Genomic DNA, 72,089 nt, shown 5'->3' with positions numbered 1-72,089 from the left:
ATTAGACAATGCATTACAGTTCGCAATGTGTGAAATGATTTGTACCTTGTTAGACCATGAGTTAAAGTCCCTAGTGTATGGCATAAATTTATGTTATGATAAATGATGGGTTAAAGTACCCAATGCTTTGAGCTTCTTGATGTATTTGAAAGTTGATGGGTTGAAGTCCCTTAGTTGTGAAATGAGTAAGTGTTAATAAGCAACGGGTTAGATTCTCGAAGTTGATGAGATGAATGATTAATTAATAATAAGCATGAGGTGTGTTGTATTGTTGTTGAATGCTTTTTTAACATTTACCGAAGTGATGTGTGATGATATGTTATCTTGTGTTTATGCTTGAATTGTGTCTCATTCGAGGATGAATTATCCAAGTGGGGGAGAATTGAAACACCTAGACTTGAAACATTGAGAAACAACTTCATTTTTGTGTCTCTGAGTTGGGTAAGACTAGAGACTTGAGTCGTACCCTTGGTCACTACTCGTAACCACTTTGCTCTCCCCTTTCATACCTTGATCAGTCCGTGAGGGTATCATACAGTATCTTATATGAAATGGCCTCCCCCATGATTGTACCCAATGCATACGAGTCGTGTGCAACTTAACCGTATGAAGTGAGGTCTTGTTTTGGGGTAGACTATTTTGTTTATGATTTGTGCATACGGCTAGGGGGTGAGTTGTACCCTTTGGTTTTGATTCAAATATGCTCATCCATTCCCACAACAGTATGGTTGGCCAAGGAGGAGCCTAGGGTACGAGTTAGGATACCACTCATACCCTAGGGTACGATTGCTAAGGGAACCGTACGGGGGAGTTGTACCCCTGCAAGAAGTCATTTCTCAGATTTTATCAAAGAACCTTTTGGTTATTTCCCTTTACTAAAAACCTAAACCCTTTCACTATATAAGGCACTATCCTTCTAAGTCCTCATTTTTCAAGGCTCAAACATTCCAAACACTCTAAAAAGCTTCTAGAAGCAAGAGTGGAGGGTAAGTTTTGAATGGGGATCATCTAGTGGCAAGAAGAAGCCAATATTGTTGGTGTGTCATCTTATTTAAGTAATGTATCTCTTCCACTCTTTAAATATCTCTAAACCCATGTATTTCGGACTTGGATTAGTAAGTGTACATGGTGATTTTGAAATCGAATTAAAAGAGTTTTGTTGCCTAATAATGTATGATGTTAAATCTTGATTAGACTTATGCTTATACGTGATAGTGATGATGAATTTCATGTGTGGGTAATTGTTATATGTGGATTAACATGAGGGTGTTGAGTAATCCTAATCTTGATAATATATACCATGGAAATGGCCGTGTTGAAGGTATGCACCCAAGGTGTTTGTGAAAATGTGTAAGTAAGTTGTCTAGTCATATGTTGTTGATATATTGAACTAGGACAATGGCCCAACTTAACAATGATGAATGATAAATGATGTGTTAAAGAAATTATAAACCATGTGTGATGAATTTGATAACCTTGGTTGTTGGCTAATGAGAGGGTAAAGTTCCTAGACATAAAGATGAACTTAAATTGTGGGTTGAACCCAAGTGTGGTGAGAATGTGGCATATAATAGTTGTAAGGGTCTTGATGACCATAACTTGTTTTGTATGTTGAATTAAGTGAAGGCATTGGCCTATTGAGATGGTTGAGCAATAAAGGCTCCCAAAAAGACCATGTAGTCATGTATAGTGTTGAATTGGCTAAAATGGTTAAAGTCCTTAAATGTTGTATTGAATGTATGTCGATGCATGGGCAAAGGGTTAAAGTCCCAAATGCCAACTAATGATAGTTGTGATGGGTTGAGGTCAAAGTTTCTTGCCTTATGAATGCCTTGAGATAGAATTCCCTTGCCTAATGATATTTCCCGAGGTTAAAGTCCCGTGCTTAAAAAGATATCTCAAGGTCAAAATACCTCGCCGAAGGAAACGACTTGTGGTTAAAGTCCAAGTGAGATATGAGGTTAGAGTCCCTTGTCTAATGAATGGGCATGAGGTTGGAGTCCCATGCCTGGATGATTGTGGGTTTTGTTAGAGTCGCTTACGTCAAAGGATGTGTAAGTGGTTAAAGTCTTTGACTAATGAATGAGTGTGTATGGTTAAAGTCCCATGTCTAATGATAATGTGAATGTGGTTAGATAACTTTGCCTATTGAGGATGTATAAATCCATAAGTGTGGGAGATTGTAGTCCGCCACCTCATGATTGATGAAAGAGTGCTTGAAGTGTGTTAATAAGAATTGTTCCTTATTTCGCATGTGATATACCGATATGTATGGATAAGTGTATGAAAGTGATAAAATGTGATATATTGACTTATTGTTGATTGATGATGTTATTTTATCACTTATCCTTGAGTTACATTCTAGCATTCCAACTACTAACCGTCTTCAAGCATTAAGGTCCCACACAATGAAGGAGCCAAAGCATCTTCTCTTCCTACACAGTGATTAGTTGATCAAAGTGATTCATGCATTGACTTGAAGTCGTGACTTCCTTACTACGGAAGATCTTCATCGACTTGAAGTCGTGACTTCCTTACTACGGAAGATCTTCATCTCTTAATAACTTATGATTAGACTTAGGCTCATTTAGGCTTTGTTTGACTATGGTTGGGGGCTTGTCCCGACATATATATTTATTGACTTCGCTTTGTATAGAGGTATTGTGAGCAATTGTGAACTTAGGTGTGAGTTAGTTATCATGAATCTAATGTTGACTTATTATAATATTTCCGTAATCTTTACTTGCGAGTTAGAGTTTCTTCAACTCCTATTGTATGATCAATGATTTGGTCGGGTTATTGGGGCAACCTATGGTTTATGTGAGCTTAGGGTGCCTATTTGACATGGCCCGAGGTTATGGTCATGTCAAAACCCCTTATCCAGAAGATCCTTATGATACTCCTTGAGTTTTCTCAACTCAGTCGAAGCCATTTTATAAGGAGGAATAGAAATTGGACGAGTTTCCGGAACCAAATCAATACCAAACTCTATTTTTCTATCCGAAGGAACACCAGTAATATCATATGGAAAGACCTCAGGAAACTCATTTACCACCTAGACTAACTGTAAAGAAGAACCTTCAGAGTTAGAATATTTAACCCTGACCAAGTGAAGAAAACAACATTTAGAGATTAACCTCCGAGCTCTTATATAATAAATAAACCTCCCCCTACGAGCTAGGGAACCACCCTCCCACTCTATAACCAGTTCACCAGGAACCTAAAGACAACCTTATGAGTCCAACAATCCAAGGACACTTAAAAAGAGTATAACCAATCCATCTCCCGAATAACTTCAAAATCCACCGTATCAAGTTTAAACAAATCCACCAAAGTCTGCCTACCACCAACAGATACCACACCTCCCCCTCCCCTTCCCAATAGGCTCTCTTAGCAATAACTGAGTCACCTACCAGGGTAGAAACAAAAAAAAGGATCCAAATAAACCTCAGGATCAAAATCAATACATACAACCATAAATAGGGTCACAGAAGAAAGAGTGGACCCCGAATCAAATAGAAAATATATGTCACGATAAAAGAGTTGTAATGTACCAGTCATGACATTAGGTGATTCCTCAGATTCCTATTAGGATGCTAAAGCATACAACCTATTCTGACCAATAGTAGAACCAAAAGTAACAGAATAAGACACAACACCATCGGGTGCAGGAGCAGAAGATGAAGCCACCGCTACCTTATTTGCTCCCGTAGCAACCGTATTAACTGGACAATCCTGATTCGATGGCCTGCCTGGACATACTTGAAGCATTTATCCCTCCCTTCATCGCAATAACCCTGATAAGGATGACCTCAAAATTGACAAAGAGGTCATGAAGAAATAAATTGACCCCCACTTTCTTGAGATTAGGCACTCGGTGCCCAATAATTATTACCACCCTGATGACGCCTGTCACCCGACTGCTTCAGGTAAGGAGAACTAGTAGTATAGAAGGATCTAGAACTCCCCCACTTCTTTTTATACCATTTTCCACCATATCGACTACCCTGATACTGAGCACCTCACTGATCAGAAAACCTGCTCCTCTAACCTGGATGATCTTCGAACTCCGTCTATTTCCTCTTCTCATTCTCTACCTGCTGTATATGAATAGACAACCTAGAAATATCCATATATTTAATTAGAAAGGCATTCTTAATTTCCAAGATTAAATCCCGATTCCACCAAAAATCAAACTTTCTCATTCTCGCTCTCATGTCAGCCACCAAATCAGGAGCATACCTTGACAGCTGATGAAACTTCAAGGCATATTCCCTGACAGACATTCTCTCTTGCTTAAGATTCACAAACTCCTCTATTTTTTATTTCGTCAGCTCTTGAGGAAAGAAATGATCCAAAAAAGCACTAGAGAAGGCATCCCATAATAATATCTCCTCCACATCACCTATACCCCTATCCCACTCTCCATACTATTAGTATGCAACATCCTTGAGCTGATAAGCTACAAAGTTTACACCTTCTAGATTAGTAGCTGACATCACCCTGAATATCTTCTCTATCTCATCTAAGAAATCTTGAGGATCCTCCTCCACCTTCACACCAGTAAAAGTAGGAGAATTCAGTTTTATAAACTAACCAACCTTTGTGGCCTCAACAGATAACCCACCAGACGCATCCCACTAAGCCTGACCAGTAACCAATTTAGCAATAGTATGAATAGACTGTAAAATTCTACATTAGTCACCTCACCCTGAGGAGGACTAGTAGCAACCAGAGGAACTCAAGAACTATCATGGATAGGACCCTAAGATCGAAGATGAACTACAGATGTAGGATGTACCCCATCAACATTGTCCCTCGATTGGACTAAAGAGTTTCCTTGTGTTCCAGATCGTCAAGGAATATTAAAAAAAGCGAACAATAAAGGATTAGAGAAGAATTCCAGGACTTAGACTCCAAGCTTGAAAATAGAATACCAAGAAAGAGAAATATTCCTAAATACCTTGTAGCCTCTCTCTTATGAGTATGTCACCCTTCACACACCTAATAGAGAGTCTACTCAACATGGCTTTGTAGACTTCTAATAGACCATGAACCTAAGGATCTGATACCAACTTGACACAACTCGACTGGGGGCCTAGTCATAATAGGCATCCCAAGTCCAACCAGGACTGGGGACCACCCCATGTTCCCATACCCAACCACCATTTTCGTACCTTGAGTTGACTGAATACTGAACATATAATATTCGTTTAGGACATGCCCTACACAAAAGCTAAAACCAATATCTAGAAATAAATCAAAAGGTCTAAAAATATCCATAACATGAAATGGAGCCTTTTGGAAAGATAGAAGCTCACCGCTTCAATCCAACAGTTGTCCCCGATTCAATTACTATGTAGTAGGAGTAGAGCGGTCGACTCCTACATAGCATGGGCATACAACCACCCAAAGATGGATTAGTGGGTGAATGCTAGCATAAACTCAGTATAAGAATAAAATAATGTCATTTATAAAACTAAGTAAAGCCATCTATATGTACACAAACCATACATATATATATATCCATGTCGGGAAAAGGAATCGGGTTCAGCATGCCATTAAAACCTTTACTTGGGATATATATCTTTGCCATCCTAAACTACCCATGAGCTATATGGGTTTAGCTCCCCCTACTGAAAGGGCCCCAGTGCGTAAAGCCACACGATCAGGGAAGAAAACCTGGGATGACTAGTACATCCCCCAAATATAAAGTGTGACATTATGCACGTGGCCACCAAGAAAAACCTCACATCAGCAAATATGAGTTTCCAATTTTTGTTCATCCAAGACCTCCACATGCCACGGCTTTGCTACACACCCTTCCATTATTACCCAATTAAAACCATTACCAAGTAACCAACCAATCCATTAACCATTTATTAACGAAGGCTATTAGTAGTGGTATTGTCATACCTGCTATACTTGCAAGTTTTTTTGCATAGCCAACCACATATAGGTTTAAGAGACTCCATGTACCCTTCATGATTCCAATTTACCAAAACCATGGCCATCAAGTCCTTTCCAATGCATTTAAAACCATTTAAACCATTCATAGCATTTAGGGTTCCATTAAATTTTTAAACCATACATAAGTTCCATTGAAAAAACAATATTATAGTGGAAACATTGTTAAAGGAATTTTATCAAACACATTGGGGGTATAGTATTTCCAAAACCAAAGTCCATTACCAAAGAACTATTCCCATGCAACCAATTATCCAAAACGACCATTAATGCATATAAAAGCATTATTAAAACATGGAAAAACCATAACCAAACATTTATAACCAACACCCCCGAATCATATTTAAAACCCAAAATCATACAATAATAAAATAGTGAAAACCATTCATAAAAACATGCCTTAGTTGGAAATAACAATGAGGGAAGTGGACATGCCTTAATTGACAAAGTAGATGGAGAGAAACCACCAATAATATCTCCAATTTAGTCCTCTAATTGAAACCCTAGCTTTCTTGCACAAAAGCTCTTGAGAGAATTATAGTGTTTAGGAAGATTCCTAAGTGTTAATAAATAGAATAATAGGTAAAATAGCCTCCCAAGTGAGTTAGAAGTCATGGGCCTTATTAGGGTAAGTGGGAAATGTCCAGAATACCCCCACTTAAGTTGCACAAAATCCCATCACAGAGGTACAACTGACCCCCACGAGTCATACCCTTTGATATAAGTGGTACACTCGTATCCTAAGCCTTAACCCTTGGACCCAACACTGTCTAGTGTATAGATCATTCTACCCAAGTTGTATTGACAGCATACGATCTGTAACCTTCACTCGTATCCCTGTCAAGATAGAATCACAGAAGGTTTGGACACGGTTCACCATATGAGTCCCTGGTATGACTCATACCCTGACTTATTGCTCCTGGTGAGCCACTCGTGCTCAAATATAACTTAATTTACCAACTCTAAGGTTAAGTGATGTAACCAAACGATCTGTATCCAACCATACGACTCGTACCACCAAGTCATACCCATTCCAATGACCAAAATCTATTCCACTAACCAACACTGGTCAATATACAACTACACCATACTATTCATACCCAAACATACGGATCATACCCATAAGTCGTATTGGGTCTAGAGACCAGAATTCTAAGGAATTTTCTATGGTACAGAAACCAGGGTGCTTCATAAACATAACATGAAACTGAATCTCTACTGTCTTTCTGAAATCCTCTACTAAGATGAGCTATTGGGACAAACCCCCAACTAACTCTAGCTATTTAAAATTGAAATAAAAATAAAATAAAATACCACTACTAGTCCTCGAATAATAAGGACTGACGAAAGTTTTGCAGCTGATGTAGTAGGAGATCGTACTAAGCATGATCTAAATGTTTAATGTTAGAACCTATATTATAAGACAATATCATAGAAAATATGCTATCAGTACTTTAAATATACTGAGTCTATCAGATTAGGAATAGCTGATATAAACTGAACATAATGTATGTGACATGGTAAGCTGATACATGACCAAGTAATAAATCTATACTATATGATAGGTTGAACAACTGAATAAAAAATCTTGCAAGTATTTGAATTTCAACATTGAATTGTTAACTGTGGGAGCTTTTAATAACCAACATACACCAATTTAAGCTAACCAAGGTCCAACCTGTAAACCCAATTGGAAGGGTATTCTATACTTGGCCAAGTGAACAAACAGTCATACACTGACTGATGTAGATCCACTAAACTGATTGTAAAAGGATAAAGGTATCAAGCCAAGTCTGACAGGTGACCCTTTAGAACATATAATAGCACCATAGTTTTGGGACTTAGGAACTTCCACTAAAGGACTCAAACTAACTGGCGGCTGACCGTTCATCCCTGCATCCACTTAGTGCTAAATACTACTCCCAACTGAATAAAAACTATTAATTAGAATGCTTAAAATATTAATATCCTAAATACTAAAAAATACTTTACCTGGAAGCATTCAAATCATAATAAATGAAGAATATAATACTTATAAGTATATGAATAAAATCCTAGATCATCGAGCGTTCATAACCCGTCATCTCTAAAGAAATCAACTATTTGATAATTTCATAGATTAGGTGAAGTAAGAAATTTAATAACTCAAGTCCAACAATCATGGATTTCACAATATAATTATGCTTTACAATTTTGAACTTGTAATGGTACTGAAATTCATGTTAAAACATGGGTTTATAACTCAATGAGATCAAGGAACTAGAATATCAAGAAATTCACAACATTCATAAATTCGAAGATCTGAGAAAGGAACTAAACTGAGAAATTGAGTTAACTTTAGGACTCAATGGGTGAAAGGAGACATATCAATGAAAATACTACATACTTGAAGATGAAAACCCTAAAGAAATATTTGAAATTCGAGCCTGAGATTAGAGAGCCCTAGTTTGCCTTGATGGGAGGAAATTACCTCTTTTTTTCTTAGATGCTAAGCATCGAGTGTTTTTTGAGGAATGAGGGCTTAGAGTAATACTAATATTAATACTAGGTTTTGGGGTTGCTTAAACAAATCATTTTTGATGTTAAAAGAGTGGGAAAAGACTACAAAGCCCTTCATAAAACTTAACTGAGATTTGCGAAATTGTGTCACACAAACCATCCTATTATCATAGGACCCACCTACGATCGTGGGTGGTGCTCATATTTTGGAGGCTAAATTATAGATCTCTAAACTCCACCATATGTTCCTTGGTAAAATCATGGGACCCATCTATGATCATACCTTAGTTCATCGGTAGTAGGTTCTAACCTATTATCTTTATAAGTCAAGTTTGTACCTAAGATCGTGGTTTCTAACTATAGTCGTGGTTCCTTATCATGGTTGAAAGGTATACTTGTCAAATTTGGGACTATTTCTATTAGATAAAAGCATTATATGGTTGTAGAATCTCACCAAGATTGTACCTATGATCGTAGGTTCTTACTATTAGATACTTCTCCACTAAAATGGTCATAACTTTTTACTCCAATAACAGATTAAGGAGAAGTTGTATGTGTTAGAAATAGGACTCAAAGACTTTTGATTTGGTTTATTTTTATCTTAAAAGTACATTAGAATCTAGGAGTTATGATCATTTGAAGTTGACTATAGCAAGACTTCTCTCAAGAAATCAACAGGTAAGGAAGGTTTTGACTTGGCCATGAGTTAGGAATTACTTGTAGCCTTGATATATGTCTTAATCATTTCTCATACCACTAAATCATGATGTTAGATTTTACATATACTTAAAGCATGGTTCTAATCTTAGCTTAGATTTTTGGGGTGATATAATATCTCCCCCTTGGGGTCATTCGTCCCCGAATAAAAACTAACTGAGCTGAAGTGTTAGGGAAAGAGATATAATTCCCACACTCAATTTCTATAATGTGAATACTGACATGATATTTTAGTTTGTAGGTAAAACATGGACTAAACTAAACTCTTCAATATATGTTATGACATGAGAATAAGTGGGTGACATGAAAGAGAAAGTATTAATTAAGGGGAAACTATCATCTCAAGCTGGAACTGAGTTCAAAGAGAAAATTTAAGGGTACTTAGTTGTAACATTTGCCTTTATTTTCTAAGTAGCTCCCTCAACTGACTAATTTTGCTAAAAAGTGACCTTCTTATTCCTCATCTTACGAACCTGACGGTCAAGGATATCAACTGGGACCTCTTCATAAGAGAGACTATCTTGAATACCCATACTCTCTAAGAAAATAGCTGATACAGGATCACCAATACATTTATTTAACAAAGAAACATAAGAAACTAGATGCATCGATGCTAAGTCTTTGGGTAAATCTAACTCATAGGATACACTACCAAAGAACCCAATAATCTTATATGGATTAACATAGAAGGGATTAGGCTTTCCATTCTTACCAAATATCTCCACCCCTTTCATTGGCAAAACCTTCAAGTAGAAAAGATCATTAATTGGGAACTTAAGCTCCTTCTTCTCATATCTGTATAGGATTTCTGATAACTCTAGCCTATTTCTAGCCTCTCTCTAATTAGATAAACTTTCTCCATAGCCTCATGAATTGAATATGGACCTATTAAAGTAGCATCATCATCCTCAAACATAGCAATATAAGATCTACACCTTCTATTATACAGTGCTTCGAATAGGGCTATTTGGCACTCTGAATTTGGTCGAGCAAGTCATTAATCCTAGGAATAAGATACTTATTCTTGTTTATGAATTTGTTCAGCTATCAATAGTTGATGCACATTTTGAGAGAACCATTTTTCTTGCACACAAAAAAAATTAAAGCACCCCATAAAGAGACGTTGGGCCTGATGAAACTCATGTCTAGGAGATTTTAACTATTTCTTTAACTCTTTGAGCTTGGCTAGAGTCATCTTATAGGGTGGAATTGAAATAGATTGGGTATATAGAAGGGTATCTATTCAGAATTCAATTTCTTACTCGAGAGAAACTCTAGGCATATCTTCAGGAAATACTTTTAGAAATTCATTTACCATAGGAACTAACTCAAGAGTTAGGGTGTCATACTTTGAATCCTTAACCCTTACTAGATGATAGATGCACCTTTTGGAAACCAATTTTCTTATTTTACAGTAAGAGACACTTATAGGCATTGAGTTACTACCTTTTAACTCTGTGACTAACTCATTTGGAAATTAGAAATGGACTACTCTCTTTTTATAATTAGTTGAGGTACAAGAAGAACAGAGCCAATATAATCCAATAATAACATCAACATTTGTCATTCTAACTCTAAAAAATCGACTGAGGTAACTTTCTAAGAAATTATGATTGGCTAATTTTTTTTAATACCCTTTGGATATAACTAAATTTTTTACTGGAGTAGAGGATGAAAAAGGTTCTGAGAGGATTTCAGGAGTGGCATCAAAGTCTAATGCTATATAGAAATTTACAAAAAAAAATATGGATCTGGTATCTAACAATGCATAGCCATGAATATGAAAAACCTATGATGTACCAGTGACCACATCAGGAGAACCTTCCTAATCTTACCGAGTTTGAAGGGCATAGAGCTTGTTCTAACATTATTCATCGATCATACTAGATGAGGTACCCTGCTAAGTTGGGTGTCCTGCTGGAGCTGCTGAAGAGCTACACTAAATTTACTGACGAGCATCCCTGCCGTTATGTGAAGCCACTGGACATCTCCTCAATCTATGTCCTGGTTTACCATACCTAAAATAAACACCACTGCTATCCATACACTCACCCTTGTGGCTCTTACTATACTTCTTGCAAACCAGGTTAGTACAACCATTATTCATACTACACTTGGACTTAGAGCCTAGTGATTTATATCTTTCTTGAACTTGGACACTAGAGAACTAGTAGATGATGGGGATGGATCTAAAGAGTTTTGATGATACTGAGAATGATTTCCACTATCTGACCTCTATTGAGAGAAATTAAAGCTACCTATTTTAGCCCTCTTACTCTCCCTCTCTCTTTCCTGGATTTTTTCTTCCTCAACTTGTTGGGTATGAACCATTAAATAGAAGATGTCTATCTTCTTAACCAACATAGTATTTCTACACTTTTTGAACATATCCTCAGAAACATTGCACGTGAACTTAGTCATTCTAGCCCTAAGGTCAGTAACCATAGTTGGAGCATACTTTGCCAACTGAGTAAACTTACAAAAATAAGCCTTCACACTTATGTTAACCTACTTCAGATTTATGAATTCTTGTACCTTGTCCTCCCTTAGCTTAAGTGTAAAGAACCTATCTAGAAATGAAGCAAAAAACTTATCCCACCTTACTGATCCTGTATCTGCACCTCTATTATCTTTCTATTTCTTCTACCATGTGTGAACCATCCTTGCAACTGATAATCAATAAGTCAGCACTATGATACCCATGATCTTAATAAATTTCAAAATATTTTCCAAGAATTCCTATGTATCCTTTTTAGATTTAGACCCAAAGAATATCGAAGGATTCATCTAAGTGAAGTCTCAAACTCTAGCTGCGGCCATATTCAATATCAACTTGGCTAGTGTAAAAGTCTACTAGTGTAATAGTTTACTGGTTATTCTGGGTGGTCCTGGACTAGGCTAATGTTGTAAAAGCAGCCTTGCATTTGGAATGGCGGACTAATTTGTTCAGAGGGTTTGTTTGATATGGTGGTGCTTGCTAGTTCCCATTCTCGTTGTCATTACCATTTCTTCTTTTGTTAGTTGTCTTAGGAGGAATATTTTATAAATATGTAGAGCATGAGTTATAAGAAATTTTTAATAGAGTTCACACTCTATCACACAATATGAACACAAGAAGTGAAACTTCTCCTAAAATGTTAAGTAGCCTGCACTCATTAGTATAGCGTATTTCACAATCAGGAACAAAAATCTACTTAACACGACTTTTAAAACTCTAGAACACTTTAAAATGGATCTAATACCAAGTTTTTCATGACCCAAGACTATGTCCTATTCATAACACGGTGCTTAGAGTCACAAGTGACCCCAAGCTAACCCATCACCTGGCATAACACTAATAATACTGTATAAAATTGAATAATATTATGCAGAAGCTAAAGACTAATTGATATATGAAAATCAAAACCAAATATCAATGTTAAAACACATAAAAGCATCGAACATATCATGAAACGGAATTTGTACTATTTGTTTGAAATTCTCTACTAAGAAAGTTGCTACGAAAAGCCCCCAACAAACTCTAACTATCTGAAACCATAATAAAATAGAATGAAATACTGATACTAGTCTTTGAATGATGAGGAATCACCAAAGTTCTGCAACTGATATAGTTGGATACTGTACTAAGTGCGATCTAGATGCTAAACATTAGAACCTATATTATAAGGCAATATAGCACAAAAGAAAGTATGCAATCGGTACTTTGAATGTACGTAATATATGAGATGGAAAATAACTAATATAAGCTGAACATAATGCATATGACATAGGAAGTTGATACATGACCAAGTAATAAGTATGTACTATATGATAAGTTGAATAATTGAATATAGGATCATGTAAGTGCCAGAATCTAAATTATGAATAGTGGACTTAGGAGCTACTACTAACTGACATACCCCAATATGAGCTAACTGGGGTCCAACCTACAACCCTAGTTGTAGGGGTATTTTGTATCTTACTAAGGGTACGAACACTAACCGACGTTGAACCACTAAATTAATGTCCAAAATGACAAAGGCATCAAGCCTAGTCTTATGGGTGACCCTTTAGAACCTACTATGGCACCATAGTTTTGGGACTTAGGGACTTGTACTAAAGGTCTTAGCCAAATTGGCAGGTGAGCCTTCATCCCTGCATTAACTCAGTGCTAAGCACTACTCCCAACTAAATAATAACTGATAATAGGAATGTTAAAAATATTAATATCTCAAAGACTGAAAAATAAATACTTTATATAAAAGCATTAAAATCATGAAAACTAAAGGATATAATACTCATAAGTATATGTATGAAATCCTAGGTCATCAGGTGTTCATAATCCCCTCTCTCTAAGGAATGCAACAATTATGAAAATTCCATAAACTAAGTTAAGAAATTTAATAACTCAAGTACAAAGATCATGGATTTCAGAATATAATTAGGGTTTAAAACTTTGAAAATGTAATGATACTAAAATTCATGTTAAAACATGATTTTATAACTCAATGAGATCAAGGAACTGGAATATCAAGAAATTCACAACATTCACGAACCCTAAGCTCTGGAGAAGGAATTAAACTGAGAAAGTGAGTTAACTTTGGGACTTAATGGGTGAAAGGAGACCCACTGAACAAATCCCACATACATGGAGATGAAAACCCTCAAGAAATATTTGAAATTGGAGCCTGATATTGGAGATCCCTAGTTTGCCTTGATTGGATGTAATTGCTTCTTTATTTCTCTGAGATACTTAGTGTCGACTGCTTTTTAAGGAATGAGGTATTAGGTTACTATTAATCATAATAATCATCTTTGGGATGGCTTAAATAGTGTATTTTTGATGTTAAAAGAGTGGGAAAATACAGTAGAGCCCCTCATAAAACGTAATTGAAAATCTGCAGAATTAAAACCTACAGACCATCCCACGATCGTGGGACCAACCTATGACATGGGTGGTGCTCGTGGTTTGGAGGCTGAATTTGTGCTCTCTCCAGCAGATGATCCTTGGCATGATAGTGGAACCCACCTATTATCATTCTTTGGTTCATAGGTTGTAGGTTCCAACTGGATCCACTTTAGAAGTCAAGATCGTGGTTTCTAACCATGGTTGTGGTTTTCAACCATGGTTGGAAGATATACTTGTCAACTTTCTGATGTTTGGAACTGTTTTAACCACACAATAGAATTTTACAGTCGTACAATCTCAACAAGATCCTACCACCACTCATAGGTCCTCACTGTTGAATAGTGCTCCACTAAAATTACCATAACTTTTTACTCTAATATTGTATTAAGGAAAAATGGATGTGTTGGAAAAAGGACTCAAATACCTTTCATTTGGTGGGGCTTGAGTTCAAAATACATCATAATCTAGGAGTTATGCTCATTTGAAATTGACTATAGAAAGATTTTTCTCAAGAAATCAATCGGTAATGAAGGGTTCGACTTGGACATGAGCTAGGAGTTACCTATAGCCTTAATAGTATAAATAATTTCTCATACTACCAAAATATGATGTTTGATTTTACATAAAGAATGGTTCTAATATTCTCTTACATTTTTGGGGTGTTACATTAATATTGTGAACACAAAGCCAAATGCATTAAGAGTTTCTGCTTCCCCTAACATCATGGAGACTCAGACTTCGAAACCTGCAGAGCTGACTTCCTCAGAGAGGAATAAAGAAAATCATATCATAAAGTATGAGGAGAGTCATGGAAAATTTTCTCATAACAAGTTGGTGATTTATGATCCCGATGTCGTTGTTGTTACTGCTACGGTAAACCTTTCAGTACTCAAAAGAATTCCTTACATATTATGTATCTAGGGATTTTCCAATAGGAGTGGAAATCGTTTTGCAGTATGCTAGATATTTCCAATGGAGGTACATACATACAAAGAAGAAGTACGAATAAATATGGAAACACATATTGGAACATCTCTTTCTATTGTGAAGCAACTTGTGATTAGATTCCAAATATATCATGTGATAATCCACTTAAGCTTACTCAAGATGGAAACAGACTATGGGCAATTGATAAGCCGAATAATGCTCAGCCTCCTCTAGGGTGGGAACGACTTTAAGAATCATAAAAGGAGGAGGCACCACGTATGTTGATGTACATGTCTTGCATATTTTTTAAAAATTTTTAGTGAAATCACAATAAAAATACAACTGAAAATTACAAGTGTAGAAAAATAATAATGTCTTCTTCTTCTTCTACGACTGAGGTGCGGATATCTCGCTCTCTTTAAGGAGATTCAAGCCCACTGTAGCAAATGTTTCACTGGTCCAGCAGTAATCTTCTTAACTTGTCCCCTCTAGGACACAACAGTCTTTCTCACAAAGAACAACTCAACAACTCTGGACAAGAGTTGAGTTCAAAGCTCCACAAAAAGAACATCTCCCTTCAACTAGCAAACTCTCTTTTTTACTAACTTTTTTGTGAACTCTATAATAACTTGTATATCACAAACCCATGCAAGACCACCTCTATTTATAGGAGATAAAGTCTTCCATGCAATGAATATAAGAACAAATGATGCTAGTAAAGAGGAAAGATCAATAACTTAGAGGTTTCATGAGTTACAAGAGTTAAAATGGTTACAAAAATAAAGAGGTAGAATAATGGTGGATGTTATAAGAGTTAAATGAAACTTATGTCCATATTCTATCCCACTAACACCGTGTTAAAGGCTCATAAACTACAATGAAAAAGGAGATAGAAAGCTGAAAAAATGCAGCCATGCACAACGTGAGATGATGCCAAATAATGGCAGTAAAGTTGAGGTATAATGCTACTATCAAACAATTTTTTGTAACTTTAGCAACTAATACTAAAAGGTAAAGCATTTGTAACTTAATCAAAATAATGACACTCCAATTTTGTATGAGCCAAATTAATATTATAATAATAATATTAAAATGCTCAATACATTATCAATCCCCCACTTATTTTAATATTAACAAGAAAGTCTACTAGCGGAAGGAAGACTACCATGCACAATGAAGGTATGCTCTGCATTGAACCTCTACTTAGTAAAATAGTACTTTTTACTCCAAAGTCATAGTGGTCTCAGACTGAACTATGACTGCTTAACGAAAATAAAAAATTTACTACTTACACATAATAGTCAAGGTGTTTACATGAGCTTTATAGCCAGCACGTTACGACCTTGTGCCATCCCGATTTCACGAGTGTTTTTTTAGAACGAACCTAATTATCATAGGAAGCGACCTACCTCTACACTCACATACGTGAAATTCGTCGAGAGTGCTCCTATAATTTAGCACTCCACTCATAAGAGCTAAAGATTTTCATTAAGAGTTTTATAAAATAAACCTCACAATCATTATAGGCAAATATACTCACACCATAGGGAGGGACAAAAAAAGATAGTGCATTTTTCACAACATGTCATTATGTGATTCGTTTTTCCCATTGGACTTGGTTATAGGATCTCTAGTCCCCAGGTTGGGTTTCCTCACATATGACTCAAGATTCAATAGGCTTCAATCCCAACCCTCTCGATGTGATCCAGACCTTTTCTCTTGCTAAGGCCTTAGTCAACAGATCTATAAGATTTGACATAATCAATATTAATGGTACCATTTGTCAAATATGATCTCACATTACTATGTTTTCTCCGTATAGATCTGGATTTACCATTGTAATAATGGTTGTGAACTCTACCAATTGCAGCGATGCTATCACAATGAATTAATATAGGAGAAATTAGTTTTGTAAAATAAGGTATTTAAAATAATAAATCTCTCAATCAATTTGTTTCCTCACTAGCTGAAGCTAAAGTAATTAGTTCAGCCTCCATGGTAGAGTTAGCAATAATTGTTTGCTTTTTAGACTTTCAACAAATAACACCACCACCCAAAGTAAAAACATAACCAGTAGTAGATAAGCAATCACCTGATAAAGTATTCCAATCCGCATCACAAAAGCCTTCAAGTACAATAGAATATTTTTTAAAGAACAAACCCCAATTTTTCATTCCAATTAAATATCTCATTACTCTCGTTATAGCATATCAATGTTAATTATTTGTCTTGCTAGTAAACCTTCTAAGTAATCCTACTGCATATGCAACATCAGGCCTAGTGCAAGCAATCACCTATCTCAAACTTCCAATTATCCTAGCATATTCCTTTTGATTTATAATATCATTTTCACTTTCAACAAGAAATAAGTGAACACTAGAATCAAATGGAGTTACAACATGCTTGCAATCAAGGAAATTATATCTTTTCAATATTTTCTCAACATAATGTGACTGGTCAAGGAAAATTTTATCACATGTTCTAGTTATCTTTATTCCTCAAATAAAATTTATCTCACTAAGATCTTTCATATCAAAATGGCTTCCAAAAATATTTTTAGTTTCACCAACAACATTCATGTTAGATCCAAATATCAATAAATCATCAACATATAGGAAAATAATAACATGTGAATTATTTCAAGACTTATGATATATGCACTTATAACACTCATTTGTTTTAAACCCAATATCAATCGTGCAGGAATCAAACTTTTTATGCCATTGCTTTAGTGCATGTTTTAAGCCGAATAGGGATTTCTTAAGTTTACACACTTTGCCTCTTGTCCAGCCTCAACAAAACACTCGGGTTGTTCCATGTAAATCTCCTCATTTAGGTATTTATTCAAAAAAGAAGTTTTTATATCTATTTGATGAATTTTTAAATCAAAAATTGCTGCAATAACAACTAAAAGTCTAATGGATGTAATTCTAGTTACCGGAGAAAAAGTATCAAAATATTCTAAGCCTTCTAGTTGTTTAAAATTTTTAGCCACTAGCCTAGCTGTGTATTTATCAACAGATCCATCCGATTTTAAATTTTTATGTAAGACCCATTTACATGTAATTGTTTTACAACTCGGTGGTAAATTAACTAGCTTCCAAGTCTTATTAGAAATTAGTAATTCCATTTCATCATTTACAGCCTCTTTTCAAAAAATAGCATCATGTGAAGCTAAAGCTTCTTTTAAAGTGATAGGGTTAGCTCCAATGTTAAAAACATAATAATCGGGATCAAATTCTTTTTCTACTTTAGCTTTTTTACTTCTTCTTAACTCGAAATCATCATTTTCTTTGTTTTTTAAATCAAAAGGGGAAGAACTAGGTAGTGACAAAATATTTTCTTTAGTCCTTTGACCCCCTCTATTTTTAGAATCAAAAGAGAATTTATTTTCATGAAAAATAGCATCACCAAATTCTATTATCACACTATATTCAAGATTACAAAAATCTATAGGCCATACTATTTGAAGCATAACCAAGAAAAGCACAAGTAGTAACTTTTTTACCCAACTTAGAGGTTTTAGAATCCATTATCCTTACATAAGCTAAGCAACTTCAAACTCTTAGATATCTCAAATTTGGCTTATGACCTTTCCACAACTCAAAAAGTGTTAATTTGATCTTTTTATAAGGCACACGATTCAACATATAACAAGCAATCAAAAGAGCTTCACCCTAAAAATTTAAAGGTGCACAAGACTCAATTAACATGGCATTAGTCAACTCAACTAAAGTTCTATTCTTCATTTCCGCTACACCATTAGATGCAGGAGAATAAGGAGGAGTAGTTTCATGAATTATACCCAATGATCTAACAAAAGAGTTGAATTCATATGACTCATATTCACGACCTCTATCACTTCTTATTCTTTTTATTTTTATATTAAGCTAATTTTTAACTTCATGGAGAAAAATTTTAAAGTTCTCAAATGCATCACTTTTATTTTTCATTAAGTAGACATATGTAAACTTAGAAAAATCATCAATGAAAGTGATAAAATATCTATTTCCTCCACGAGTTAAAATTCCACCAAGTTCACAAATATCAGTATGAACTAATTCTAATAATTCAATTTTTCTTTCAACTTGAAAATGAGGCCTTTTTGTGATTTTGGCTTTACTACAAGCCTTACATTTTTCAAAATTCTTTTTGATCACTGGAATTAATCCTAAACTACTCATGATTTCCACATAATGATCATTTATATGACACAAACGAGTATACCAAAAATTAGTAGAAGAAAGCATATAAACAGAAGTAGATGTTTATTGATTTCAACATTCAATTTGAACATACCATCATATGCATATCCCTTTTTCCACAAAAATATTATTTTTCACAATTACATATTGGTCAAATTCAATAATTTGTTTGAAGCCTGCTTTATTAAGAAGAAAATTAGACATCAAATTTCTTCTCATGGAAGGAGTATAAAGTACATCTTTTAAGATTAATATCCTTCCAGAAGTAAAACTCAACTCGACATCTCCCATTCCTAACACTTGAGTGGTATGTGAATCTCCAAGCATGATGGTTTTTAGCTCCTCAAAATTAGTATATTTTTAAACCAGTCTTTGTCAAAACAGACATGACGGTTTGCACAGAGTCAGCCCACCATCCATCAATATTCTCCACCATGTTAATATCTATTATCACTGCCACAAATAGTTCTTTGGTAACGTTTGCCTGAGGTTTAGTCCTACGTTTCCAAAATCTACAAAATCAAGCAATATATCCACTCTTGCCACAGACAAAGTATGGTCCTTTTTCTTATACATGTTGATTTTTTATTTGATTGTTTCCACCATTATTGTTCTTGGAATATCTACCATTATTTTTCGTGAATGTTTTTTTCTTTGGCTTTAAAGTAATATTTTTGTTAGTTTCAGGGGTAGTATTATTTGAAGAAGTTAAATTTACCTTCGGTGTGATGTTGTTCTCTTCTATTTGCAAAAGTGCATCTTGATCCCTTGCTTCTTCTTCCATGCGGATTCTCATTATCAAAGTCTCAAGAGAAGTTTTCTTTTGCTTGTGGCGCATAGTTTTTTAAAATTTCTTCCGCGAAGGTGAAAGTTTATCAATTATGCCACAAACAATAAGGTTACCTCCAATTTTGACTTTCTCAGACTTCAGCTCTCCAATAATCATTATGAAATTTTGAGCTTAGTCTACCACTGATTTGTTGTCCACCATTTGAAAATGTGAAAAATCTACTAGCCGCGTATTTTTTCTCTCCTGCCTCCTCAGAGTCATACTTACTCTGCAATGCTTTTCAAATTTTCTTTGCACTAGAGTAAGTTTTATCATAATAATCATAAAAATTATCAGATAGACAATTAAAAAGAAAATACCGACACTTGTAGGAGTCACCATCGTATTTTTTCACTGTCTCTTGAAGAGAAATGAGTTTTTCATCGGTCATGAAAGAGTTATCTACTTTGTTTGGGTTCCTCTCAGTTAACACATAAGAAACATTAAGAAGAATTAAGTATAAAAGTACTTTACCCTTCCACCTCTTGAAGTGAGTACCGTTGAACCGGAATAGCTTGTTAAGATCTCCCATCTTGATATCCACGGGTTTTTTAGTTGTTTCCATTGAATTTCTTAAAATTGTTGGTGAAATTACAATAAAAAAACAACTGAAAATTACAAGTGTAGAAAAAAGAACAGAATGTCTTCTTCTTTTTCGGCTGAGATGCGGATATCTCGCTCTCTTTAAGGAGATTTAAGCCCACTGCAGCAAATGTTTCATCGGTCCAGTAGTAACCTTCTTGACTTGTCCCCTCCAGGATAAAACAGTCTTTCTCACAAAGAACAACTCAACAACTCTGGACAAGAGTGGAGTTCAAAGTTCCACAAAAAGAACACCTCCCTTCAACTAGCAAACTCTCATTTTTACTAACTTTTTTGTGAACTCTATAATAACTTGTATATCACAAATCCATGCAAGACCATCTCTATTTATAGGAGATAAAGTCTTCCATGCAATGAATATAACAATGAATGATGGTAGTAAAAAGGGAAGATCAATGACTTAGAGATTTCATGAGTTACAAGAGTTACAATGGTTACAAAAATAAAGAGGTAGAATAACGATGGATGTTATAAAAGTTAAATAAAACTTATGTCCATATTCTATCCCACTAACTATGTGTTAAAGGCTCATAAACCACAGTGAAAAAGGAGTTAGGAAGCTGAAAAAATGCAGCCATGGACAACGTGAGACGATGCCAAATAATGGCAGTAAAGTTGAGGTATAATGCTGCTATCAAACGGGTTTTTGTAACTTCAGCAACTAATGCTAAAAGGTAAAGCATTTGTAACTTAACCAAAATAATGACACTCCAATTTTTTATGAGCCAAATTAATATTATAATAATGATATTAAAATGCTCAATACACTCACAATTCATTTTACCGTTAATACCTAGAACAATTGTTGATGTTTTCCTTTTAAGATAGGATCCTTGGCAGTAATGTGCTAAATAAATGTTGTAGTTCTTTAAATATTTATTTTCCATGATTTACAGGTATTATGATTCTCCATATAGGATGAACCTTCGTTCCACATAAGAAGTTGAAAAGTATGTTCATTTTATCAAGTTGAGCCGGATTTGCAGAACGTGTTTCTTTTGCATTTATGTTGTCGAGTTGCTTAGTGATCATTCTTCTTAGGTACTTGGGGCAACATCCGGATAATAAGGCACAAGATGTACAGCTAAACATGTTTTCATTTGAGACCTCAAGACCTCTACAGAAAGATTATGTCAAAAAGCAACATGTATCACTTTTACATATAAATGGTGCTTATGATGGCATGAATGTGCATTAAACATGCTTAAATTAGAAGTAAGATCTTGCATTGTGAATAAATTTTCATGTTACATGCCCCTAAAAATAAGGAAGTTTGGCATTTGAATCTTACTCATTATCTATGTTTGGATCAATTGAATGTTAATAAGATTTTCTGCTCGGTAAAACCACAAAGTTCATAGATAAAAGTTATCTGAGAGATAGGTAAAAGAAGAAATACTCTTCATTAGGATACTATACTTTGTACACCCACCCACCCCTCCGGGCGGATCTAGGGGGTTGGGTGGGGTTCCTAGGAACTTAGTAACTTTTGGGCGGATCTTGTATTTATATTGAAAAATCTAGTATACAAGAATTATAAGTTGGGAATCTATAAATAAAGTATATTGTTGCTCTAGTGGGGAATCCACAATCTTTAAATCCTGAATTCGCCTCTGACTTCCCCTCTAAATGTGTTATGTGGCTCATTTGCCTGTTTACAATGAATCAATATTCACAAGCAAATGCTTCTAAGATTTCAAATGTTCGCTGGAATGGTGTGAACGGAGATATTTCAAAAGTTATTCAATCTACCTGGAATTCCTAAATGATAGATATTGTGAAGTTTACCTGTGGAATTAATCAAGGTGCACGCAAATTGTCCCAAATACCATTGTTATAAAAAAAAAATACTATGTGAAACATGTCTTACGGGTAATAATCTACCTAGAATCTTAGAAGGATACAAAATTGGTTTAGTCCTTCCTACATTTAGCCTCTACGCCTATCGATAAAAGTTGATAATACTGTTTTGCTCTATTTTAATCTATATTGCATCCTAGTCAGCCATCACCTCTTGGGCTGTATACAATACTTGTAAGATCAAATTTGGTGAAGTTGGACATATCTGCTGGTGTTCTAAATAAATAACCTTGTGATAAGTTTTGTATATAATAAATTTATGTTATAATGTCCTTGATCCTTATCAACTAATAGCTTTTACTGATGTAGTTATTAAATTTATTATCCAATTGCTTGAGTTTCTTGTTAGGATTTTCACCTACAATGGGCTCAAAATTTGTACTCATCGCTGACAGAAGCATATCTACTTTTGTGACAGTTAATCCCATCTGATTCTAACCATAGGCGCCAAGTGCGATTCTTGTTGAGTAATGCAGAATTAATGAGGGTGAAGTAAATGATTCAGAGAAGAAGAGATGTATGAAGAAGAAAGCAAAGAGAAATTCTTATTCTGTTGTAGTACTTATACTAGAGTAGTCTGTTATGTATAACTAACTTATAACTAACTTTTAACCAACTAACTAACTAATTGTACAAAGTCTAATCTTCTGTTGCTCTTAACACTCCCCCTCAAGCTTAGGAGGTGCAAACATGTTGAACAGTCCAAGCTTGGAACATAGATGATCATGTTGAACTTTGTATAATCCTTTAGTTAGCAGGTCTGCTTGTTGATCTCTTGTGCAAAGGTATTGTGTCTTGATTATGCCCTTTTGTATTTTTTCCTTCACAAAGTGACAATCAATTTCGATATGTTTAGTCCTTTCGTGGAACACTGGATTTGCAGCTATCTGCATAGCTGATTTACTGTCCGTATACACTTGAACTAGTAGTGTCAACTGAAGTCCAAGTTCTCCAAATAGGCCAAGTATCCATACTAGATCAGCAGTGGTAGAAGCAAGACTTCTATACTCAGCTTCTGCTGAGCTTTTGGAAACAGTACTTTGTTTCTTTGATTTTCAAGAGATTAACGAGTCTCCTAATTTAACCAAAAAACCAGTCACTGACTTTCTTGAGTTTGGACAAGCAACCTAGTCAGCATCACAGTAGGCTAAGACTTGTTCTTGACTATTGCTTGACAGTAGTATACCTTGCCCAGGTTGATTTTTCACATACCTGACTATCCTCATAGCAGCTTCTAGATGTGACTTTTAGGCTGATGTAGGAATTGACTTACTTTCTGCACACTAAATGCTATATCAGGTTTGATTAGGGTCAAGTATAGTAGTTTTCCAATGATTCTTTGGTAAGTTCCAATATTTGTTAGTGAATCATTCTCCCCCTTGCTAGAATCACCTATATGATCATCAAGTTCTTTTGAAGTTAACTTGACATTTACCTCAAGAGGAGTAGCTACTGGTTTTGCTGCTCCCAATCCCAATTCAGATATTAATTCCAAAGTGTATTTCCTTTGATGCATCAAAATTCCCTCTTTTGATCTTGCAAATTCAACGCCTAAGAAGTATTTTAATTCCCCAAGGTCTTTCATTTTGAAAATCTTATGCAAGGCAACTTTAGTGTCTTTGATCAGTTGTAAACTGCTTCCAGTAACTAGCATATCATCTACATAAACCAGTGTGATGATTAGATCATTTCCAACCTTTCTTATAAATAATGAATGATCATATTGAGTTCCAACCTTTCTTGTATATAATGAGTGATCAATGAGATTGAACAAAGCCAAGATGCACAATAACTTCCAAAAGCTTTGAGTTCCACTGTCTTGGTGCCTGTTTTAGGCCATACAAGGATTTAAGAAGCCTACACACTGGTCTTTTCTACCCCTGGCATTGAAATACTTAGGGTAATTCCATGTATATCTCATATGGAAGATCACCTTGCAAGAAGGCATTGTATACATCCATTTGATGGATATGCCAATGCCTAATGGATGCAAGTGCCAATACAGATCTAACCGTAACCATTTTGACTATAGGAGAGAAAGTTTTCTGGTAGTCAATTCCCTCTTGCTAGCTATAACCTTTGGCCATAATCCTTGCCTTGAACCTTTCTATAGCTCTTGTATCCTTGTACTTTATTCTATACACCCATTTACAGCCTATAGGCTTCTTTCCTTCAGGTAAGCTTACAACTTTCCAAGTTTGATTGTCTTCTAAAGCACTTATTTTTTCCTTCATAGCCTCAACCCATCTGGGACCTTTAATAGCATCAATATATAAAGTAGGTTCCACCTCTACTGAACTGCTAGCAATAAATTCTTGATAGTTGGTTGATAGATGATCATAACTTATGTAATTTGACAGACCATAAGCAGGAGTAGTAGTAGATTTCTTAGCTGTAACAAAGTCTTTTAACCACAGAGATGGTGCCTCAGATCTAGTTGATCTTCTCTGTTCAGTGACAGGTTGTAGATGAGTAGAGCTAGCTGTAGTAGTTTGTGTGACACTAACAGGCATAGATGCAATAGGTCCAGGAACTTGTTCAGGTGGCTGCTCACTAGATATGAACTGACTTGAGTCAACTGCTAACAAATTATCAGAGAATACATCCAAGAAAGGTGCTGATTTGGTGGTGATCTCTTGAAAAGGAAAAATAGTCTCTCTAAATTCAACATCTTTGTTAACAAAGAAAACATCATGAGCAAGATCATAAAGTATATAGCCCTTTTGGGTTGGAGAATATCCCATATGAATGGCTTTTATAGCTTTAGTTTTGAGCTTGCCAGTTTCATGAACATTTTTAGCAAATACTAAGCATCCTAATACTCTGAGATGTTCTAGAGATGGTTTTCTACCATATAAATTTCAAATGGAGATTTATCTTTAAGGACAGGTGTAGACATCCTATTAATAAGATATACAGCAGCTAGGACACAATGGCCCTAAAATTTTAAGGGTATATGACCTTGAAGTCTGATTGCTCTGCAGACTTCTAAAATGTGTTTGTGCTTTCTCTCAGCAACACTATTTTGCTGAGGGGTATAAGCACATTAAGTCTGATGAATGATACCTTTGGACTTAAACATGGAGTCACATACTGAGTTTATAAACTCTGTACCATTATCACTCCTAATAACTTTTACATACTTGTTAAACTGTGTTTTAACATAAGCTATAAACTGTTTTAGAGCAACACATACATCAGATTTTATTTTAAGCAAGAATAGCCAAGTCATCCTAGAGAAATCATCAACAATAGTTATAAAATATTTGTTTCCATTATACGTAGTAGTTTTGTAAGGTCCCCATACATCAAGATGTAGCATGTCAAAACAAGCATTACTTTTAATACCATTACTAGTAGAAAATGAATTTCTAACTTGCTTAGCACAAGGACAAATGGAACAACTTCTAATGTTTGAGTTATATTTGTCCAAAGGAACATCAAACAACTTTTTTAATACTTTGAATGAACTATGACCAAGTCTCATGTGCCAAAGATTAACATCAACTAGACTATCTTTAGATTTTAAGAAACAAGAATTTGCAGCATATACTGATTTGATACTGAAAGAAGACAGCAATTATAGGCCATGCTCTTGTCTACCAATCCCCTTCACCTTCCCATTGAAGAGATCCTGAAATATGCATAAGTTAAGGAAAAATGCCACTACACATTGTAAAGCTTTTGTTACCTGGGATACTAAGAGAAGATTAAATTTAAACTAAGGTATATACAGAACATTATTAATATTATACTCTGCAATAATCATGCTTGAGCCCACATGAGTGACATAGGCCGCATCACCAGCAGGTTAAAACACCTTTCTGGATTTGTTAGAGTCTAGTTTGGTGAAGCTAGTGAGAAGATCAGGATCTGCTACCATATGGTTGGTAGCTCGTGTATCAATTATCCACTCTTTTCGATGGTTTACAAAACCTGAAATGGTATTCATACCTGCTGTGTTGGCAACAGGAGTGGCATGAGGCATGTTGTTCAGTATAGTCACAATCTGATCATATTGATCTTTTGTAAAGAAGCAAGGCACCTGCATTTGACTGTTAAGAAGTACAGCTGATGAATATGGGTGAACTGGATCACAAACAACATATTTTGACTCCATTATACCCTGAGAATCAACACTAGCATAAGCTTGATATGTACCGGTCTTTGAACCTTGACGAGAACCAACAATGAATCCTTGAGATGCACCAGTTCCAACATTAAACTCTCCAGCCTTCTTTTTGAACCTATCAGTAAGATACCCTACAATCTTGTAGCAATTGTCTTTAGTATACCCTTTCATTTTACAGAAATCACACTGTACAGTATATTGTTTCTTGAATTTTTGGACATTGTTAGGCCTAGAACTGTACAATATTATGGCCTCATAATTTCTAATAGGAATTGCAGGAGAGGTTCCAAGAATTCCTGAGGTAGTAGTCAAGCCTTTTTGGCTTTCATCACTCATCAATATTGAGTAAGCTTGATTTACAGTCGGCAAAGGATTCATGAGCAAGATTTGACTTCTTGCTTGAATGTAAGAATCATTTAATCCTATAAAAAATTGGTATAACTTTTTCCTTTGCACATGATCCAAGAAATCCTTTGACTTATTGCAATTACAACTAGGTAATGGAACCAATGCTTCAACTTCATTCCAAAGATCATTTAGTTTTGAGAAATACACAGAGATTGAAGAAGTGCCTTGAACCAACGTAGTAATTTCTCTGTGAAGGTTGAACGAACGAGAGCCATCAACCTTATCAAATCTCTCTTTCAACTCAGTCCATACTACGTGTGCATCTGAAGCATAGGTTATACCACTAACCAGATTTAGTGAAACTAAATTTATCAACCAAGAAAGTACAATTGCATTATACCTCTCCCATTGATACTAGTATTTTTCATGAAATTGCTCTTTCTTCCAAGCTCCATCCACAATACCAAGCTTATTGCATTCCAAGAGAGCAATTTTCATGGACCTGTACCATAGGGAGTAGTTTTCTGTCCCTATAAGTTGAAAAGAAATCAATGATATGCTACTAGTATCTCCAGGCGCAAAAAATAAGGGATGAGTCGCATTAACTGCAGCACCAACTCCAAAGTCCTCCTCAGTCGTAAAAGAGGATTCATTTGGCAAACCACTACTTCGGCTTCCAGAACTCATCATATCGAAGAAGTCAAAAAATTGAGAGAATCTTAAAGAATTGATATTAAGAAATGATCAATCGATCGAATTTCGAACAACATTGAATTAAACCAAAATTAACAGAAGGGGAAAGATAATCGGAAAACAGAGAGCTGTCAATTAGCAGCTCATAGTTCTGATACCATGTTGAGTAATGCAGAATTAATGAGGGTGAAGTAAATGAGTCAGAGAAGAAGAGATGTATGGAGAAGAAAGCAAAGAGAAATTCTTATTCTCTTGATGAAACTGGGCAGCTGTAATACTTATACTAGAGTAGTCTGTTATGTATAACTAACTTTTAACCAACTAACAAACTAATTGTACAAAGTCTAATTTTCTCTTGTTCTTAACAATTTTGATTCTCAATTTTGTCTCTCTGGATAGGAGTATAGACTTTCAATTGGTGGACAAGTATCGTCTGCACCTTCTGATGCAGCCCACTATGTGTACGAGATTGTAAAACTCTAAAGAAACCAAGACTGATGAGTTTGGGTTATGCAATTATCAAGTGAAAGTGTGACGACTTTCATCTTTTTTGTCTTGGGGCTCTTATGATCTTGTGATTCTTTGAGTTATATCTAGGATGCCCAAAGAAAATAAGCATGGGTTTTGATGACTATATGCTGAGATTTTTGTTGCTTTAGTCTTAGCATAGAAGTTATGAGCAGAATATAGATACTCTAGAAACATAACTTTTGTGTTTTAAGTGTAGCCGAAAATGTTGTTAAAAGATAAAAGAATGGAGTATTTTTCAAATGAAATATAAAATCTTTTTTCATGGTATTGCTGGAAATGTTATAATAATTACGGATCTGTTTGCACCACTTGTATCCATACTGATTTTCATACTAAATAACCCTTGACATAACTTTTTCCCCTTTCTGTTGTTGATTTTCAAACTTTCATCTATGTATTTTTTCACAAAATTTTTCTCACTCCAAGAAAATACATGTTTGTTATGTGTTTAAATATAGACTTTTTTCACTTAATCATGATTAAATAATATGTGTTTTTATTTTATTAAATCACTTGATCATGATAAGTTGTATGATTTGGTGTAAAACATTCAAAATAAGTTTTTGTTATGCTTTTTGTCTTGTGTTTTCATCCTTTATCTACGTGGTAAGGGAATATGGTTGATAGCAGAGGCGGAACTAGCATATGCTCACGAGTTCATTCAAATTCTCGTTCGGCGAAAAATTACATTATTTATACATGATTAAATTTATTTTGTTATGTATATATAGTTGATGTTAAATTATTGGTAGTTAAGTTTGATTAAGACATTGTGCAACATAAACATCTACCTCTCTTAGTAATTTTTTGGTGGGAGCATTGTTTAGAAAAAATAAAAATTCACATTTTTTAAAGGACCCCCCCTCCCTCCCTCGTTTATAATATTTCTGTTAGTTCTTATATATATATATATATATATATATATATATATAGTGGGAAGAAGCCCGTGCTCGACATCTATTCTAAATTAATATTATAATAATAATCATATAAATTAATGTGACATCTTTTGAGTTTTAAAATTTAAATAAATTTATTTTTTAAAGTAATTTTTGCATATATTTTTAAAATATTTTTAATTATCAATAATCATGATTTATTATATAAATATATAATTTTATTTCAATAATTTAATTCACCATAAAAATTAAACTCTACAAATGTATAAATTAATAATGAGTGTGAAAAATAAAATTTGATGGGACTATATTACTATTTTTCAGATAACACAGGTTCAATATATGTTTGTTTTTTGTCTCAATTTATGCGACACAAATAGAATTTAGATAAACAATCATACTTTTAATATGTTTTTAGATATTTTAAGTTGTTAACTATTATAATTTATAATTTTTTTTAGTTTTCAAATAATATATATTACTCTCCTTGTACAAATTTGTGTGGCATTGATAGTCAATTATATTTTTAAAATAATTTAAGTTTTTAATTATTGCGATTTATAATACTTTTCTTCTATTTTCTATATATACTGTCCTTTGCCTTGAGCCGAATGTCTATCGGAAACAGCCTCTCTACTTCTTTAGAGGTAGTGGTATGACTGCGTACACTCTACCCTCCCCAGACCCCACGATGTGAGAATGTACTGGGTTTGTTGTTGTATAATACTTTTCTTTTATTCCAATTTAAGTGACATTGATATAGTTTCGAGAGTCAATCAAATATTTTATATCTTTTAAATTTTTTAAGTTGTTAATCATTGTGATTTGTAATATTTTATACGTATTTTTTTGAAATATATAACAGATTAATTTTTTTTAGATATTTTAAACTGTTAATTATCGTAATTTATAATTTTTTTTATGTAATTTTCAAATAATATATGTTACTCTCTTTGTTCAAAAATTTGTGGCATTGATAGTCAATTACGTTTTTTAAATAATTTAAGTTTTTTAATTATTGTGATTTATAAAACTTTTCTTTATATTTCAATTTAAGTGGCATAATGCTTAGACCATAATAATTAATTAGATGTGATATAGTAAAATCACGATTGAAATATCAAAGCAAATATGTCTTAAATGGCTCACAACAACTAATTAGAAGTGATATAACAAAATTACTATAAAAAATACTTGTGAAAAATTAATTAAGGGGACCTCATATAAGATATGAAGTTAATTTAAAATATTAAGAGTTAACTCGTCATTTTATATCAATTTTACTTTTATATATATATATTATTTAGATGACTTCTAATAATTAATTAGGATGATATTTAGTAAAATTATAATTAAAGAAGCTGAAACATGCATATCATAAATGTATATTTTATTTTTTGTTAAATAACTTATAATAATTAATTAGATGTGATATAGTAAAATAATGAAGCAAGCAGGTGAAGCAGACAGTCGACGGAGCGCTGCTTCAGCCGGCCAACTCACTTTTATATAATAAGAGAAAAGAGAATATATTCCCTCCGTCCCAAATTGAGATAACACATTAATTAAGAAATATAATTAATAACATAACTAGTTTATCATAGTGCCCTTATTAAATGATGTTTACATTTTAATTTGAAAAAAAAATAATTAATGCAAAGGGTAAAAAATGAAAAAAAATGTTCGTCTTTTCTTGATTAATGAAAAGGGATAAATAAAATGAAAAATCAAATTAGAAAATTTGAGACGAAGGGAGTATATATTAAAAAAGAATTCTTAATCGGTCACGCATTAAAGTTCATTCCTTTTGATATTAAAAAGTGGTTTACCACCAATTACAATTAATAAGAGACTGCAACATTTACTATTTGTATACTTCATTCTTGGAAGTTGAAAGTAGCACGAGATTCAAAATACACATCCAAAAATACTAAGTACGGTTGTGGAGTGTTTTAAAAAGTTACTACAAAATTGCATTATCTGAACGAACTCTTCATTTCCATCTTTTCAAGAATTATCCTCGTTTTGTTCCAATTTCGATAGCATTTCTGAAATGTTAATGTCCAGATCATGTTTCTACCATCACAACAAAAAAGAGAGAGCATCAGAAACAGAGTAAGGACAATTTTGATCTTTCCAGCTTGCAACAGAAGAAAATAATTCCATATAGATGCCTTGTTACATGTTCTTACTGTTCCACTTTTTATCCAAAAAAAAAAAAAAATCATCCACCCCAAATGATTACAAGGATTATTACCTCAACATAGAAGCCAAACAGCTAACAGTCCCTATAAGAAGGGCACAAAAAAAGAGGAAGAGCATTCCTAAAGAGCTTATTGGTTTTAGATGAACTAGTGTGTCAATTAGAAATGCCGTCTAATGATTAATAGCTTGCCGGCGTTTCTTTTGCTTCACTTGCTTGTATAGCTTTTGTCCAGTTTGATGGGGATCATCTTGTTGCCCCCCGCTGATAAAGTCCTAGCTCTTGAAATATGTCCACCTTCCTTTGGCCAGAGTAATACTAGAATGAGGAAAAGATGTGGAAATCCTAGATGTCAATGTTGGGGAGAACATCAATAGAGACAACGTGAATGTCTTCGTTTTTATGCAAAACAAACCTAGAGCAGGAATGTCCAACATAGTAGTCTCATAGAGGTGAGGTACCTTTGAGTTGCCAGTTTCCTTTAATAGGCTCGCGACAAGTTGCTTTGAACTCAAACTATACCCAAAACCGCTACTTGCAATATAGGAAAGGCTAAGATCTTAAATGCCAAATGCAGGGTAATCTGACACAAAAGTCATTCGCATTTGTCCTTCAACTACTTATTTCAGGCTTCTTTTTAAAGGTGCAGGATGAATGCTTAGGTAACACATACAACAAAAGATGATAGGGAGGAATCAGCTGCTCCAGTAATAACAGCACCCCTGCTTCTGATCTCCTGGAGATAATTCAATGCTTCTTCTGTGATGATCTCACCAGGAATTAGCACTGGAATACCAGGTGGATAAGGACATACAAGCTCTCCACAAATTTCACCGATGCTATCTCTTATGCTAACTTTACACTTTGAAGCAAAGAAGGCCTCCCTTGGGCTCATGCTAATTCTAACATCATCAAAGCATACAAAACGATTCACATTTTCGCCTTCATCTTTGACAGGTTGATGAAAGTGAGAAGTTTGTGATAGATGCATTAGACCATCTACAAGCCGAAGGATATGATCTCTTTGAGTCCCTAAGTTAAAAGCCAAAGTAAAAGATTTGGTCCCAACAAGTTCACAAACAACACCAAAATCATTGCACAATATATCATCTGCTTCAAAACCTGAAAGACCTAACTGCCATACACCAACGGTGAGTCGCAATGGGTCGATATGAACAGAACTAGAGAAACTTGGATACTCAAAGACTGAGATTCCGGGAATTTTACTAATCAAGCTTCTTGCTTCCAGAGCCAAGTCTATTGCTTTGTCAAAAATATCCTCTCTATTTTCACTTAGTTGGGCCCTGGTGGCATCCAGAGATGCTAATAGCAGATAACTAGGGCTACTACTTTGAAGCATTTGCAGGCTTCTGCTGATTCTTTCTCTATCTACAAGATTTCCTTGCATGTGCAACATTGATGATTGTGTAAGCGCACACAAAACTTTGTGAGTAGACTGTACAGAAAGATCAGCTCCCTGGCTGAGGGATGAGCTAGGCAGCTCCTGATGAAATCCTAAATGGGCCCCATGAGCCTCATCGACAATTACGGGGATATTATAAGAATGACAAATAAGACAAATCTCACCCAAGTTGCTGCATATACCATGATAGGTAGGGGACACAACCAAAATGGCAGCTGCTTTTCGGCCCTCCATTTCTAGCTCTTTTATTGTGTCATTCACCTACATAACAAGAACTTCACCATTTCACGGATATAAGACGAATAGTCTTTTAAATACTTCCATAAATATATCACTAGCTTGCATAATTTTACACTTAAATATCTTTCCACCTATGCATTCAAGATAATTAAATTCTTAGAGAAAGGCAACTTCGAGAAAGATGCATCTCATGATGTCGTACTTGCCTGTGATGGAGTGATGCCACAAGCAACATCCCACTTGAAATCATATTCAGGGACGATGTACTTTGGAAGTGCACCAGACAGTACCATGGAAGATATGGCTGAGATATGAGAATTCCGTGGGAGAATAAGAGTATCACCAGGTGAACAAGTAGCCATAATGGCTGCCTGAATTCCACATGTACTACCGCCAACAAGGAACCATGTTTCCGATGCTCCAAAAAGTCTTGCCGCTCGTTTTTGTGCTTCTAAAATGGGGCCTTCTGGTGCAAAGAGATTGTCAAGTTCCGGAAGCTCAGGCAAATCATGAAGAAACGGTTTTGCACCAATGAGCTGAGTCAACGATGATGGTGCTGCTTGTCCTCTGTTATGGCCAGGAAAATGGAAACTTGCAGCATTTTCTTCAGCTGAAGCTTTTAAAGCACTAACAAGTGGAGGAATCTCATTTTGACTGACAGCAGCACTTGGAACACAAGAAATTTCTGTTAAAGGAACTCCATTATATCCTGCAAAGCTTGTATAGTTCTTGTTTTTCCCGAGCAATATGTCATTCCTTTCCTGCAATATGGCATATCCACGAAAAACGTTGAAAAGAGGTTATGGTGATGAATGGTATATAACCAAATGAGCCGTTCACACAATCACGGCAACAATCCCTTTTACCAAGCGAGATACAAGAATTTCTAATGAATCAGACATCCAAAAAAATGTCTCTAAAGTGGATGTTGGCTTGTTTGCTCATGCCCCAAAGAAATAACTTTCTAACACGAAAACCTTAAGGGAAAAAACTTGCACGACTGTGAATATTGATAGCTATATTGGTTATAGCATCTTCTTCATTTCAGCTACCTAGAACTTTGTTTGATATTATTTTTTGTGCAAAAAGTTGCTTCGGTAACTAAATAAACCAACAAGCTAATTATCTAAACCAAGCACCTATCCACATCCACAAAATATTTGATTATAATTGTAACAAAGCAAATGCATACAACGTAAAAGCACCATTATACATGCATCATTCATGCATGACTTTCTCTCTATCAAATGCTGCAATGAAATAAAACAAAGTTATGGCTGGATCCTCCTCTTGTTTTATCAACCTTGATTTAGCCAACAAAACTAAACCTCTAGCTGATACGAACAATGTTACTGTTCATTCTTCAATTTGAAAAATACAGAATCTGTAGGTACCAATACCAACAGTAAAATAATAAGAATCTCTCTAAATGAAATGATATGTTTATTTATATATCAAAATTCTATGCAATATGAACCCATCAACTGAAATGCAAAATTGAAAATCTCAACCTACATTTTACCCAATGAAAGAAAATGCTAACAGAAAGAAACATCAAAATTGAAACATAACAAGAACCCAGGTCCTGATGGATATTTTTTCTTTTTTGAGATTATTGGGCCTTAAGTGTGTAATGCTGTGCAGGAATTTTTCCCAACTGGTACGCCATTGAAACAGGTCAATGCAACTTTGATTACTTTAATCCCAAAAACTGATTGATCTGAAGATGCAAGTCAATCTAGACCAATCTCTTGTTGTAATACCATTAATAAATGCATTTCAAAAATACTATGCACTAGATTAAAGGATGTTTTGCATAGCTTGGTTGAGGATACTCAAGCTGCATCTGTGACAGGAAGATATTTGGCTCAAAATGTGTTGATTTGCCATGATTTATACAACTCCGAGCTGTTTGATAAAAATTGTTTGGTGGAAGGCATATGACATGGTCCAATGGGACTTTAGCCAACTTATTATGGAATGTGTCACTACAACAAGCTTTTCAGTCAAAGTAAATGGAGAAAGTTGTGGATACTTTGAAGGGAGGAGGAGTTTGAGACAAGGTGATCCAATATCTCCCTTGTTATTTGTGCTTGTGATGGAATATTTCTCAAGAATACTAACAAGGAAGAGCAAAATTACCAGATTTTAGGTATCATCCTATGTGCAAGAAACAGAAACTCACTCATGTTACCTATGCAGATGACCTTATGATCTTTATGCAAAGGTATTAAACAATCTGTATGTAGGGTCATGGAAGCATTAAGATATTTTTCTGAAACTACTGGACTGTCTGCAAATCAGGAGAAGTCCATCATGTTTGTTGCTGATGTTTCTGAGAGGATACAGGCTGCATTATTGTGGATTACTGGATTCAAACTTAGAGCACTGCCTGTTAGGTATATTGGATTGCCATTATCTCACAAGATGCGGACTAAATGTGATTCCTACCAGTTACGTCAGAGAATTACTATGAAGTTGAAGGTACTGCACTAGGCACTTATCATATGCAGGCAAGGCTGCAGGTAATAAATCCTGTTATTTTTTCACTACAAAACTTTTGGGGAGCAGTGTTGTTGTTACCTCAAAGTGTTATTAAGGCTGTGGAGAAGGAATGTAGAAGATTTCTTTGGGGTGAGAACTGATGATAAGAGAAAGATCTCTTTGGTCAAGTGGGAGGCAGTATATCACCATAATACAAAGGGTGGACTGAACATTAAAAGCTGTAAACATGGAATATAGTTGCAGCAGGCAAAATGATCTGCTGGTTACAGCATGATAAGGAGCAACTATGGGTTAAATGGGTGCACAGTCTATATATGAACGAAGGAGAAGATCTATGGGTACACCAGGTGCCAAAGGATTGCAGTTGGTATTGGAAACAGTTGAACATGTTGAAATTGTGCAAGCAAGACTCGTATAGTCAAGGTGCTTATAATCTTACAGCAACAACAAAGTATCCAATAGCAAGAGGGTACATTGATTTAACAGGAAATAGACCTGCGATGAGAGGCTCTGAGCTGATATGGTGCAAACTACTACCAAAACACAGGTTCTTGTTATGGGTGGCTATGCAGAAGAAACTTCTTACAAGGGAAAGGCTCCAGAGGATGGGTGTTCAGTGTGATCACAATTCTTGTGTGCTGTGTGACCAGGACCAGTTTGAGACTTCTTCTCACCTGTTTGTTCAATGTGAAGCTGTATGTGCATTGTGGAGAAGAATAGAAAGCTGGATAGAAACTGCATAGGGGCTCAGAGACGTCCAACTGACCATAAAGTGGATCAGACAGAAGCTATGGCCAAGGTTCAAGAAGGAGATTGTGGTAGCTAGTTATGGTGCAGTTTTATACAATGTCTGGCAAGCTAGAAATGGTAAGATATTTCGAGGACAAGCTGTGAATATTGGGTTTTTGGTTCAACTAATTCAAGCTGCAGTTAAGGAAAGAGTCGACATGTATAGAGGAGCAAAAACTGCTAGGAAATGTGTTAGTTATATTGATAGGATTTGTATGTAGGATGTGTTTGTAGTTGGTTTGGAGACTTGGGCTAGCTAGATCTTCTGGCAACCAAGGGGTCTTTTCTATGTACTCAAATTTTGTTGGTATGGTAATATTTACATTTTATTGCAAAAAAGAAAAAAAAATGAATGTCAAAATCCCTAACTATGTATGTTATTTCTTAGCTCCAACCAAGATGACATATGTTATTTAACTTAAAATTTAAAGAGATGAGGCCAAAGGCTTAATTACCTTTATGATCAAAGATATTGCATATTTCCAAAAAGGGTCAACCTAAGCTTAATTAATTTGGATGCCATTCTTCAACAAAAATCAGCTATACTTGCTGAGAGACCTTGGTATCACTCTGCTCAACCGCACATTTCCATATTCCAGTGGCTGCAAGGGCTGAAATGCAGAAAAATTATGGGACGTAGATTCGGAAGAAGAGTTGTAAACTTCAAAAATCTTCCGATTAAACTCCTTATGCCTTCCTCTTTCTCCAACATTACTTAGATCTTCCTCAAAACAATCCCCTCTGCTTCCAAGATTGACATAAAAAAGAGTTTTGGAGTCTCTGTACTGCTTTGAAGTTGAAAAGGTCCAAACCCTTAACATGGAGGGCAAGAAGAAGAAGGAGAAGAGAGGTGGGCTGTTAATGGCTAAACCATGTAAATTTCTATGGCCCACATAATTAATTTATTTATTGGTTTAATAATAGTAAAATAAGTTAAATCCTTAATCTATATGGAGAGTTACCTAGTAGGATAATTACTGACTCCTAATAGTATTGTATCCACAATTATTGACTCCTAATAGGATAATGATTGTATCCGCCAATCACGTTGATGGAACGTGAAAACATAACCGACTATTCCCATTATAAAAGGGGTCCTCTCTGCCAAAAAAAGAATAAGCTCCATTACAATTATTCTGAAAGTAAGGTAAAGAGAGAGAAACAATTCAGTGCTTCTGCTATTACGCTTTTGCTTCTGCTAAAACCATGGAGAATTCAGGTAAGTAATTCTTTATTGAAATACTGTTATTATGTGTATGTGAAAATCATTAAGTTCAATGTTCCTGAATAATACAAAGGGTTATGGATAGGATTGTTTATGTATAAGATTGTTTAAGTTTATATAATCTGTTTTATGTTTACATGTGGTATCAAAGACAGATTTTCGGAACAAATGATTTTCCATTAAAATTAATGTTTCTTCAGATCTTGTAAATTTTAATTATGTTTGTTAGAAATTTCACAATTATTGAATAACGAAATTTGAAATATTGATATTATTATAATTGATTCTATTTAAAATAACATGAGTTTAATCTTTGTTATTTTAAATATTAAAGAAACAACTTTTTGTTGTTAGAACGTTGTAGTATGCAATAATAAAATTTATTGTTTCTTAATATAACTTGGAATCATATATGTAAGATTCGTTAATCACTAAAGTGGTTGAATCTTTATGAAATTAATTTCAAAATAAAGGTTAAAGTTTAAATTAATTATCCATTAATCTTGATGCTTATAATTGATCTAATAATTATGGGTAAATTAATTTTTTGGTCATAAGACATTTGTGGATCATTCAAAGGTTGATTGTTTGTCCGTATGACCAATAAATATTAAAGAGATAATTTTGATGTATCGTTAGTTTTATTTATTTATCCAAAGATAATAAATATTATTAATTGATGCATTAAACATTATCAATTTGTGTTAAATATAGCATCATTATGTTTAAAATTGTATTTTGATGTTTCGCCCAAAGGAGAACATCAATATACATTTAAGTAAATTATTTCTGAATTTGATAATGTGTTTAAACTCGTAACTCAAAGTATTAACAAATGAGCATGTTCTACTTGCAGCACTTGCCCTTCATTCGCACTCTGCCTCTGTTACGACTTTTAATGGACTTAACTTTTCAGATTGGTGCAAACAGATCAAATTCCATCTTGGGGTTTTAGATCTTGATGTTGCACTTTACTTTGAAAAGCCAACTGCTATTACTGAAGCTAGCAGTGATGAAGAAAAGTTCTATTATAAGCACTGGGATCGGTCTAACAGATTAGGCCCAATGTTCATACGAATGAATATTGCGGACAACATTAAGACTATTCTTCCCAAAACTGAAAGTGCAAAAGAACTTCTGAAATTTGTGGAAGAGTCTTCCCAAACTGCTGATAAGTCTCTTGCTGGGACACTAATGGGTACTTTGACAACCATGAAGTTTGATGGTTCACGTACTATGCATGAGCATGTCATTGAAATGACAAACATAGCAGCAAGACTTAAGTCATTGGGAATGGAAGTGGAACAGAATTTCCTTATGCAGTTCATTATCAACTCATTATCGTCTGAGTATGGTCCTTTCTAAATGAACTACAACACCATGAAAGACAAATGGAACGTGCATGAATTGCATGGTATGTTGGTTCAAGAGAAAACGAGGCTAAAGAATCAAGGAACCCACTCCATTAATTATGTAAATCATCAAGGAGCTGAAAAGAAAGGAAAGAAGCATGATAAGGGACAGCAGAAGCAACTTAATGTTAATCAGTCCTCATCTCAAGTACATAAGAAAGGAAACAAGAATGGAAAATGTCATTTTTGTGGAAAATCTAGATACTTTCAGAAAGATTGCCTAAAACGTAAGGCATGGTTTGAAAAGAAAGGTAAGCCTTGTGCTTTTACATGTCTCGAATCAAACTTACCTGAAGTTCCTTATAATACTTGGTGGATTGACTCTGGTTGTACTGTTCATGTTTCTAATACTATGCAGGGATTCCTTACAATCCAAACCATAAACAAGAATGAAAGAGTTGTTTATATGGGGAATAGAGTGAAGGCTCCAGTTGAAGCTGTCGGGACTTATCGTCTGATTCTCGATACTGGACGTCACTTAGATTTAGTTGAAACTTTTTATGTTCCTTCTCTTTCGAGAAATTTAGTTTCATTGTCTAAGTTGGATAAGACTGGATATTTCTTTAATTTTGGTAATGGATGTTTTAGTTTGTTTAAGGATAATTATCTCATCGGTACTGGTACTCTTTGTGATAATTTATACAAATTGAATCTTGATAATCTGTTTGCCGAAACACTCCTAACTTTGCATCATAATGTTGGAACCAAACGAAGTTTCGTGAATGAACAATCTGCTTACTTGTGGCATAAACGTTTAGGTAACATATCTAAAGAAAGGCTGGAAAGATTAATTAAGAATGAAATTCTTCCAGATTTAGCTTTTACTGACCTTAATATTTGTGTTGATTGTATTAAAGGAAAACAAACAAAACACACAAAGAAAGGAGCCACAAGAAGAACACAGCTTCTTGAAATTATACACATTGATATATGTGGTCCTTTTGATATCACATCTTTCAATAAAAAAAATTATTTTATCACTTTCATTGATGACTTTTCACGTTATGGCAATATCTATTTGTTGCATAAAAAATCTTAAGCGGTTAATACCTTAGAGGTATTTATTACTAAGACAACTAGATAGAAAGGTGAAAATAATCAGGTCTAATAGAGATGGTGAATATTATGGAAGATATGATGAAAGTGGACAACACCCAGGTCCATTTGCTAAATTCCTCGAAAAGCGTGGCATATGTGCTCAATACACAATGTCTGGTACACCATAACAAAATGGTGTGGCAGAAAGGCGTAATCGTACATTAATGGATATGGTTAGGAGTATGTTAAGTAATTCATCTTTACCTCCTTCTTTATGGATGTATGCTTTAAGGACTGCCGTTTACTTGCTAAATAGGGTTCCCAGTAAAGTAGTCCCAAAGACACCTTTTGAACTGTGGACTGGTAGGAAACCTAGTTTGAGGCACCTGCATGTTTGGGGTTGCCCGGCAGAAGTTAGAGTTTATAATCCACAAGAAAAGAAATTGAATTAAAGAACAATCAGTGGTTTCTTCATTGATTATCCAGAAAAATCAAAGGGGTATAGATTTTACTGTCCTAATCATAGTACAAGAATAGTTGAAACTGGAAACGCTAGACTCATTGAGAATGGCGAAGTTAGTGGGAGTGAAGAACCACATAATGAGTAAATTAAAGAAGTTAGAGTACGAATTCCTCTACCCTGTACTTTTTTAAAATTTGTTGTTCCTGAAGATGTTGTACAACAAAGTAATCAACAAGAACAACAAATTAATATTCCTACTAACGAAGCCATAATTGATGAACCTGTAGTAGATGAACCACAAGAAGTAGCATCAAGAAGATCTCAAAGACAAAGGAGATCTGCTATTTCTGATGATTATTTGGTATATCTACATGAGTCAAAAACTGACTTGAGAATTGATGATGATCCAGTTTTATTTTCACAAGCCATTGAAAGCAATAATTCTGATAAATGGATAAATGCTATGAAAGATGAGTTAAAATCTATGGAAGAGAATAAAGTTTGGGACCTTGTTGAATTACCCGAAGGTTGCAAAAGAGTTGGGTGTACATGGTCTTTAAGACCAAACGTGACTCAACTGGCAACATCAAACGTCACAAGGCCAGACTTGTTGCCAAAGGTTTCACTCAAAAAGATGGCATTGACTATAAAGAGACGTTTTCACCTGTCTCTAGAAAAGATTCACTCAGAATTATAATTGCCTTGATAGCTCATTATGACTTAGAGCTACATCAAATGGATGTGAAAACGACTTTTCTAAACGAAAATTTGGAGAAAGAAGTTTATATGAATCAATCTGAGGGGTTTTTTATTAAAGGAAAGGAACACATGGTGTGTAAACTTAAGAAGTCAATATAAGGACTTAAACAAGCTTTCCGACAATGGTATCTTAGGTTTAATGAAACGATGTCACCTTTGGATTTAAAGAAAATATTGTTGATCAGTGTATATATCTGAAGGTCAGTAGGAGTAAGTTTATTATGTTAGTCTTGTATGTTGATGACATCTTGCTGGCTACTAATGATCTTGGTTTGTTACATGATACCAAGAAATATCTCTCTAACAACTTTGAAATGAAAGATATGGGTGAGACATCCTATGTGATTGGAATAGAAATATTTCGAGATAGATCACAAGGATTGTTGGGATTGTCTCAGAAAACCTATATTAATAAAGTATTAGAGAGATTTAGAATGGAAAAATGCTCATCAATTCCCGTTCCAATTCAAAAAGGAGATAAGTTTAGTCTCAATCAATGTCCAAAGAATGACTTGAAACGAAAGCAAATGAAAGATATTCCTTATGCATCAATAGTTGGGAGTCTTATGCATGCCCAAATATGTACAAGACCAGACATTAGTTTTGCCGTTGGAATGTTGGGTCGATATCAAAATAATCCTGGAATGGATCACTGGAAGGCTACAAAAAAAGTATTATGATACTTACAAGGAACGAAAGATCATATGCTCACTTATAGAAGATCTGATCATCTAGATGTGGTTATGCTGGTTGTGTGGATACAAGAAAATCCACATTTGGATATTTGTTTCTGTTAGGTGGAGGAGCAATATCATGGAAGAGTGCGAAGCAGTCTGTTATAGATGCATCCACTATGGAAGCCGAGTTTGTGGCATGCTTTGAGGCCACAGTCCACGCTAATTTGCTGTGGAATTTTATTTCAGGACTTGGACTAGTCGACAATATAGCCAGACCGCTGAAAATTTATTGTGATAATACCGCCGCAGTTTTCTTCTCTAAAAAACGATAAGTATTCAAAAGGTGCTAAGCATATGGAATTGAAATACTTTTCGGTTAAAGAAGAAGTCCAGAAACATAAAGTGTCAATTGAACATATTAGCACTAAGCTTATGATTGCTGATCCTTTGACGAAAGGATTACCGCCCAAAACATTTATTGAACATGTTGAAAGGATGGGTCTTATTAATAACAATGAATGATTTTATGTAAAGACTTTATTATGTTTATGAAATTGACACTTTGAGCTCAAATTATATATGTTTCTGTTGTTACCTGTTTTCTCTTGTATACATACTATTGTGAATAATGATGACAGGTTCTGACTTAGATAAAGGATTCTAAGTATTATCGTTGGACCCATTATGTATTTGAAAGGTTATGTTAGGTAATAGACTAATATTGTAGTACATAGAAGGAACTATGTCAAGTAAAGGGACGTACAACCGCCATGACTCATTTTAGTTGATTTATTTAACGATGACAAATGATGTTGGATTTAACGTTAATAGTGCACATGATTGACGTACCTATTAAACCATTAAATTAACACTGTGTGTCAAGTGGGAGAATGTAAATTTCTATGGACCACATAATTAATTTATTTATTGGCTTAATAATAATTGAATAAGTTAAATCCTTAATCTATATGGAAAGTTACCTAGTAGGATAATTACTGACTCCTAGTAGGATTGTATTCACAATTACTGACTCCTAGTAGGATAATGATTGTATCCACCAATCACGTTGATGGAACGTGAAAACATAACTGACTATTCCCATTATAAAAAGGGGTCTTCTCTCTGCCAAAAGAAGAATAAGCTCCATCACAATTATTCTGAAAGTAAGATAAACAGAGAGAAACAATTCAGTGCTTCTGCTATTACGCTTTTGCTTTCGCTAAAACCATGAAGAATTCAGGTAAGTAATTCTTTATTGAATTACTGTTATTATGTGTATGTGAAAATCATTAAGTTCAACGTTCCTGAATAATACAAAGGATTATGGATAGGATTGTTTATGTATAAGATTGTTTAAGTTTATATAATCTGTTTTATGCTTACAAACCAGACTACAAAAAAGTCTATGTTACTTTTAGCAATCCATTGTCTATATCGCCTGAACTTTTCCCTATCCAAATGATCCAAGAGGAAAAGAAGATTATGAGCATGAAGTCCAAGTGCAGCATTGTTAAGGAGGATGAACCTAAGAAGATGCATTGGCTTGACAAGAAAAAAGATGGAAGGAATAGGTCAGAGACGAGATTCAGCCGTGGCCACGACCGCGGTAGAGAACGTTCAGATGTTAGCCACACCATGGTGGAGAACGTCAGGATGTTGGTGCTGCAGTGGCAAAGTTCTCTTGGTGCAGTATGAGTTCTAATGCTTCTCGGTAAAAGTATGAGTTCTTATGCTTCTCGGTAAATCTATCTTTTTTGCTGCGTCTGGCAAGAGCATCTTTTTCTTTGGAATAATTGAATTTATATGCTTTCGCCATTATGTTTACTACAGTTATGATGTATTCAACTCCGGAAGTTGCTAGTTTAATTCAAAAATGTAATGTGGAGTTCAACAAAAAACTAAATCAGTTATACTTTCCAAAATTTTCCATTGCTAAGTTATATTATCATACCTAGCATTCTAGAACAGAACAGCAACAGGAAACTAGAACAGGCATACTATCACTCTATTGTTTAACCCTTTAGCTTCATGTCTTGGCTTTTCTGGCCGGACCAGCTACACAGGGGACATAGAGAAATTCAAACTATTTGCTAGTAATAGAAAGAACAGATAGAAGTTGGAAAAACCCACTTGGGAAATGCAAGGTGTTAGTCTTGTACAAGGCCTGAAACTCCAGTTGTTGCCGAAATACCCAAGAGAACTCTGCCATCAAATGTAATAAATAAGCAATGCAAATTTTCCATTATTGTTCTTGTTAATTTTGGTATTCGCATAAGCAATCAAATTCCGATTCAATTGCTCATATCCACATAAGCAATGAATTTGGAAGGAAATTATAATAAAGGAAAAGTGTTAGAAGTATGAACAAATAAATTTTCAGAGAACCAAAATACATACAGTTGAGGGAAAGCCCATGACGGAATTCAAAGAAACAGCCATAGACTTCCTCTTTATTGTGTGTGGTTTCTGCTCAAAAAGAGTTTAAGGACAAGGTAAACTTTCTGGGTGGGGAAGTTTTACTGGAGAGAAAATTTGACACCAGCGCGTTCTGTGAGGACGCTATGTTGTCTTCAGGTTCAAAAAATGACTGGTGCTGATAGAGGGTAATTATATTTATCTATATCATTACCAAAAACAATTATATTCTAATTCTAGGCTTGGAAGCAGAGGCGGTCCTCCGTGATTAATTATTATATATTATTTAGGTATTAAAAAATTAATAATATTTAATAAAAATATAACATGTCTGTTTCAGTTGCTTTAACTATAATTTTACTATTTCATTCGTTATTTAAGTATTAATTCATAATTTTACTATATCACCCCTAATTAATTATTATATGTCATTTAAGTATAAAATGCACATTTATGTTATATCTGTTTCAGTTGCTTCGATCGTAATTTTATTATTTCATCTCTAATCAATTACTATAATATATTTAAGTATTAAAAAAATTAATAATATTTAATAAAAAAGATAAAATACCAAAAAAATGATAAAGAAACTATTCAAGTTTTAAATTAATTTGGCATCTTATATAAGGCTTGTATAAATTTTTTTCACAACTATTTTTTATATTAATTTTGTTATACCACTTCTAATAAGTTATTTCCTAATTGATTATTATATATCATTTACGTATTAAAAAATTAATGATATTTGGTAAAAAAAAAAAATAGACATTTATGACATGTTTGTTTCAGTTGTTTCAACCGTAATTTTAATATTTTATCCCTAATTAATTATTATGAGTCATCTAAATATTAAAAAAATATTTAATAAAAAAATAAAATAAACAAAAAAAAGATAAATTAATTATTGATGTTTTAAATTAACTTGACATCTTATATGAGGCCCGCTTAATTTTTTTTACAACTATTTTTTATAGTAATTTTATTGTATCACTTCTAATAAGTTGTTATGAGTCATTTAAGACATGTCTATTTCGGGACTTGAATCGTGATAATTGATTGACTCTCGAAATTATATCTGTATCACTTAAATTAAAATAGAAGAAAAAGTATTATAAATTTCAGTAATTAAAAACTTAAATTATTCTAAAAATATATTAGACTATCAATGTCAAGGAGAGTATTATAAAATATAATGGCTAACAATTTAAAATAGTAAATTATAATGTCAAAAAACTATTATAAATTACAATAGCTAATAATTTAAAATATCTAAAAAATAATTAATTATCAAAATTTTATTTGTATCATATAAATTGAGACTAAAAAATAATATATATTGGGTCCGTACTAGCACGGCCTTCAATATCTAGTTTATCTATATGTCAGCTATATTGGTTTCTCATTATCAAACCTAAACCCACCCACCCACCCACCCACCCCCCCGGCCAAAAAAAAAAGAAAGAGAAACTACTTGATTGTTTACGCACTCTAATTTATAGGTGTGATCTATTACTCATTTATCTAGACTTAATATCATTTTTACCCATTCCCATAAGCCGTCCTCATTCTCCCAAGCCTAATATAAAAGAAGCACCCTCCAATCTCGAAGCTTCAAGGATGACACAAATATTTTATTCGTTTCAGATGCCATCACAAGAAGAATTCTGTTCAAACCTTCAAAGAAAAAAGTAGATGCCGTCAAAGAAAAGAAAGTTGATAGATATTTACTGAAAATTACATGAAATGGTACCAGATAAAGGACGACTTTATTTTTTTTTGGCCTTTCGTAAAAGAAAAAAAATTTAAAACTATCCTTCTTTTCTTTCTTTTTATTTATAGGGCAAGTACTTTTTTGCCTTTATAAGCTCACATAATTTTATATTCTTCATGTCTATTTGTCACTCAATTTCTATTTTTTTGTTTTTTATTTTTCTTTTTTTTCCTTTTTTTATTTTAATTTTTTCGTATCTCGAGCCGGGAGTCTATCGAAAACAGTTTTTCTACTTCTTTAGAGGTAGAGGTATGGACTGCGTACATTTTACCCTCTCCAGACCTCACTATGTGGAAATACACTGGGTTTGTTGTTGTTGTTGTTGTTTTATTTTGATTTTATTTTTTTCTTTTTTCTTTTAATTTGTTTTTCTCAATTTGTATTTTTAAATTCTTTTCTTTTTTTCTTCTCTTATTTTTCTCAAATATTATTTACTTTTTATTTATCTCTTTTTTTAAAAAAAGTTCATTGTGTCAATTTTTATTTTTTCTTTTCTCCTTCTATTTTTTTTATTTGTTTTCAATTTTTATTTTATTTTATTTTTTTCTTCTCATTTTTATTATTTTAACCTTTATTTTTTTCTTCATTTTTTTCCTCGATCTTTATTTTTTCCTCTTTCTTTTCTTTTTGCTCGACTCCTATTATTCTTTGTTAATGAACAAAAAATTGGATAATTCGCAAAGAGTTTCTTTTTCCTTTGACATGGAAGTAATTCTTTCAGTAGGAGAGCGACTACTGCAGTCACATCCTGTCTTCTCTTCTATCTCCTCGTCGTTCAGTCAGTGATCTAGTGGCATTCTATCTTGAAGCGAATGCAGCGTAAGGTCGAACTTAAGGGCATGAAAGTTCTTGGATTAAGTCTTGCCTTTAAGACAAGAGTTATAGAACATCTCATAAATGTAGATACAATGTGGTAGTGTCAACTCTTGCCTATGAGGCATAAGTTATTGTTTGAAAGTCCTTGCACTATATAAGTTTTGCCTCTAAGGCAAGTGTTATAGAGCATCCCATAAGTTAAGACATAATATGGTAGTGTCAAATCTTGCCCATGGAGCATAACTTGTTGTTTAAAATTCCTTAGCCTAAGTGTTGCCTCTAAGGCCAAAGTTATTGATCATCTCATAAATTAAGACACAATGTGGTAGTGTCAACTCTTACCCATGGGGAGTAACTTCTAGTTTGAAAGTTTATGTGTTAATTCTTGCCTCTAAAGCAGGAGCTATAAAACATTTCATAAATCAAGACACGATGTGGTAGTGTCAATTTTTGCTCGCGAGGCATAACTTGTTGCTTTGATGGGCTAAGTCTTGTCTCTAAGGCAAGAGTTATAGAGCATCTTATAAATTCAGACACAATGTGATAGTGTCAACTCTTGTCTATGAGGCATAATTTGTTGTTTGAAAGACCTTTGGGCTAAGTTTTGTCTCTAAGGCAAGAGTAATAGAGTATCTCATAAATTAAGACACAATATGGTAGCATCAACTCTTGCCTATGGGGCATAATTTATTGTTTGAAAGTATTTCAGCTAAGTCTTGCCTCTAAGGTAAGAGTTATAAAGCATCTCATAAACCAAAATATAATCTGGTTTATCAATTCTTGCCCATGGAACATAACTTGTTGTTTGAAAGACCTTTAGTTAAGTCTTTCCTATAAAGCAAGAGTTATAGAATATTTCATAAATCAAAATACAATGTGGTAGTGTCAACTCTTGCCCATGGGGCGTAATTTTTTTTTGGAAGCCTTTGGCCTATATTTTGCCTCTAAGGCTAGAATTATAAAGCATCTAATAAATCAAAACACAATATGGTAGCATCAAATCTTGTCCATGGGGCGTAAATTATTATTTGAAGGTCCTTGGGCTAAGTATAGTCTCTAAAGTAAGAGTTATAGAGCATCTCAAAAATCAAAACACAATAAGGTGGTGTTAGTTCTTGCCCATGGGGCATAACTTATTATTTTAAAACCCTTGGTTTAAGTCCCGCCTCTATGATACTTGGGTAGACTTAATAATTTAGAATATTTTAAATTCTGAGATGATATGGGTTTGATTTTATATATAGTTATGTTGTGGAAAAGTAATGGATCTAGTGGGATGGTATAAAATGGTACTACTAAAGTAGAACAAGTGATGAATGAGAACAAATTTACTAGCTTATATATGTAAAGGCTAATTACGCTATATCCCCACGCGATATAGGGGGCGGAGCTTCTTCTTCTCTTCCTACGCAGTGACAAGTGTTCGAGCGGTTCGCATGTTGACATTGAAGTGGTGAGCTTCCATCCTTTGGAAGGCTTACATTTTATAGTCTCTTTATCTGTGTTATAGACTTATTTTGAACTTGGTATTCGACTATTGTCGAGGGCGTGTCCCGATATGTTCTAGACATCGGATTTGTATAGCTTTATGGATGACTGTCGACTTGGGTGTTGTGGTTAGTTGTTAATATTAATGGATTGATTAGTTTCTTCTTAATCTATAATTGTAGTCTTGTTTTCACTATCTTATTTTATAGTCGGTACTTTTGGATTGATATGATGGTTAGGTTGGGTTAACGGGACAATCTATGGTCCTTGTTAGGATTGAGGTGCCCATACGACAAGGATTGATTTCGAGTTGAGTCAAGTTGGTATCAGAGCCTAGGTTCATAGTCAGTTGGGTATCCATAAAGCTGTATTGAGTAGAGTCTCTTTTATGGATGTATAGTGTGCCACACTTATAAGAGAGATGTTACAAGGCATATAGGAATATTTCCCTTTCTTATGGTTCTATTTTGATCTATAGAGTTTAAGGTCTTGGATCTTTCTGATTTCCATTTTCTCGTCTTTCAAATCATGCCTCCAAGAAGATCTGATGTTCATGCAAACCTTTTCATCCCGACTGGGAACAACGCTGATGGGAATCGCCCTACTTATGGAGTCTATAGGGATCTGGTACCTGATAGTTCGGGAGTTCCACCGGTTCCCTCTAGTCCTCCTCCCCCATCACTTCAAGGGGATGTTACTCATGCTGAGTTTCATTGCCTTATTACTCTGTTGACTCAGTTGGTAGCTTCTCAGTTCGAACGTAGTATTCCTGTTTTTCCATCCTCTGAGGCCATAAAGGTTGGCCAATTTATGTGGTTGCACCCTCCTAAGCTTATAAGTGTAAAGGTTGAAGAAGATCCTCAAAGTTTTATTGATGAAATTAAGATCTCCTAGATTATGCATGCATCAGAAGTTGAAGGTGTTGAGTTTGCTTCCTATCAATTGAAAGATGTGGCGTACCAATGGTACTAAGAGTGGAAACAGACGAGAGGTGAGAATGCTAGTTCTACCATATGGGAGGATTTCTCTAGTGCCTTCTTATACTGCTTCTTTTTCCAAGAGCTGAGGGAAACAAAAATGGAAGAGTTTATGAATTTTAGGTAGGGTAGGATGTTTTTCAAGGAGTATGCCTTGAAATTCCATCATTTGTCTAGGTATGCCCCTGAGATAGTTTCTAGCATGAGAGCTAGGATGCGTAAGTTTGGTTCTGGACTGTCTCCCAAATCAATCCTTGAGAATAAGGCGACCTTGATGATCGAAGATATGGACATCTCTCGGTTAGTTCTGTATATGCAATAAGTGGAGGAAAAGAAAAAGAAAAAGAAACAGACTAAGATTGATGAGAGGCAGAGTAAAAAGTCTCGACTTTCTAAACAAAGTGGAGGCCAACAGTCTAGTGGTAAGTGGTCTAAGAGAAAGAATTAGGTGAATGGTGATTCTCAGACCAGTGGGGCCCAACCAACACCGACCTACCCTCTATGTAGATTTTATGGTCAGCATTATCATAGTGAGTGTGAGAAAGGGGAGGAACATGTGTTTTAGATGTGGTCAGATTGGGTACATATAGCGAGAGTACCCTTCTCTAGTGTTTGCTTGGGCCAACATGACCTCTGTTGCTACTTTGTCTGCTCTTGTGTCGAAGGGTACTATTTTTGCTTCTGCTTCTATTTCTGGTACCGAATTAGCTAGAATCGGTTATATGTATTTACTACCCGCCAGGAGTCCGAGATATCTCCGGATGTTCTTATGGGTATGTTGAAACTTTTTTTTCCGTGATGTGTATGTTTTACTTGGTTTGGGGTCCCCTCTCTCTCTTATGTGACCCCATCTGTAATTGTGTATTTTGGTTTTATTCTAAAGTTATTTTAGACTCTTTTCTATTTCTACCCCGGTAATAGATTCGGTGGTTGTGAGGAGTCTACAAGGGGTCTGGTGGTAGCTATTGGTAGTGAAGAAACTCTTGTTGATTTGATAGAGTTGGATATGGTTGATCTTGATGTTATTCTGGGATAGATTGGTTGCATTCGTGCTATGCTTTCCTAAATTTTCGGATCCATAAGGTCATGTTTAAATTCCCTAATGAGCCTGTCATGGTGCAGAAAGGGAGTTCTTTAATGCCTAAGGGGAGCTTCATCTCTTACCTTAGAGACCGAAAGTTAATCTCCAAAGGGTGACTCTATAATTTTCTCTAGATTAGAGATTCTAACTCGAAAGGCCCTTCTTTGTATTCAGTCCTGGTGGTAATGAATGTCCTGAGGTTCTCCTTGATGACCTTACTAGTTTCCCGGTGGAAAGATTAAGACGTGGGTTGGTCTTGTTTCAGACACTTGTCCAATTTCTATTCTTTTTTCTAGGATGGTTTTGGTGAAGCGTTTTCATTATTACATGCATAAGAGGGATGGTTTTCCCTAGGAAAGAATAGGTTATCGACGATAAATAAGAGATTTAGGGTGTCCTCCTTGTGGGGTAGATCATGTATATGTATATTCTATATGGGATGCTTTGTTGAGTAGTGTTCATGGAAGGATGTAAGAAATAGAGCCTCGTGGCTTAAGTTAACTCTTTCTTGCTTTAAATAGGCTTGAAAGTGGAAGTAGTATATGTCTGGATTTAGTCCCTCATAGTGAGGTGTCAATGGGAAAGTATAAGTTGAATTAAACTTTCCCTCTAGAATGAGTTCTATTCTTTCAATTTTTCACGTCTCTATATTGCTGAAATATACAGGTGATCCTTTGTTGGTTGTTTTTCTTAGAGGATGTTGGTATACTGGACTCTTTGACCTATGAGGAAGTATCGGTAAGGGTCTTGGGTTGGAAAGTTAGCCGGTTGCGAATGAAAGATGTGGCTTCGGTGAAAGTTCCATAGAGGAACCAAAAGTTTGAGGAAGCTACTTGGGAGGCAAAAGGGGACATGAAGTCCACGAATCTGCATTAGCCCCCTATTCTGGAAACCCGTACTTGATATATGCGTGTTGATGTTCTTAACATGATTTATGTACTTGTTAGGCAAGGGATTCAAGTCCCTAAGTTTTGACATGAAGAAGTGTCTTTGATGGACAATGGGTTTGAGTCCCAAAGTCAATGGAATGAATGGTTGATCGATAATGATCTTGGCATGAACCTTATCTTATTGCATACTCTTATTTTCTAATATGGTTTAAGGTTAGATTGATGGCTAATGGTGTGTTAAATTGTGATTGTGCTTGCCTCACCCGTCATTTGAGGATGAATGATCCTAAGTGGGGGAGAATGAAACACCCTAAATCTTGGTCCTTGCAAAAATTCTTGGGTTTTGGACATTCTGTCCATGGTATGATTTAAGGGTGCTAATCGTACCCTGGGATACGACTTTGGCTCCCTCTCTCATATGTTACCTAGTGTAGTGTGAGTTATATACTATCCAAGATACAGTTTAGCCTCTCCCAAGTCGTATGTTAGGGTACGAGTCATATACTAACTAGTCGTATAAAACATTGGTCTTGATTTTATGGATACTGGCTTGGGTATGAGGTGCATGGTAGCACTAGTACCTTTAGGTACGAGTCATTCATGAATGGTCATATGTTGGGCAGATTAGGGGTCCATGGTAAATCATAGGGTATGAGTTAGGGTACCACTCATACCCTAGGGTACGGTTTGGTGTGGGAGTCGTACCCTTCTACGGGTTAGTTTCCAACTTTAAGCTGAGGGCTTTATGGATATTTCATACCCCAATACCCTTAAGTCCCCTACTATATAACATGTTTAGGCCTCTTATAACACATTTTTGAGGATTAAGACTCACCAAAAACACTCTCTAACTGACTCTTGAAGATTGGATGCTAAGGTTTCTCAAGTGTTCATCTACAAGCTAAGAGGGGTCAAGTTTCTTTCGTGAATCATCTTGTATAAGGCCTGTATCTCTTCCCTTATTGTTAGCTCAAAATATCATGTGTTTTAAACATTGATTTTGACTTGTAAATGGTGGTTTTGAAATCAAATGTTGAGGGTTTTAATGCATAGTGATGGGTATTGTTTACTCTTGCTTAAACTTATATTTGTATATGTTTTTGGTGATGGTTTTCACATGTGGGTGCTTGTTGAATGTGGTTTAACAAATAGGTCATGAGTAACCCTAAATTTGATGATTCTTACTTTGGTTTTGGTCTTAATAAAAGCATGCCCTTAAGGTGTTTGTGAAAATGTCTAAGAGAAATGACTAGTCACTTGTTAATGGTGTATTGAACTATGATATTGGTCTAATGAATATGAATGGAATATGACATTGACTTAATGGGTACGAATGCTGGGTAAATGGCTAGGTAAGGCCTTAATAGCCATGTAATGAGTTAGTTTAGTAACTTTGGTGGTATGATGGTATAAGGGGTTGAAGTCCTTAAGCATGGAATTGAATTGTGATTTGAACTAAAGTTTGGTATAAGAATGTTAATGAAGAATGAATGGTTTGTAAAGGTTTGATGACCATAAATGGATTTTCATTATGGTATGAACTAACGCATTGACCTAATTAAATGATTGGTTGTTAAATAGTTTTATAAAGATCGTGTGGTCATATATGAAATGTTGAATTGTAGGCTTGGTGGTTTGAATTGTCTAAATAGATTAGAGTCCTTATATGTCGAATTAAATCAGTGTTAAAACAGAGATAAATGGTTAGAGTCCAAATTGTCTACTAGTAATAGTCATAACGGCTTTTGGTTAGTGCCCACTTGCTATATATATGTGTGTGTGTGTGTATGTGTGAGAGAGTGTAAGGAGGCTAGTGATTACTGTCCACTTTCTATATATATGAGACGACTTGTGGTTAGGGTCCACTTTCCATATAAAATGGCTTGTGGTTAAGGTCCACTTGCCATATGAGACGGGTTGTGGTTAGTATCCACTTACCATATAAGATGGGATGGTTTGTGATTAGGGTCTACTTACCATATAAGATGTGATGACTTGTTGTTAAGGTCTACTTGCCACATAAAATCTGATGGCTTGAGGTTAGGGTCCTCTTGCCTTATGTAAAGGGGAAGTTCAATATTCTAAACTAAAAGGGTGGAAGGTTGGAGTCCTTCACTCCATGTTTCACGATTAAATACTTCAAGAACGGATGTCATGACTTGTTCCTTGATTTGGCACGTTATGTACCTATATAAGTATCTTCATATATGCTTGCATAAATATAAATGTGGTTGCATATGATGGTTTGACTTGGTTTTGAAAAACTGCACTATTTTATCCTTATACTTGAGTTACATGCTAGCATTCCAACCATTAACCATCTCAGGATGCTATGTCCCCACGCGTCATAGGGTCCAGAGCTTCTTCTTCTCTTCCTGCACAGTGACAAGTGTTAGAGCGGTTTGCATGTTGACATTGGAGTGGTGAGCTCCCATTCTTCGGAAGGCTTGCATTTCACAGTCTCTTTATCTATGTTATAGACTTATTTTGGACTAGGTATTTGGTTATTGTCGGGGGCTTGTACCAATATGTTATAGACGTTAAATTTGTATAGGATTTGTGGATGACTATGGACTTGGGTTAGTTGTTGATATTAATGGATTGGTTAGTTGGTTAGTTGTTGATTTGATGGGTTAGTTAGTTGTTGATGTTAATAGATTGGTTAGTTGTTGATATAATTGTAGCCTTGTTTTCGCTATCGTATTTTATAGCTGGAGTTCATCCGGTACTTGTGAATTGATGTGATGTTTAAGTTGGTTTAACGGGGTGATCTCAAGTCTTTGTTGGGCTTGAGGTGCCCATACGACAAGGCTCGATTTTGGGTCGTGTCATTAATTGGCTAAAGAGAACACCCCCACCTCCTTGATCCTAATTTTTGAGATTTTATGTTAGAGATAAATCTTAATCAATCACTCAACTGTTCAATTTTTAAACTATATCTGACATTTTTATGGCCAAAAAGTGATTTTCAAATAATGTAAAAAAAAGAATTTCTAAAAAATATCAAATAAATTTCATGGTTAAACAATTTCTAAGTATTTAAATATTTCTTTTTCACATTTGAATTTTATTCATTTTTATTAAAAAATAAATATACTAAGAATAAAAAAGAACAAAATAATAGATACAAATTCTCCAAGAAAACAATTTTTAGGATTTTGAACAATGAGGACAAAAGAAATCATGCAAAAGTCACACTATTTATTAGGTTGTAACGATACAAAAAATATCATATGTTGTTTTGACACCTACCCCCATCCAACTGTGGTAGGTAAGCATAACTCACACACAAAAATAATAATAAAATAGAAATAATAAATACCAAATATGAATACAAAGCAGAAAACCATATCATAAATCCGTACAATCTCTAAAACAATTGAATACGTCAAATACAACTAAATCTCAAGACTCTGTAGTCATAAGCCAAGAGCAATTCTAAACACAAAATGTCATAGTCGGTTAATACATAACTGAATGTAATAAGTCAAGACAAAAGTAGGGTTAGCGAAAGCCGAAGCAGAATTTTGAATGGAGTAGCTTACCATATCTTCAAACTGCAATAAACAAGCATGATCACGCACCGAGGTGAGTGCTCGATCCGAATCTGCATCGGAAGGATGCATAAAATTAGGGGTCAGTATAATCCACTTACACTTAGTAGTCATCATAGACTGACTAGGTCTAGGCAGAAAACTATATCGACTAAGGAATACTAAATAACCTGTAGGTAGAAAAGTTCCAACAATTAAATATTAAATTGTGTCACAGTATATCTAAATCACACAACAATCTAAAAGAAATGCAGTGATATGCAATGATATAGCATTATATGCAATGGCTAATGCCTACTAAAATACGCCCCTCCCCCTAAGCATTTTGGCTATAGGATGGCGCCCGTGAGGGATTCACGAGATCCATATATAAAAACAACTTCCATCTATATCTTAATGATCTAGACTCGAATCAGAACTAAAATGATTGATTTTATCATTTTACTTTTTCAAATTATTTCACTATTTTCATGAATCATGTTTTGATAATTTGTTTGTGATTTGGGAAGACTAATTCTTATATCAATTTATTGGGTTGTTCTGTATATTAATTACATATATCAAGGTATTTATTTATCATGATGCTTCTTACTCATTCATATTCATTCTATAAAGTCATGAAATTGAATATTTACTTGAAAATGACATTTTAATACCTTGTTTTGATGATGGTATGCCATAGTTTCATAATGTATTGTATTGTACGGTATAACATAATATAATGTTTGGATGGACTATATCATTCACTGATGTTTAATAATAGTTTTATTGTTTGGTTTGACGGTATGGTACTGTATAGTAACTAGTAAATTTACTAAAATGCCCTTAATAATTACAAATATTAAATTTATCAATAATTGTTAACAAAATAATTTTCATCCTACTAATTTGTCACAAATTATACCATGTAAATATATTAAATTGTTAAATTCATGTAAATTTTAAGATAATCAATTAAAGAGTAGATCAAGATACATGTAATCATATTCTTTTTTTATAGTAACAAATTTCATTTCTTTTTTGTATTTTGAGACGTGATACCAATGATAAGTACAAAGTTTTCATGCATCTTTTGTGTACGCTATAAGTCTGTTTGGTATGGAATCCAAAAAAATATTTTCTTTGGAAAGTAAATTGTTTCTTAATTATTTTCTTGACTTTTTATGCTAGTAGAAAAATATTTTCTAAATACATTTGTATATATTGAACACAAAACAATGAGAACGAATAAGATATGAGGGGGGAGGGGAAGTAAGAATAATTTTTTAATTTTTATAAAAAAAATATTTGGGGCTAGGGTTGGTAGAGTGGGGGGTTGAGGTAGGGGCAGGGGTGGGGTAAGAAAAATGTTTTAATTTTTTTTTGAAATAATTTTTTTTAGGGGGGGGGGGGGGGTGGGGGGGGGGAGGGGGAAGAAGAAAATTTTTAGAAATTTTTTTTTAAAAAAAGTTAAAAAATAAAATAGAAAGTGGTTGGGGAAAGGGGGTTTGTCATGACCTGAATCAGCCCTGACCGTGACAGATATCTCAAATCTGTCGAGGATCGAAGAACACCCTTTTTACCCTAGCCAAACAAAACATGAAATGACTAACAACAGTTGAATTTTGAAGATTTAACAAGATAGATGGATATCTAATTCAAGATGAATACTAAGATATGCAATAACAATCCTAATCCATAGTATCCACAAAGCCTCTCTATCCAAAAAAAAAATTTAAGTTGGGATGTGCCCCCGACGATTGCCAAAAAAACCATGAGAAATAGTCTATGACATGAAATAAATCAAGAAGTAATAACCTTCCGGAAGAAGGAGGCTCACCACTTCAAGTTGACTCAGGAACGATCCAATATTACCTATCACTGTGCAGGAAAATCAAAAGTGTCTCTAGTTCCTACATCGTGTGGGGATACATCATTTGAAGATGGTTAGCGGGTTAAGCGCTAGCATGTAACTTAGGGAAGGGATAAAATAATTCCAAGTCAAGACCACAGTAAAATCCATATGCACACATTGTACACATATATATATATATATGTAACATGCTGGGGTACGGAACAAGGCTTAGCATGCAAGTAAAACATTAGCCTGGACTAGGTAGCTTAACCGTCATAAAAGGCACCCATGGGCTATGTGGGTCTAGCTTCCCTTGCTGAAAGAGCCCCAATGCGTTTTAGCCAAACGAAACAGAGGTATCAAGGAAGGCCAGAGAATGCCCTGACCCTATAGCAATCCAGGTTACAAATAGATATTAATAGTGTGAGACATGCCACGGTTATCAATACCAACCTTCACACCGACAAATGTGAGTTTCCGGTATCGGTTGGGACCTCCACCTCCATGACTTAGCTACATAACCCCATTAAGCCTGATTAAAATATGTTTCACATAACATATTCATTGAACCAAGGAATTATCTATTAGGGCACACTATAGGTATTGTCATACCTTTCCACTTTTAAGCTTCTTATTATGCCATTACAATTCTATTAATTTAGAGAAATGTCTCGACCCTTTTTTGGTTTATCAAATCAACCCAGGGAAATGCCTTGACCCCCGAGCTACCAATTTTAAAATCAAAGCATGGCCAACAAGGCCTTCGAAAGCCATGTTTATCATTTTAACCATTTATGCAATGCATGTATACGTAAGTAAGTCAAATCATATAATAAACCATCTTTCAAAACTAATTATACAAGTGGGTTGAGGGAACACAATTTCCATAACAAATTTTCAATCTGAAATCATCAAGTTGGGGGAATACCTTGAGCCCCTTTTCAATTCCCATACCCATGCACCCAATTAGTTCAAAAACTATTGATAAAGCATAAACAACACATATAAATCATGGGAGTTCAATTTAAGTAACATTCATTCCAAAACCCTCAAGCCCATATTCATAAACCATAATTAAATCACATGGGTAATAATTTAAACACATACTTTCAATGAAATAAGCTTTGGGAAGAGTAAAATACCCGAGATATCAAGAATTACGGAGATAAATCAACTCTTGAAAGCTCTAATTGCCAATTCTTTGGAAACCCTTGGTGTTCTTGACAGAGGGAATTGAGAAAGTTTTTTATTTGATCAATGTTGAAAATAGGGTCCCTAAAGTGTTTTTAAGTCATGGGTCTTAAGTGGGAAAAAAGGAAAATATCCAAAATGCCCTTAATTAAAACATTGAAAATTATTGCCAGTGACCATGGGTCACCTTAAGACTCATAAGGACATACTTCGACTTATGTGGTCCTAATCATACCCTGAGAAAAAGCTTGGACCATCTCACTGGTTTGATCATGAGTCACATCCTATAACTCGTGACCTCACCATACGACTTGTTGAGTCTAGTCGTGGTCAAGACAGAGAGTTTGGAACCAACACTAGTTTTCCTACGAGTCATACCTTATGACTCGTAATGAGTCCTTATGACTCTTAATGATTAAATTGTAACCAAGGTAGAAACAAAGACAACCTTTACTGGTCACCTTATGACTTGACACTAATGACCCATAAAGAGACCTTCCAACTCATTTGGTGAGCTGTAGTCAGTGTAGTGAGCTCAAACTCAGGAATTTTTTTGGGCTAAAATTTGGGGTGTTACATTCCCCCCCTCCCAGCTCAAAACTCATATGAGATTGATTTTGGAGTTATTACTGTTGATTATTCATTATGGTATTATACTCTTTAACTTATTTTAAGTATGCTTGCATTTGTTGAGTTAGGCTTACATTCCATAATTGGGTTGGGGTAGGTGTTATTACAACCCTTGAAATTTTGGATTGTGACATTTTGTTAATCTAAAATGTGCCTTTTTATTGTATTACTGGAGATCGAATAATAATCATGTCTTTGTTTGCACCACCAACATCCATTGTGTGATTTTCATATTCAATACCCCTTCACATAGTTTTCTCACCTTTCAGTTTTTCATTTTTAAATTTTCACCCATATAGTTTTTGGTAAGAGGTTACTATCACGATCCAAAATTGGGTTATGATGACACCTACTATAACTCTTCAGTAGGTAAGCCAACCCAAGCTGGTATACCAAAAGTAACAACTAATAGAGCAAAAATAAATAACTTAGGTTAGAAAGAAAGGATGTCATGTATATAGTTATATATAACTGGTACAAAATATACAATACGGGGCCCTTAAGAAATGGAAAGACAAAAATATACATTGAAATCCAACCCCAAACTTGGTGTCATCGGCACCGAGCCACTAAGTACAGAAATATGTGCTACACTAATACATGTCGGTACATAATACAAAAAATACAAATACTAGAAATAGGAAGGAAATTAGTAAGCAACCAGATTCCAAGGGCTAATCACAACTCCTAATAAGGACTCCGTACAAGCAGAATCAACAGTGACTTGTACTAGATTTGCATCAGCAAAAAGATGTAGAATTATATTATGAGTAGAAAAACATGCATTACCCAGTAGGAACCATAGTCCAACTATGCTTGGAAGATAATATAAAGTATAAATAACATGTTAAGGAGACTATATACGAAAGGCTAAGCTAATAATCTAGGCATAACAGAAATAAAATCGAATGTAGAGATAATAATAATATACACGGAGTATACATATATACATGGAAGATAGATGTAGTTCAGTATGAGTTGATGCAAAGCATTACGTCACCAGTGCAAACCATAATCACCTTCTCGGCATTACCTCATGCTTAACTCAAATACAAAAAATAAAGGAAACCTGATACATATACCTCGAGCCGCCTGGAATGATGCCTCTAACTCAACTACAAAAAATAAACTGATAAATAGGAAACATACCTTAGTTCAAAGTTGAAGGTGATACAACTTTTAAAACCAGAAAGCCCATAAAAAAGATCCAATTGTCCTAAATCCAATGTTTGTGGGAAAAAAGGTACAATCTCCACTTAAAACTAAAAACTTATTGTAGGGTGGCACAATCTTCTTATTAAAAACAATATCTAATCTCCTGAGCAACATACCTCGTCAACATGCATATTGAGTAGATGAATGCATTCCAGCTCAAGAATCTCTTTTTCTCTTCACATATTATGCAATTCAAGGTCTTCAATAAAAGTCAAACTATGTGACAAAAACATTCTCATTGGCATTTTAACAAACATATTGAGGGCATAGAGTTTCCAAAACCAAAACCAAGGACCAATTAACTATTCCAATGCAACCATATGTTTAAACCAACTTTATAATATGAAAAACTATAAATAGATCATGGGAAAAAACATCCAACCATTAGTAACCAAAACCCTCAATATATATTTCAAAACCAACACAAACCCATAATTATGCCATGAAAACCATTAAGTAAAACATGCTTTTAGTTTGAACTAACAGTGATGGAATAGTAACATGCCTTAGATACCAAAGAAAACAGAGAGATTTGCTCTTAAAAGCCCTTAATTGAATCACTTTGAGAAAACCCTAGCCTCTTTCTTGAACCAAGAGCTTGCGAGAGATTTGAGAGTGTTTAAAGTGTTTTTGATTGAGAATAATAGGGTAAATGAAGTCCCAATAGTTTTAATTCATGGGGTCAAGAGTGGTTAAGAGGGGAAATATCTAGATTACCCCTAACTTAAATTGTAAAAATCCTATAGGTGGGTACGATTGGATCCCTCCACTCGTACCCACATCATATAAGTGGTACAATTCACTCGTACCCAATACAGAAAGTTGGACTCTATATTCTGTCCAATATATGACTTTCCTTACACAAATCATACCATTACCATATGATAAGTACATAACTAGCCATACCTTAAGCAGAATGCAAGCTATATAATGAAAAACATACAGTTTAGACTTACCTCTCGTATCATATACATATAACTCTTATGATGTCAACTGAAGCATCTCAAATAGTTTGATATGCCTAGGACTCAGCTTTCCCTTTCTTATAGACCTCATCATGCCCTTTATAAGTGATAATTAAAATGAAAACCTAATCACTACCTTAAACTCTAAGGCTAGTAGCTTGTGATCTCTCGAATCACCCAAACACTATCCATAGAAACTCAAAGTAGATTTGTGCCCATACACTAACCTCAAAAGCATCAAACTAACCAACCAAAGAACTATAAAGACTACTATAAAATACCTCAAATAGAGCTATTCTAAGACTTTAATAGAAGTTATTATTATATGCAAACTCCCCTAAAGTAAGAAACCAGTCCACTAACCTCTAAAATCAATCATATAGGCCCATAAAATATCCATCTAAATCTAAATGATCCAATATTATGGCCATTGGTATAAGAGTGAAAAGATATGCTAAGCTCAACTTAGGTACCTCACTATCCTTGAAAATCTCTTTAGAAGCTAGATATGAACTGAGTACTACAATTGGGAATGATAGAAACTGGCACCCCATGAAAAAAAACTATCTCCCTAACATAATTATCTTGCATAAATGGTAAGGAACCCTTGCCTAAAATTTGAGCTAGAACAGGACACAATTCAATGCTAATTTAGCTTGAAAGTCCCAAATTTCAATTAACCAAATACAATTGAAGAGGAACTAGAGAAGAAATTGAGCATAAAACTAATTTAAAACCAAGCACGGGTGGGAGTTATTTGTAAGTTAACCGAGTTCAAAGTAGTGAAAATCCCCCAGCTAATGCTTTTCTAAGATCCACAAAGTTCTTGAGTTTGGGAAAATGTGAGCTAAAAATAAAGGGAAAAATAATATATTGGCATTGTCAAGTGTGACTTGCCAATGCAGCCTATGGCTGATACAAGCCATCATAATCACGATCACCAATCCTAACCTTGTCCCAAAGCACTATCATTATAATAATGACTAACCACATGCAATTGCAAATACCCCATGCAATTGTGATGCCTAACAAAAAATAAGATCTTATCGCAAAGATCTCATTGAAAAAGCAATGAAAAAAATAGGGAAGTCGCACATTCTATTTTATGAATATTTTCAAAGTTAAAATTTCCTTCAATGGATCCTCGATATTTTTTTTAAAATATTGTACACAAAAACAAAATATGCTACTCTATTTAAGATAGATCTAGACTCAACAATTTAAACAAAATAACCAATGGAGGCCGTTTTGATGAAATATTGACAAAAGTCAACACATTTCCTGGTTTTCACTAAAATCGACACAAATGCCTAAAATGATTTTGGAAGCCTTGGTACACAAACTAGAGGTTGCCCAAGAAAAATATTTTACATTATAGAGTTATCGAAACTATCAGAATTCTCATCAGAGGCTGTTTAGTAGATTTTTGAACAAAGGCAATCATCTTGAATTTAAAAGCTCTAAAATAGGAAATTTCCCAAAAAACTTCCTGGGAACCGAACCACCTGTCTTGGCAAGTCGTAAGTAACTTCTAGAAATTATAGGAATGATTAAAACATAAAAAACACATAAAATTCAAGAAAATAACTTCAAGGGTCATTAAACCATCCACTATCAAAAGGGTTTTCATCCTCGAAAGTCATGGATGAAGAAGTACTTAAGGGTTTGAATAAGTGAGGACAATGGGTCCATATATCTTGCTCGATCTCCCAGGTTGTCTTCTTGAATGGATAGTGCCTATATTGGACATAAACCATAACAATCTCTAGCCCTCAATCTCTTGATATCTCTATTTGAAATGGCAGTTGGCTCCTTCTCAAAGGTCAACCTGTCATCCAATTGAACTGCATCCTACTGGAGTATGTAAGACTCATGTAGAATATATCTCCATAACATAGATATATGAAAACAAGACTAACACCAAAGAAAGTGTAAGACCCTTAAAATTTTGATCATTTTAGTTTTGACTGTCACGTGTTCATAATATCAATTTTTAACTTGAATTGTGTTTAGTGATGTTAAAAGGGTATTCGAGGAAAGTTTTGAAATTTGCAAAAGGGGTTCAGGGTTATTTTGGAACTCTAAGGCCATGAGCCTCTATGATATCACTGTTTCATGAAAGTTAGCTTCCACGATATTGATGTGTCATGGAGGTTAACCTCTACAATAAGGTTGTGCCATGCTAAGGTGCGAATTTCATCAAGTATTGTTTTTCAATTGGGGGTGAGGGGCTTTTTGGTCTTTTTACCCCTTGTACATCCTTTAAATAAAAAATAAGCCTCTTTTCGTTAGTTTTCAAAGTTCAAAATCATCCATTCTCTCTTAAAACTTAATACCCATGAACATTCAAGGTTATAGAGAGAATTCATCATCCGATTCTAAACTTTAAATTGACTTTAATTTTTTGTGTGTTGCAGGCATGTTTCTCTTCCGTAAATATTAATTTTACAATGTGGCATAAATTAAATGAATTTTTATTTGAATAAATTGTGGGGTATGAAATTAGGTTGAGGGGTTTTGGTTTTTACTGATTGAATTACTTGTCCCACATTTTGAATTGATTATTTATGCTTTAAATCAATTTTTGGGGGATTGAATTGGTATATTATTTAAATGGTTGGGATGGGGGACACGAGTTTCCCCAAATTGGATAAATTTTGGCTTGGAATTGAATTAACCTCAACTAACTTTGTAAATTTGTTTTTTAATTATGGATAATTGCATAGATTAACTTATTTTTGAACCGTATGCATTGTATTAATTGATAAATGAATATAAAAAAAATGGATTTGGATGAACTTAGTGGTCATGGTTTGGATTTTAATGGAACTTGGGAGTCCAATCTGGTTGTGTAGATTGGTTTGCCATGGTAATTTAGCTTACAAGCATATTGGTATAATGATTCCAAGTGGTAAATTCCTTTATGAATGACTACGGTTTAATGGTTGGAATTATATACAAATTGGTTTTACTTTGGGATGAAAAAAAGTTGTGTAGCCCGCCATGAAGGTGTGAGTCCCAGTGGGATGTACACAGGAATCCATATTTTTTGTCGGCATTAGTGGTCTATATAACTGTGTACTTGGCACACACTTGATATATATTTGGGATGGATATTACTTACGGCGGCTTTAGTTTTCTCTTATTTTTTCCTTACTTTATATGGTTAACACATACTAGGGCCCTTTTAGCAGGAGGGAGCTGAACCTATATAGCCCATAGGTGCCTTTAGGATGGATGAAGCTACCACGGTCCAGGTTAATGGGTTTTAAAGTCGCATATTCATGACCTTTACCCGATCCCACCATATTTTATATGTATATGAATGTGTATATATGGTTTTGACTAATTATGGGCATGGCATTATGTTATCACTTTCCTGGAGTTACATGCCAGTGCTTATCCCATTGACCTTCATAAGTTGCCATATCACTTTATGATATAGGGTTTGAAGATATTTATATCACTCTTGTACAGTTTTAGGTGGATTAGCACGTTGGTTGAGTTGCAGTGAAGTGGAGAGCCTTCATTCTTTGGAAGGCCTTATCATTTTATCATTCTTTTACTATTGACTCAACACTTATAGATTCTTTTTGGTCATAGTCCGGGGTATGTCCTGACTTAGATGCTATTTTGGTTTAGAGTCTTTCATGGACTGATATGGGTTAGTTAGTTATTATTGAATCTTAGTATTCTTTGAGTTATGTATTCATTTCTTATTATTATCTTTGTTGGATTATGTTTTATCTTTATTGTTATTATTGTGCTCTTGAGGTTAGGCTGAGGGGGTGGTCTTTTGTAATGCCCTGAGTTCTTGGTCATTGAAATTTTTTCTGAGTTTTGAGCTCCCTACCTTGACTACAACTCTCTCTATGATTCGTAGTGTGTCTGGATGGGTCATGTTACCCTAGTCTTAAGTTTTCCAGAAAGTATTGTTAAGGTTATTATCCTAGGTGTGACTTGAGCGTACTGGTCGTAAAGACTCATGATGAGTTAGTGGGATGAGTCATAAGCAAATCATGTATGTTTGTGGCAGGATTCTACTCAAAATATGAGTGGCTCACTATGAGCTATAAGGAATTGTTATGATTCATGTGGCGTAAATCGTAGGGTGTCTAGTGTATACCCCAAATAGGTTCTGTCTTGATTATGATAGGGACTTATGATTCATAGGGTCTTATTATGAGTCGTATGGATGAGTTGTAAGGTCAGCAATATAGGGTGCCTTTGGTGTTCTGCCTCGGTAATGACTCACGGTGAGGAGTCGTAAGGAATGGCTACGAGTCAGTGGTTAGACCGTAGTCAAAGGCGACCATTTTTCAGCCTTTAAGTTAAGGGCATTCTGGGTTTGGTCTCTCTTACCTAAATTGAAACACACATCTTATAACCTCTTTAAGGTGTCATCAACATATAAAAACCAATCTAAGTAACTTCTCAAATACTCCAAAAGTCTCTTTAAATTCCCTCAAGCAAGTTAAGATAGGGTTTCATCAAGTTGGTCATCCAAGTGCTCTAGAGTTAAATTCTATTTGTGAAAATTTATATTTTAGGCATGTGACTCTACCCTTAAACTTAATATCTCTATTTCATGAAAGTTCACGGTTATTTACATGATTAAAAGTTAGGGTTTTGACATAATTTAGGGGTTTTAACATTAATGGTTAGTTAATTATTTTCCCATGGTTTTATTTTGCATTACTCATGTTTTAACTATAGTATTGAAATTGTGGGTGCATGGGTATGGTGAATGTACTTGGGAAATTTGATTTTCCCCTAACTTGTGACTTTCAAGGTGATTATGGTCCCAACCCCACTTTGTGAAATTGTTGTAGTTATGACAAAATATGGGAATTTAACTATTCTTGAACTATTTCATTATGATGTTGAATTGAACCTTGTGGGTTGGTGTTTTCAAAAGCTATTGTGTAATTAAACCTAGGGGATTGTGATTTCCCAAAGTAATGACATTTTTTCTTCATGTTAATTATACCTTGCAAGTATAGTCAGTATGATGATACCAACAATGTGTGCCTAGCTGTAAACTGTGGTTCAATGAATGGAATTACGTGTTAAATTATTTAAATTAGGCTTTAAAGAGGACTGTGCAGCCGAGTCATGAAAGTGGAGGTCCTGAGGGACAAATACTGGAAATACCGATTGCCGATAGAGGGGTTTATATGACTAGGTAGTTTGAGTACCCCTTATTATTAATATCTTATGATTAAGAAGTTCGAGTCCCCCATATCTTATTACATGATTTGTTGCTTGTGTCACCTTGATATGCAGGGAGGCTCAAGATCCTCATAGTGTATATGTATATCCTCTAGTCCATGTGGCCACATGCACTGAGGTCTGGGGCCCTATCAGCTGAGGGAGAGCTGGGCCCATATAGCCCGTGGGTGCCTTGTATATTATGATAGTTGAGCTATACAATCCAGACTAAGATTTTAAAATGCATGTTAAGCTTTATTCCCTATCTAGACATGTGATATATATATATATATATATGCATTGGATGATATGCATGAGATTTGTAATGATTTAAACTACTATTCTTTCCATTATGTTATTCTATATCCTTGAGTTACATACTAGCGCTCCAACCGCTAATCGTCCGTACATGTTGTATCCCTACATAATGTAGAAATTTTCCATACTTCTACCTCTCCTACTTAGTGATTCAGGTTTGGATTTTGTCTTGTGAGTTGACATTCAAGTGGTGAGCTTCCATACATCAGAAGTCAACATTTCATGCTTTTGGTTCCTTATATTTTAGATTTCTACACTTGTTTTGGCTATTGTTGGGGGCATGTCCCAATAATTTATTGATATTCATTTTGGTTTATGGTTCAAAGGATTTGTTTGGACTACTGTGGTTATTTGGTGGTGTTGGTCAGATGGTCGGCTAATCACCGATCATTGGTTATAGACATGCATTAAATTTTTCTTAAGCTATCGCACACTATCTTGTTATAGGTTCAGAATTTATCCAACATTGGGGCGTGTTGTTGTTGGTTTGGTTAGGTGCAGGGGGTGATATCTGGTCCATGTGGGACTTGAGGTACCCGACATGGACAGACCCTAGTTTGGGTCATGACAAAGATGGCATCAAAGCCTAGGTTTAGTGTTATTGAGTGTTCAACAAAGTCGTGTTGAGTAGAGTCTATTTTATGGGAGTGTAGTGTAATAGGGGATATGAGGCATTTAGGGATGTTTCCCTTTCTTATTGTTCTATTTCGAGCTTTAGATTCTAAGATCTCTAATCCCTCTAATTCTTATTTGTTTCCCTTTCAGATCATGCTTCCAAGAAGAGTTGATGCCCGTAGGAACTCTTTTGTCCAGTTAGAGGATAATGTGGATGGATCTCATCCTACTCCAGGAGTTCAGACTCGATCTAGGGTCGCTGTTTCTGATTGTCCTTATGGAGCTCCACCGTCCCCCTATTCCTCCTCAGGCACCACAAGCTGATGTGTTTAATGTTGAGTTACGCCAGTCGATTCACTTGCTTACCCAGCTGGAGGCCTCTTAAATTGAGCGGTTTGCTTCTATTGCTTCATCTTCTAAGTCTACTAGAGTTGTCCAATACATGATATTGAGTCCTATTTTTACTAGTTCTGAAGTTGAGAAAGATCCTTGATATTTCATTGATGAGATGAAAAAGATCTTTCGTGTGATGCATGCCACTGACATGGAGGGCATGGAGTTCATCGCCTACCAATTGAAAGATGTGGCATATTAGTGGTATGAGGAATGGGACTATCTAGCGGAGATGATGCTGAGTCCTCTTTATGGGATGATTTCTCTAGTGCTTTTCTAGACTGCTTCTTTCCTTAGGGGTTGAGGGAGGCAAATGTGGAATAGTTTGTTAACCTAAAGTAAGGCAATGTATCAGTCAAGGTGTATGCCGTGAAGTTTCATCGTATGAAGTTTCAAGGGTCGTCCATCGCACGATGACCATAAAAAGGGACACATTGCCTCGATCCGACGGTCGAATCGACGGTTCGTCGCAGGTCCGACGGTCTGTAGGATCGTCCGTCACACGATGGCCAGGATGAGACCACACTGCCTTAGTGGGGACGGTCTCAGCGACGGTCCGTCGCAGCCTTGACAGTCCGTCGTCCTAGCCGTCGCACTTGGGCCAGGAAAGGGAGTTTCTTCCTTGGTTGTGATGGTCTGAGCGACGGTCCGTCGCAGAATAAACGGTCCGACGGATCATCCGTCGCACCTGGATGGTTCCGATAACTCTCAGTAAAATGGCCATAACTTCTCACCCCGATGTTGGATTTGGACAAAATTGGTATCTTTAGAAAGCTAATTCAATTCTCTACATGAAAAATAGTTAAATTTAAGAAAATTCTGTATGGTTTAAACACCAATCACTTAGGAAGTCTCTTCTCAATCTTTTAGGGCCGAAATTACACTTTGCTTGACACGCTCTAAGGCTCAAACTATGAGGGAACTTTACGGGGTCTTACAAAGTGCCCATACCGAGTATGAAAAACTATCTTAGGGATATCCGCCTCCTTAATCTTAAGATGATGGTACCCAGATCGAAGATCTATCTTAGAAAAGAACTTGGCACCCTGTATCTGATCAAACGAATCATCTATCCTCGGGAGATGATACTTGTTCTTGATTGTTGCCTTATTCAACTGCATGTAGTCAATGCATATCCGAAGGGAACCATCCTTTTTGTGCACAAACAACATCGGTACACCCCACAGAGAAATGCTAGGATTACTCTTATCCAGAAGATTCTTAAGTTGCTCCTTGAGTTCCCTCAACTCATCTAGAGCCATTTTATACAGAGGAATATATTTTGGATGAGTGTTCAGAAGAAAATAAATACCAAACTCTATTTCCCTATCTGGAGAAACACTAGGAAGATCATTTGAAAAGACCTCTGGAAACTCATTAACCACAGGGACCGAAAACAAAGAAGGACCTTTTGAGTTAAAATCTTTAACCCAGACCAAGTGATAAAGACAACCCTTTGAGATTAACCTCCGAGCTCTAAGGTAAGAAATAAGCCTCCCCCTAGGAGCTAAAGAACTACCTTCATATTCTATAATTAGTTAATCAGGGAGCTTAAAGATAACCCTATGGGTCTATAAATCCAAAGACGCATAATAAGAATTTAACCAATCCATACCCAGAATTACATCAAAATCTACGATATCCAACTCAAATAGATTCTCCAAGGTATACTTGTTAACAACAGATACCATACACCCCCTATGGAATCTCTTAGCAATAACCGATTCACCTACTAGGCTAGAAATAGAAAAAAGATATGAAATAACTTCTAGATCAAAACCAAAAGACACAACCACATATGGAGTCACATAAGAAATAGCGGACCCAGATCAAGCAAACAATATATGTCACGAGAGAAAAGCGGTAACGTACTAGTAATGATATTAGGTAATGCCTCAAATTTCTGTTGGGATGCTAAAGCATACAATCTATTTTGACCAACATTAGAACCAGGAGCAGTAATAGAAGCAGATGCCACCCCACCAGGTGTCGGAACAGAAGATGAAGCCACATGAATTTTATTCTCCCCCATAGCAACCTTATTGACCGGACAATCCCTGAGCTTAAAGCATTTGTCCTTTTCTTCATTCTAATATCCCAAATGAGGACGACCACGGAATCGACAAGGAGGACACAAAGAAACTGAATGACCTTCACTTGCCTGAGATTGGGCAACCTGTGCCTGAGAATTGTCACCACCTTGATAACGCCTGTCTCTCGACTGGTAAGAAGCACTAGTATCAAAGGAGCCAGAACTCCCCTAATTCTTTTTGGCTACTTGCCCCATCCCTACCACCCTAAGACTAAGCATCGCCCTGATCAGAAAACCTGCCCCTCTTTCCCTGCCTATCCCCAAACTCAGCCTGCCTTATCTTCTTATTCTCAACCTGCTGCATATGAATATTCAACCTTGAGATATCTATATCTTTAAAGAGCAAGACAACCTTGCTCTCTAGAATCAAATATCTATTCAACCTAGAAGCAAACTTCCTTATTCTCGCCCTTATATCAACGACTAAGTCAGGGCCATACCTTGATAGCTGATGGAATATCTAAGAATATTCCTTTACTAACATCCTCCACTATCTGAGGTTCAAAAACTCCTCCATCCCAGCTTCCCTCAACTCTTAAGAAAAGAATCGATCCAAGAAGGAATTATAAAAGGCCTCCCATAGCCCTTCTTTTCTTTATCACCTCTATCCCCGTCCTATTCCTCATACCACTGGTAAGCAACATCCTTGAGATGATAAGCTGCAAAGTTAACCCCTTCTACATTAGTAGCCTACATTACCCGAAAGATCTTTTCTATCTTATCCAAGAAGCCTTGTGGATCTTCTTCTACCTTCACCTTAGTATAAATTGGAGGACCCATCTTCTTAAATTGACCAACCCTTGTGTCCTCACTAGACAAAACATCAGCACCACCCCGCTCAGCCTGAGAAACGACCAATTAGGAAATAATATGGATAGAATGATGAAATTATGTGTACGTCACATTGCTATGAGGGACCTGAGGAGAACTAATCGGAATAGGAGAAAATCCAGCACCATCAAGAATAGGACCGTAAGATCAAAGATGTACTCCAAACGTAGGACATACCCCTTTAGCATTATCTCCATATGGGATGGAAGAATTTTCTTTTGTTCCAGATCTAGGAGTCATGATCTGAAAAAATGAACAAATAAGGATTATAGGAGATTCCAGGATTGAGAACTCAAGCTTGAAGATATAATTCTAAGAAAGTGAAACATTCCTAAATGTGGTGCATCCTCTCTCTTATGAGTGTGGTATGCTTAATACCCCTAAAAGAGACTCTACTTTACACGGCTTTGTGGACTCTTTGTAGACTTCTCAATTGACCATGAACCTAGGCTCTGATACCAACTTGACATAACCTGACCTCGGGCCTTATTGTAAAGGGCATCCCAAGTCCATCCAGGATTGGTGACCGCCCCCTGTTACCCAACCCAACCACCTATATCCAGCCTTAGAGGTTGGCTAAATTTCAAATATATAATAAGATAACATTATTATTCTAATTATGAACCTAGGATAGGGTCACAACCGTGACCGACCCAACAGAGTCTAACCATACAAAATCAACCATCCAACCATAGGAACCAATCCATAGGCCATAAACCAGTCCATACCTAAAGAGAAATCCAAAACATAATATGATAATCAATCCCAAAATGTAATACGATGGAACAACCAATAATATCATCCAATGATATCAGCCCTAATGCCAATGCCAATACTAAGGCTGGCACTGATACTGGTCCTGCCCATACCAACCCCTAGAAGTACCATAAAGCCTCTATCTAAAAGAGTAAATAAATCTGATTGGGACATGTCCCCAACAATGGCCAAAACCAATATCCAAGATAAAGTTGAAACATCTAAAACTATCCATAACATGAAATGATGCCTTCCGAAAAGATGAAAGCTCACCACTTCAGTCCAAATGCTGATACCAAAGCCGCATGTTAAACATGAGAAGTAGAATGGCCGGTTCCTGCATAGCGTGGGTATACAACCACTAATAGACTGGGTTAGGAGTCACCACTAGCATGAATCTCAGGATAAGGATAAAAAATACTAATTATAAAACTAAGTAAAACCATCCACAATGCATACAACCATACATATATAATTATTGGGAAAGGTAACCGGGTTTAGCATGAATTTAAAACCTTTATACCTGTGCTGTGTAGCTTGGACATCCTAAACCACCCATTGGCTATATGGGTTCAGCTCCCCCTGCTGAAAGGGACTAGTGCGTGTAGCTGCATTACTGGGAAATATCCCATGGGATGACTAGTACATCCCCCAATAAATAGTGTGACACACATACACGGTCTACTAAGACCAAGCTTTATATCGACAAATATGAATTTCCAATTTTGGTCCCCTCGGGACCGCCACCTTCCACGGCTTTGCAATACACCCTACCATTAATGCCCAATTAAAATCAGTTTCCAAATAGCCAAACCATTATCCATTTATTAACCATGGCCAATATTAGTGGTATCGTCATACTACCCTATACTTGTAAGTAATATCCATTACCAAACCATTTAGGTTAAGGGGACCTTTGGTGCCCTTCCAATTACCATATTAAATCCCTTTGGAGACTTCCGTGTTCACCACAAGCATAACCATGTAGCCTTTACCCTTTTTAAACCATTAAAACCACGTATAAATCTTTTATCAAGTTTAAAACATGCAAGATTTCCATTATAAGAGTAAATGCAATAAACATATCTTTATAAGCATTTTATCAAACACCTTGGGGGCATAATATAACCAAAGCCAATTCCAAAGACCATTAAACCATTACTAGCAATCCAATTGTCCAAATCCACCATTGATGCATATAAAAGCATAAGTAA

General features: G+C 35.2%; 1 protein-coding gene and 1 pseudogene across 1 annotated transcript; one reads left to right on the top strand and one right to left on the bottom strand.

The window, feature by feature from the left end:
- Window positions 1-30,880: 30,880 nt before the first annotated feature.
- On the bottom strand, window positions 30,881-44,442 carry LOC107877849 (arginine decarboxylase). The gene is made up of 4 exons (XM_016724611.2): window positions 44,230-44,442; window positions 43,963-44,034; window positions 33,171-33,725; window positions 30,881-32,985 (listed from the first exon to the last, which is right to left on the bottom strand). The coding sequence occupies exons 1-4, from the start codon at window positions 44,269-44,271 to the stop codon at window positions 31,960-31,962; spliced, it is 1,695 nt and encodes a 564-aa protein (XP_016580097.1). The 5' UTR covers window positions 44,272-44,442; the 3' UTR covers window positions 30,881-31,959.
- Window positions 36,888-43,547, top strand: LOC124885636 (annotated as a pseudogene).
- Window positions 44,443-72,089: the final 27,647 nt, after the last annotated feature.

This window comes from Capsicum annuum, chromosome 7 (assembly GCF_002878395.1).
Source record: "Capsicum annuum cultivar UCD-10X-F1 chromosome 7, UCD10Xv1.1, whole genome shotgun sequence".
NCBI lineage: Eukaryota > Viridiplantae > Streptophyta > Magnoliopsida > Solanales > Solanaceae > Capsicum > Capsicum annuum.
This window is presented reverse-complemented; position numbering and strand designations above follow the sequence as displayed.

Bases quoted from the DNA above. Each gene is read 5' to 3' on its own strand.
- LOC107877849 (XM_016724611.2), bottom strand. From the start codon at position 44,271: ATGGCTGTTTCTTTGAATTCCGTCATGGGCTTTCCCTCAACT. The intron at 44,035-44,229 runs GTATGTATTTTG...ATTTGATGGCAG, and splicing joins TCATGGGCTTTCCCTCAACT to AGTTCTCTTGGGTATTTCGG. The intron at 32,986-33,170 runs GCAAGTACGACA...CTTGTTATGTAG, and splicing joins GTGGCATCACTCCATCACAG to GTGAATGACACAATAAAAGA.